The 72089-nt window shown below is 33.2% G+C and overlaps 4 protein-coding genes and 2 long non-coding RNA genes across 9 annotated transcripts; 3 read left to right on the plus strand and 3 right to left on the minus strand.

Annotated features, from left to right (window-relative positions):
• Positions 1-27316: 27316 nt before the first annotated feature.
• LOC133030821 (uncharacterized) lies at positions 27317-28642 on the plus strand. Of its 2 annotated transcripts, none has more exons than XR_009684359.1 (3): positions 27317-27363; positions 27646-27773; positions 28253-28642. It is a non-coding gene; the product is annotated as an uncharacterized LOC133030821 (long non-coding RNA). The 2 variants fall into 2 exon arrangements; XR_009684360.1 differs by having other exon boundaries at positions 27320-27363; positions 27641-27773.
• A 3311-nt stretch (positions 28643-31953) lies between these two features.
• Positions 31954-35099, minus strand: LOC115724007 (uncharacterized). The gene is made up of 2 exons (XM_061105072.1): positions 34414-35099; positions 31954-31972 (listed from the first exon to the last, which is right to left on the minus strand). Exons 1-2 carry the CDS (start codon positions 35097-35099, stop codon positions 31954-31956), a joined length of 705 nt encoding a protein of 234 aa, XP_060961055.1.
• A 2859-nt stretch (positions 35100-37958) lies between these two features.
• On the plus strand, positions 37959-39602 carry LOC133030746 (uncharacterized). The gene is made up of 3 exons (XR_009684283.1): positions 37959-38017; positions 38259-38386; positions 38976-39602. It is a non-coding gene; the product is annotated as an uncharacterized LOC133030746 (long non-coding RNA).
• A 1962-nt stretch (positions 39603-41564) lies between these two features.
• LOC133030822 (uncharacterized mitochondrial protein AtMg00310-like) lies at positions 41565-44675 on the minus strand. 3 transcript variants are annotated; one of them, XR_009684361.1, is made up of 3 exons: positions 44238-44675; positions 42417-42458; positions 41565-41945 (listed from the first exon to the last, which is right to left on the minus strand). XR_009684361.1 is itself a non-coding variant. In XM_061103731.1 (2 exons), the coding sequence occupies exons 1-2, from the start codon at positions 44557-44559 to the stop codon at positions 41938-41940; spliced, it is 330 nt and encodes a 109-aa protein (XP_060959714.1). In that variant the 5' UTR covers positions 44560-44675; the 3' UTR covers positions 41565-41937. The 3 variants fall into 3 exon arrangements, 1 of the variants encoding a protein (XP_060959714.1); XR_009684362.1 differs by lacking the exon at positions 44238-44675 and adding an exon at positions 43338-43513; XM_061103731.1 differs by lacking the exon at positions 42417-42458.
• Positions 44676-65144: 20469 nt separating this feature from the next.
• Positions 65145-65564, minus strand: LOC133031545 (uncharacterized). The gene has a single exon (XM_061105073.1). It carries the CDS (start codon positions 65562-65564, stop codon positions 65145-65147), a length of 420 nt encoding a protein of 139 aa, XP_060961056.1.
• Positions 65565-67988: 2424 nt separating this feature from the next.
• LOC115724008 (uncharacterized) lies at positions 67989-71627 on the plus strand. The gene is made up of 4 exons (XM_030653465.2): positions 67989-68486; positions 68568-68705; positions 69213-69679; positions 70980-71627. The coding sequence occupies exons 1-4, from the start codon at positions 68042-68044 to the stop codon at positions 71625-71627; spliced, it is 1698 nt and encodes a 565-aa protein (XP_030509325.2). The 5' UTR covers positions 67989-68041.
• The last annotated feature ends 462 nt before the right edge of the window (positions 71628-72089 follow it).

Below are 72089 nucleotides of genomic sequence, written 5' to 3' on the forward strand. Positions count from 1 at the left end.
TGCTCAATTTTCCACCAAATGTTACCAAACTTTCCAGAGCTCCTAAACAAAGCATACACAATAAAACCCAGCCAGTATTTCACAGAAAAACACAATAAATGTCAACTTACCATTAAAGCTTAAAGCTTGAACTCAAAGCTTAGAATTGCTCAAAACTAACCACCAATCTCTAAACCAGCTACCAAGAACTAAAATCAAGCTAAACAAACCCTAAAATTCGAGCTAAGCAAACCTTAAACCCTAACAGCCCCTATAACCCAAAATCACTTCTAAAACCAACATACAACTTCATGAACTTGAAAGAGAAAGGAGCTAGGGTTACCTTAGTTATTTTTCCTTGAATCCTTGGATAGAAATACAGAAATTATGAAGAAGAATTTGGGTTTTCCTTCTGGTTTGAGAGAGCCGAACCCCAAGAGAGAGAAAGGAGAAATGGTTTCTTGATTTTCTCTAATTTTTAATTTCTTTTTTTTTTTCAAAATAAAATCCCTTTTTACCCAATTATATTAACATGAAATAGGTGTCATCACCCAAGGCTGCCACCTAACCCTCATTTAACCAAATAAGAAAAGACTAAAAAGCCCTTAAGGTTAAAACTTGGTTAATTCTAAAGCTAGGGGTAAAATGGTCAATTCCATAACCCCGCTCAATCCCGATAAAATATTTTCTCTAAAATATTTCCCACTATGAAATAAGGTTCTAAACTTACCCATGTGATCAATCTAGCCATCCATCGCATTTTCCGTTGTCGCCGAACAAAAATTACAAAAATAACATATTACACATATAAGCTAGATAATACCCCTAGAGTTTAATAAAATCTCCGGAATTGAGAAATTATAACTCTAATATTTATTTCTAAATATTGGGGTCCACAATTAAATTAATTCACAATTAATACTAAAATAATTAAAAGTAGTGCTAATTGCCTTTACTAATCCATATACTAGAGCGGTCATTACAATTATCCCCCCGTTAATAGGATTTCGTCCCCGAAATCTAACCTGAATAGCTCTGGATGCTGAGTCCTCATATCCGACTCCAATTCCCAGGTGGCTTCTTCCACCTTACTGTTCCTCCAGAGCACCTTAACCAGTGCAATAGTCTTGTTCCGAAGAACTTTTTCTTTTCTATCCAAAATCTGAACAGGTTGCTCTTCATAGGATAAGTCTGGTTGAAGTTCAAGGGCTTCATAACTCAAGACATGAGTCGGGTCTGACACGTATTTCCTTAACATAGAAATGTGAAATACGTCATGAACAGCCGATAATGCTGGTGGTAAGGCTAGCCGATACGCTACCTGCCCGACCTTCTCAAGTATTTGAAATGGCCCAATGAACCTAGGGCTTAACTTACCCTTCTTCCCGAAGCGTCTAATGCCCTTCATTGGTGAAACTCGCAGGAAAACATGCTCTCCTGCCTGAAATGTAATATCTCTACGCTTCGGATCAGCATAACTTTTCTGCCTGCTTTGAGAAGCAAGCATCCGAGCCTTGATCTTATCAATAGCTTCATTGGTCCTCTGTACTAACTCTGGACCCAGGTACTTCCTTTCTCCTGTCTCGTCCCAATGAATAGGAGAACGACATTTTCTACCATATAACATCTCATAGGGAGCCATCCCTATTGTACTTTGGTAGCTGTTGTTGTAGGAGAATTCAATTAAAGGCAAGTACTTACTCCATGAACCCTCAAAGTCCATGACACAGGCTCGCAGTAGATCTTCTAAAATCTGAATAGTTCTTTCTGATTGGCCATCAGTCTGAGGGTGAAAGGCTGTACTAAACTTTAACTTGGTACCCATAGCCTTCTGAAGACTCACCCAAAACTTCGATGTGAACTTTGGATCCCTGTCTGATACAATAGATTTAGGGGCTCCATGGAGACGAACTATCTCCTTCACATACAATTCAGCATATTGATCCACTGAATAGGTAACTTTCACTGGTAGAAAGTGAGCTGACTTTGTGAATCTGTCCACGATAACCCAAACAGAATCATACATTCCTGTAGTTCTAGGCAAACCAGTTACAAAGTCCATTGTGATGTCCTCCCACTTCCATTCTGGAAGGACTAAAGGCTGTAATAACCCTGCCGGCCTCTGATGTTCAGCCTTAATCTGCTGGCAGGTTAAACACTTGGACACGTAGTCCACCACATCTCTTTTCATCCCATACCACCAGAAGTAGGGTTTCAAATCCTGATACATCTTGGTGGTTCCCGGATGCAACGAATAAGGCGTGGTGTGAGCTTCATCCAGTATTTCTTTCTTAAGCTCATCCACACTAGGAACACAAACTCGAGCTTTATATAGCAACATTCCACTGCTCGAGACTGAGAAGCCTCTAGGCCGACCAGACACCACTTCATCTCGAACTTTATTTAGCTCAGGATCTTCCCGGTTGTGCCTTTTACGATTCTCTCCAACAGATCAGATTGGAGTGTTAAATTATGTAATTTCCCGACCACGAACTCAATTCCTGCACTAACCATTTCTGAGGCTAGTTGAGGAGCTAGCATAACCGTAGTACACACTTGTCCGGGACTTTTTCTGCTTAGAGCATCGGCTACGACATTGGCTTTCCCGGGGTGATACAGTATTTCACAATCGTAGTCCTTAACTAACTCCAACCACCTTCTCTGCCTCATATTCAGATCTTTCTGGGTGAAAAAGTATTTAAGACTCTTATGATCAGTATAAATCTCACATTTTTCACCGTAAAGATAATGTCGCCAAATCTTTAAAGCAAAAACTACAGCAGCGAGTTCTAAATCATGAGTTGGGTAACGCTGCTCATAATCCTTCAGTTGACGAGAGGCATAGGCTATGACTCTGTCAGCTTGCATCAGAACACATCCCAGACCCTGTCTGGATGCATCTTAATACACAACAAATTTCTCTTGATCTGATGGCAAAGCTAACACCGGAGCTGTTATCAAACGCTGCTTTAACTCCTGAAAGCTTGACTCACACTTATCTGACCACACAAATCTCTGATTTTTCTTAGTCAATTCGGTTAGGGGCATAGAAAGTTTAGAAAATCCTTCGACGAAACGTCGATAATACCCTGCTAACCCGAGAAAACTTCGAATTTCTGTCACAGACTTAGGCCTCGGTCAATTCTTCACTGATTCCACCTTGTTTGGATCGACCATAATTCCATTCTTCCCCACAATATGACCCAGAAAGGATACCTCGGACAACCAGAATTCACACTTTTTGAACTTTGCATACAGCTTGTGATCCCTAAGTCGCTGTAACACCATTCGAAGATGATGCTCGTGCTCCTCTTCTGACCGAGAGTATACAAGAATGTCATCGATAAACACTATAACGCAGTTATCGAGGAAATCCTTGAATACTCTATTCATAAGATCCATAAAGGCCGCAGGAGCATTAGTCAATCCGAATGACATTACCAGAAACTCATAATGCCCATATCTGGTTCTAAAAGCAGTCTTCGGTATGTCCTCCTCCCGAATTCTGAGTTGGTGATAACCCAACCGTAAATCAATCTTTGAAAACACAGTCTTTCCCTGAAGCTGATCGAACAAATCGTCGATTCTGGGCAACGGGTACTTATTCTTAATCGTCAGCTTGTTAAGTTCCCGATAATCAATACACATTCTGAGGGAACCATCTTTCTTTTTCACAAAGAGAACCGGAGCTCCCCAGGGCGATACACTGGGTCGAATAAACCCAATGTCCAGCATCCCCTGAAGTTGCAACTTAAGCTCCTTGAGTTCCGCTGGAGCCATCCTATATGGAGCTTTAGAAACAGGTTCGACTCCAGGTGCTAAATCAATTACAAAATCAATCTCTCGCTGTGGCGGCAATCCCGGCAACTCCTCGGGAAACACATCAAGAAAATCTTTCACTACCCGGACTACCTCAGGCCCAAATGTTTCAGGTCTGCTGGAGTCAAATACCACCGCTAGAAATCCTACACAACCATTGCATAGTAAATCCCTAGCTCTCAACACAGAAATAACCGGGATCCGAGACCCCTGAACCGATCCAACATAAACAAATGGATCTTCACCTTCCGGCTGAAAAGTCACCATTTTACGCCTACAATCTATACTGGCCGAATACTTGGATAAGAAATCCATTCCCAGTATAATATCAAACTCAGTTAGTTTCAATTCTATGAGATCAATACTCAACTCCCTATCTTCGATCCTAATCGGCATAGACCTAATGCGCCTATTAGAGATAACCAATTCCCCGCTAGGCATTAGGGTTCCGAACCCTCTTTCTAAAATTTCACAAGGTCTACCCAAAAGATCAATCACTCTTGTAGCCACATATGAACGTGTAGCTCCCGAGTCAAATAATACTGTAAATAACAAATTGTTGACGGGAAGCTGACCTGTCACAACAGAAGGACTGGCTGCAGCGTCAGCTTGGGTAATGGCAAACACACGAGCAGGAACCGGTTTCACCTCAGCTTTCGGCTCCTCTTTCTTTGCCTGGGGGCAATCTTTCTTGAAATGCCCCACCATGCCACACAGGAAGCATGTCTTCCGGTTACACTCTCCCGGATGATGTTTCTTGCACCTTGGACACTCAGGATAAGAGTAACCCTGGCGTCCCCCTCTGCCTTGGTTCCCACGGAACCGCTTGCTTTGCCCCGAGCCACCAGAAGCTGGAACAATTTTTCTTTTCTGCTCGATGGTGGAGTCACCACCATCCCTACCATAAACAGGAGTAGGAATAGTGGGGGTTCCACCAACACTCGGAGTCACCCGGGGCTCCTGAAGGAATTTTACCGCACCCTCGGCTCTCAAAGCCTTTTCAACCATCTCCGCATAAGTGGTTGCCTCAGTAGTAGTAATAACCAGATCATGTCTAATTTTTGCACTCAAACCCGCCAAGTATTTTTCCTTCTTACTGAAGTCGGTTGGCACAATTCCCGCTGCCAACTTGGCCAACCGGTCAAACTTTGTCGTATATTCAGTAACCGACATTCCCTCAGTTTGAACCAACTCGGTGAACTCTTTCCGCTTTGCACTGCGGACTGCTTCATTGTAATACTTGGAGTTAAACAACTCCTTGAATTCTTCCCAGGTCATCAGCGTGACGTCTCGAGTGAGGGTTATTAACTCCCACCACACGAGAGCGTCTTCCTGAAACTGGAAAGTAGCACAGGTTACCCGGTCATTTCCAACCACTCCCATAAAATTGAGGATGCGTTCTATTACCGAAAGCCACTGCTCGGCCTTCATCACATCAGGGCCTCCCAGAAACACTGGAGGTGCCTGTTTTCGAAATCTTTCGTACAACGGTTCCATACGGTTGCCAACAACAGGTTGTTCTGCTGGCACCGCAGGAACTGCAACGGCCTGAACTTCTTGAGGAGGCACGGCAGGAGGACCCTGCTGCCTCAACCTTTGGATCTCTTCATCTTGCTGGCGGATTCTATCTTGCATCTCCGCAAACCTTTGCTCCCAATCAGGAGGAGCTTGAGGTGGATTTACAGGGCGACCACCCTGAGCTCTGCCACGGCCACGGCCGCGACCACGAGGATTTTGAGGATTCCTCTGACCGCCTCCGGTCTCAACCATGCCACCCTGACTTCTTGTATTTCGCGGGGCGTCCATTTAATAGGACTTAGCCTGCGAATCCATAAGCCAGGCAGGTTAGACAGCGATCAAAATTAACACCGCTCTTAATAACTTAAAGGCAACACACTTTCTTTTCTTTTAAGAAAATATATTTAATTTAAATCTAATATGCTTCCTAACATGCTTTCACATTCACATTTATTTAAGATACTAAACAAGTACAGGCTTACTGAACCGTGAACCGAGCTTTCTCTGATGAAGATTGTACATGTCATAGCAAGCTTCGGTAGACAAACCTGGCGGCTCTGATACCAAAATTGTAACGCCCTAATGCTAAGGCACGCTACAGTGCTTTTTCAATAATTGTGCAATCTTTGCTAATCAAAGAAATTTCTCGAAAAACGTGTCAAATTAAAACTTTTGCATTAAATACTAAACTTTGTAATTTAATAAAATATTTACAAGTGCCGGGATCCCGATTTTTAAAACTTTACAAACTTTACTGTTCAAACATACAATCCAAAATATACAGATCTACAGGTCGCACAGCGACTTTCAAAATACAACTCCCAGATGTCCCGAGACCGAACACTCCAGGTCGCGCTGCTTGACATGTACAATCTCACCCGAGCTCAGGTTCACTCCTGTTCAGCCTTCGCCTTTCCTTTACCTACACATGGAAGCAGAAACTGTGAGTCAACAGACTCAGTAAGAAATGCATATAACATATCATATAATTTCCGACCTGTAAATAGGCGCCCATACACCTACTTACAGAGCTTAACAGATGAGTATGAACGTTCTAACTAGGATACGACCATGTACCATGTACCACATGCACTCAGTATACCTTCGTATTAGTGTAGGTAAGGTATGACCGCACCTTGAGTACTATCTAGTGTTGTACCACAGACACCTTGTACCTTCCCGTACAAGTGCTGGTAACACTGTGATGTACTTTCAAACATCCTACACCTTACCAATGCACTTTGTACCTCAACCATACAAGTGTTGGTGATGTAAGAATCACAGCAAATGAGCATGTATACATATTAACACATACATACATTCAGATAATCACATCATACATTATATACAGTTCTTACCTGTTTTCCGAATTCAAGTGTGCTAGCCGACCTGAACGGAATTTCTGTGCTAGATGGATGCCCTAATCACATTTTGAAACCGGGTAAGTCACATGATTAAAACCCTAATCCCGAGAAACCCAAAACCAAAACCCTAGGTTCTGCTATACTCTAAAGGGGTTATTCTAACTCTGGAAATGGGGAAACACCCAACCGAGGCACTGAAATGGACAAAAATTGAGAAACGAAGTGCTCGGGATTCCTGCCTAAACCGGCTAGCCGGTTTTTGTGGCAGTGCAAACCGGCTAGCCGGTTTGCACCAGTAATCCCAAAACACCTCCTCCATTGCTCAATTTTCCACCAAATGTTACCAAACTTTCCAGAGCTCCTAAACAAAGCATACACAATAAAACCCAGCCAGTATTTCACAGAAAAACACAATAAATGTCAACTTACCATTAAAGCTTAAAGCTTGAACTCAAAGCTTAGAATTGCTCAAAACTAACCACCAATCTCTAAACCAGCTACCAAGAACTAAAATCAAGCTAAACAAACCCTAAAATTCGAGCTAAGCAAACCTTAAACCCTAACAGCCCCTATAACCCAAAATCACTTCTAAAACCAACATACAACTTCATGAACTTGAAAGAGAAAGGAGCTAGGGTTACCTTAGTTATTTTTCCTTGAATCCTTGGATAGAAATACAGAAATTATGAAGAAGAATTTGGGTTTTCCTTCTGGTTTGAGAGAGCTGAACCCCAAGAGAGAGAAAGGAGAAATGGTTTCTTGATTTTCTCTAATTTTTAATTTCTTTTTTTTTTCAAAATAAAATCCCTTTTTACCCAGTTATATTAACATGAAATAGGTGTCATCACCCAAGGCTGCCACCTAACCCTCATTTAACCAAATAAGAAAAGACTAAAAAGCCCTTAAGGTTAAAACTTGGTTAATTCTAAAGCTAGGGGTAAAATGGTCAATTCTATAACCCCGCTCAATCCCGATAAAATATTTTCTCTAAAATATTTTCCACTATGAAATAAGGTTCTAAACTTACCCATGTGATCAATCTAGCCATCCATCGCATTTTTCGTTGTCGCCGAACAAAAATTACAAAAATAACATATTACACATATAAGCTAGATAATACCCCTAGAGTTTAATAAAATCTCCGGAATTGAGAAATTATAACTCTAATATTTATTTCTAAATATTGGGGTCCACAATTAAATTAATTCACAATTAATAATAAAATAATTAAAATTAGTGCTAATTGCCTTTACTAATCCATATACTAGAGCGGTCATTACAATTATCCCCCCGTTAATAGGATTTCGTCCCCGAAATCTAACCTGAATAGCTCTGGATGCTGAGTCCTCATATCCGACTCCAATTCCCAGGTGGCTTCTTCCACCTTACTGTTCCTCCAGAGCACCTTAACCAGTGCAATAGTCTTGTTCCGAAGAACTTTTTCTTTTCTATCCAAAATCTGAACAGGTTGCTCTTCATAGGATAAGTCTGGTTGAAGTTCAAGGGCTTCATAACTCAAGACATGAGTCGGGTCTGACACGTATTTCCTTAACATAGAAATGTAAAATACGTCATGAACAGCCGATAATGCTGGTGGTAAGGCTAGCCGATACGCTACCTGCCCGACCTTCTCAAGTATCTGAAATGGCCCAATGAACCTAGGGCTTAACTTACCCTTCTTCCCGAAGCGTCTAATGCCCTTCATTGGTGAAACTCGCAGGAAAACATGCTCTCCTGCCTGAAATGTAATATCTCTACGCTTCGGATCAGCATAACTTTTCTGCCTGCTTTGAGAAGCAAGCATCCGAGCCTTGATCTTATCAATAGCTTCATTGGTCCTCTGTACTAACTCTGGACCCAGGTACTTTCTTTCTCCTGTCTCGTCCCAATGAATAGGAGAACGACATTTTCTACCATATAACATCTCATAGGGAGCCATCCCTATTGTACTTTGGTAGCTGTTGTTGTAGGAGAATTCAATTAAAGGCAAGTACTTACTCCATGAACCCTCAAAGTCCATGACACAGGCTCGCAGTAGATCTTCTAAAATCTGAATAGTTCTTTCTGATTGGCCATCAGTCTGAGGGTGAAAGGCTGTACTAAACTTTAACTTGGTACCCATAGCCTTCTGAAGACTCACCCAAAACTTCGATGTGAACTTTGGATCCCTGTCTGATACAATAGATTTAGGGGCTCCATGGAGACGAACTATCTCCTTCACATACAATTCAGCATATTGATCCACTGAATAGGTAACTTTCACTGGTAGAAAGTGAGCTGACTTTGTGAATCTGTCCACGATAACCCAAACAGAATCATACATTCCTGTAGTTCTAGGCAAACCAGTTACAAAGTCCATTGTGATGTCCTCCCACTTCCATTCTGGAAGGACTAAAGGCTGTAATAACCCTGCCGGCCTCTGATGTTCAGCCTTAATCTGCTGGCAGGTTAAACACTTGGACACGTAGTCCACCACATCTCTTTTCATCCCATACCACCAGAAGTAGGGTTTCAAATCCTGATACATCTTGGTGGTTCCCGGATGCAACGAATAAGGCGTGGTGTGAGCTTCATCCAGTATTTCTTTCTTAAGCTCATCCACACTAGGAACACAAACTCGAGCTTTATATAGCAACATTCCACTGCTCGAGACTGAGAAGCCTCTAGGCCGACCAGACACCACTTCATCTCGAACTTTATTTAGCTCAGGATCTTCCAGTTGTGCCTTTCTGATTCTCTCCAACAGATCAGATTGGAGTGTTAAATTATGTAATTTCCCGACCACGAACTCAATTCCTGCACTAACCATTTCTGAGGCTAGTTGAGGAGCTAGCATAACCGTAGTACACACTTGTCTGGGACTTTTTCTGCTTAGAGCATCGGCTACGACATTGGCTTTCCCGGGGTGATACAGTATTTCACAATCGTAGTCCTTAACTAACTCCAACCACCTTCTCTGCCTCATATTCAGATCTTTCTGGGTGAAAAAGTATTTAAGACTCTTATGATCAGTATAAATCTCACATTTTTCACCGTAAAGATAATGTCGCCAAATCTTTAAAGCAAAAACTACAGCAGCGAGTTCTAAATCATGAGTTGGGTAACGCTGCTCATAATCCTTCAGTTGACGGGAGGCATAGGCTATGACTCTGTCAGCTTGCATCAGAACACATCCCAGACCCTGTCTGGATGCATCACAATACACAACAAATTTCTCTTGATCTGATGGCAAAGCTAACACCGGAGCTGTTATCAAACGCTGCTTTAACTCCTGAAAGCTTGACTCACACTTATCTGACCACACAAATCTCTGATTTTTCTTAGTCAATTCGGTTAGGGGCATAGAAAGTTTAGAAAATCCTTCGACGAAACGTCGATAATACCCTGCTAACCCGAGAAAACTTCGAATTTCTGTCACAGACTTAGGCCTCTGCCAATTCTTCACTGAATATACCATAAAGTGTTTTGGTGGGGTAATCCCTAGAATTGGTCTTACAAGTGTATCTGTAAGTATCCATAAAGTTGGGTATTCCCAATGAATATACCATGAGTAATGCATGGTCAAATCCCTAGGTGCTGTAGGGTTTTTATGAGGAATGTCCTTTTTGCCTTGTGATTGATGTGACTCTTCGCAGTGTAGCCGTCGCTAGACTTAAATGATCATTACTGTGGCGCTGGTGGTTGGAGGTTGTGCCGTCAGACTTTATTGCGTGTTGCAGTCCCAACACGCTTCCTCCCATACAACATTTAATGCGACTTGATTGCTCAGGAGAAGCCTGACACCTCACGGAGAGGTTTTATGCTATGCGAGCTTCCGGGAGCACCTTGCACTCCGGGTGCCTCCTCCGGGACCTATGTCCAGGATGTTTCCTGGTGGCATACAAAGACTTAGCAAATATTTATAAATTGTCTGATCCACGTGTCCCTGTCCGGTTGGTCCACGTATATTGGGCGAAATCAGGGGCAACAATCACCATTCTAATAATTTGAGATTTCAAGATCTAGCACTGATTAAGAAGAGTTATCAAGAGGTAAGAGAGTTCTTCCACTTATTGTTGTGAACTTTTAGGTTAAACTATGAAATCTCGTTTTTTTATTTTTTCTGAAAATTATTGTCTTAGTAAAATAGTCATATCTCTCTCAATATTGATCCGTTTCCAGCGATTTTTGTATCGTTAGAAAACTTATTTGATGATCTAAAATTTTTATGAAGAAATTATTCACCATTTCGGTGATATTCTATGTCGAAAATTATCATCTTTATGATGTTGTTGTAAATCGTTTTTTTCATATTCCCAGAAAAAAATACTTTCACTTAAAATACCATAACTCTCTCAATTCTCATCCATTTTTAATGATCTACATATGGTTTCAAAGCTTATTCGATTTCCCATAAGTTTTATGAAGAAATATTTCGTTAATTCGGAATTATACTATGTCAAAAAGTTATTTTCCTTCTGTATCATTTGCTTCGTTTCTTGAATAATGTTCTTGCAAAACTGTTTTAGTAAAATTACAATATCTCTCTGAATATAATTCCAATTTTAAAGATTTTGGTATCATTGGAAAGGAAATTTAATTTCCTAAAACTTTCATGAAGATATTATCTTCTAGTTCTGAACCTTTCAATGCCAAAAGTTTGTATTTTCGGTAAGTCGTATAATTCGTTACTCCATATTCCTTCTCAGAAATAGTTTCAGTAAAACAATCATAACTCCCTCAATTTTAATCTATTTTTAATGATCTTTATATCATTGGAAAGATAATGGAATTTTCTATAATTTTTATGAAGACAACTTTTACTGAATTAGTGTAGTTGTTGGTCAAAAATAGTGATCTTTCTGCTGTACTGTAAGAGTACGAATTTTAATATTAGGGCCTTGACCCATGTCTTATTATAGGTAGTAGTGACGAGGTAACAAGTCTTAAGCAGCGGGATTTGAGGTAAGAAAATTAAGTAGTTTTATGTGTTTAACTGCATAATTTAAATTATTTGTCTATTGAAATATTATTTGTGATGTATTATTATGAATGTGTATATAGTACTGAGAATGTGTGGTATGGACACAATATGAGTTTGTGAATCGATATATATTATGGTTGGTACGATTTGAATGTTGTATGTTGTATGATGTATGTGGTGTGTTGTATGTTGTATGTTGTATGTTGTATGTTGTATGTTGTATGCTAACGTCTCAGGTACAAATGAGGGGCCATGGTGGGGTATGATACGGGGTAAGGCCGTTGAATGTAGAGATACCCTACCCTACATTTGTCTGATTCATGTATGATATTGTTATGGTGGGGTATGATACAGTGATGTTACTGTTGAATATAGAGATACCCTCTCCTATAACAATGGTAGGGCTACATAGGCCCAGGTTATTATATGGGCAGATTAGGCCCAGGATATTTTAGGGCCAGGCTACGCCCGGGTTATGTAAGTAATGGCTATGATGTGCCAATATTATAGTAAAGACATGATATGATTGAAATAATTTTTATATGTTATTGCTATGATTGTGCTATGAGTATGATGTCAGGGTTGTGGTCCCTACATATATGTAATGGTTTCGTTTAGTACAAATATATGGTATATGATATAGCTTTGCATATCTGAAGTTATTTAAATTACAATTATGAGCTAAGGTATATACTATTGTTAAGACTGTATACGTTAATATTATAAAGAAACGTATTATTGTGAATTTTAAGATATGTTTAGTGTATTGAATGCTATTGTATGTTAAGCATTTCCTTACTGGGCTTTTAGCTCACCCCCTTACTTTCCCCTTACAGGCAATAGACAGGGAACAATGAATGTAAGTTTGATGAGTTGGGTCAGTTCTGGTATGTATACTGCGAGGGGCTATGGACGAGCAAACGGTCTAGAACGCCGGTGGAGCCTTGGTTTTTGTTTCTTTTTAGTAAAGTAATCTGAGCTCAGTGGGATGTTACAAATTTATTTTTTTTAAAAGAAAAATACGCTCAACTACTTATTTTGTTTTAATATGAATGATCATTCACCTTTTTGCATATTTATTGTAAAACCCACTGTGTATTTTCAAACAGCTTTGAATCTTTTTAATTAATGCATCAAAATTAACACTTTGTAAAATAAGGTAAAATATTGGGCCGTTACAATGCATCCAACCTGAGCTTTACTTTAACCAATGCTCTGGAAAGAACATAGCACTTCTCCAAATGCAAGTAAGCTCTGTTGTAGATTACCATATCAGTAAAACCCTGTGTCTGATAAATTTAGGAAACTTTATTCATATAGTCATGTTTACTTTCCAATGTGTTGACAACACAATAAACAGGATCAAGTATGTGAAAAGGGTTTCAGATGAATTTATACATTATGTACATATAATCATGAAATAAATCATGTGAACCATGCAACATTAAATGTTATTTCTGACCTATATTAATAAGTAAATCTGATTATATTGAAATGAGTTTTATTTAGGGCATAAAACCCAACATTTTTGAATCCCATTAAATCCAAAAAAATAAGATTTGATTTTTGCTATTGTACATTTACTATATCAATACGATTGGGTTTTTGCTGTTGTAATGTATTCCTTTTCCTATTACAATTTGGACATTCCTATTCTAATTTATATTAGAGCTAGCTGAGAATAACAATATATCTCATCAACCCAAAATTCATTTATATCTCATCTCTTCTCTCTCTTTTTCCATCCCAATATATATAACAGAATCATATACCCTCTAATTTTTTTGTTGGTCGTTACACTACTTCTCTTCTTCTCTGAATTTTTCTCTTTGCTTATTCTCCCAGTAATGTTAATATTCATCACTTTAATATCACTTTAATATCATATTTTCTTTTATCATTTTTTTTAATAAAAATAAATATGAAATTTTAATGTTAATATTCATCGCTTCTTCATTTGTTTCTTTTAAGAAGAATATATCTTCATCATGCATCTCTCTAGCAGTAAGTGATATTTATCTTTATTCAAAAATAAAACTCTACTATATTTAATCATATAGATTTTTTCTTTTTTGATCTAACCGTTTCATGTAAGTATGGATTTTCTGAATTATTATTATTTAAATTTAATGTCTGCAATTACTTTATTACAACATCTTTTTTTACTTGTGTAGATTGGATTCTTACAATTGAAGCATATATTTTCTGCATTAGCATAATGACACATGGTAAGATGTCATACACAAAATACCTAAAACTTAAAAATGTATTTTGTTTAAGAGAAACTAATACATATGAAATTAATGTTCATAATTTAATTTTACAAGATTGTGACAGAGAACCTTCAAAGAAGATTCCATATAAAGATTTTTCAATCGAAAAAAAGAAAGAAATATGTAAAAAAATAAAGAGAGAGATATGCTAAACAAAAAGCATTGAAGATCAATCCGATTAGTGTAAGTAGTAATCCCAGTCATATTGATCTTCACACATATATTGTCGAGAATACGGCAACGTCAAGTCAACAACATCCAAATTTTCTTTCTAACTATGCAAGTATTGTTCAACAATCATCAAAAAGACTGCAAAATGATACTACTCACACCACCATAAATGAAGATGAATCTTCTTGTGGAGATAATGCTTGTAACGTCCCCGCTTCAAGCCTCCATTGGGCCCTTACACCCACGGAATGAATGGCTCTTATACACGAGTACGCCACTCTGGCTGCTTTCTGGATTGATGACTGACCCTACAGATCAACACAAGTGTTTTCAGCGTGCTTTGTCCTCACTCACACGCATCCTGGGAAAACTTCCCAGGAGGTCACCCATCCTTGAAATTACCCCAGGTCAAGCACGCTTAACTATGGAGTTCTTTCGTGATGGGCTACCGAAAAACAAGATGCACCTTGTTGATATAGGTAGTACCAATCAATCCATTTAAGCTCTCTTCAACTGTGCAGTCCCATACCTACACAGTCTCAGAATCATCCCACTTGACCTTCCCCAGGCGGTGTGGGATTGCACAGCTTACCCGGTGTTTCCCCTTACGAATCACGGGACTACTGACTGTCACAATCACCCCCCCTTACGGGGTCCGACGTCCTCGTCGACCACACTTCCGGCTGGGTCAAGGCTCTGATACCATATTGTAACGCCCCGATTTCCCGAGACGTCACACTAGCTAGTCCGTTTAAAACCATTTAAGATAAAGACAATAAAAGAATTCTTTAATAAAAAATAACTAAGCATGAGATCTCATTATTTTTAAAACAAAACATTTATTTATTCATAACCTTAAAATATAAAGCTTTACAAAAACTATTTGAATCATAATCTTTAATAAAATATTTTAAACCAAAACATCGTGACAATCCCCTAACATGTAATCCACGCCTCGAGCTCGCCACCCTCACTATATAGTTTTGCCTTTACCTGCACACAGAGTACCCGTGAGCTAACGCCCAGTAAGAAGAGCTATGTAGGACATAACCCCCCAACCAGATAACATAGTCATAAGTATAACAATATCACAACATCAAATCAATTCATACCATACTTGCATACATATACCAACATATCATATCACATACTATTCTCAAATACAATATAACATCATATCACAATGTAATCTTAATGCATGCTATACTCACACATATAACACATAGTATTTTATCGCACATTGTCCTCACATACGATAATCTACTCCCACTCATGTTGATCAGACATGAAGTGTAACTTGCCCTGCCTTGTGTTGTTCTCACACTCGGCATCCAATAGGGCAATCCCTTTTCACAAGTTGTACTCACCCATGAAAGGATAACCTGCAAGTAAACCCATACAAGCAGCCAAAAATATATCCTGCAGTGCTATGCTCACACCAGCAGCAGAAAACCTATCCAATAAGTGCTATCCTCACACAAACAGTCGAAAGCCTTATCACTATCACACACTAATAACATTAGCATAAAACAACAATCTACCATAGAATAAAACATGTAAATACAAACCCATAATACAGTTGTATGTTTCAACATACACCCTGTGCACAGATGTCCACTCTTCTTACCTCAGTTATTAAGAACACCTTCTTGCTACTCCAAGAACCTCAATGAATTTTCTTGTTGAGGACAAGATCCTCAAATCCCACTGCTTAAGACTTGTTATCTCGTCACTACTACCTATAACAACACATGGTTCAAGGCCCTAACATTAAAATTCGTACTCTTACAGTACAGCAGAAAGATCACTATTTTTGACCAACAAATATACTAATTCAGTGAAAGTTGTCTTCATAAAAATTATAGAAAATTTCATTATCTTTCCAATGATATAAATATCATTAAAAATGGATTAAAACTGAGAGAGTTATGATTGTTTTACTGAAACTGTTTCTGAGAAGAAATATGGAGTAACGAATTACACGACTTAGCAAAAATATAAACTTTTGACATTGAATGGTTCAGAACTAGAAGATAACATCTTCATCAAAGTTTTAGGAAATTAAATTCCCTTTCCAATGATACCAAAATCTTTGAAATTGGAATTATATTCAAAGAGATATTACAATTTTACCAAAACAGTTTTGCAAGAACAAGATTCAAGAAACGAATCACATGATATTGAATAAAACTAACTTTTTGACATAGTATGACTTCGAATTAACAAAAAGTTTCTTCATAAAACTTATGGGAAATCGAATAAGCTTTCCAACGATATAAAAATCTCTAAAAACGGATCAATATTAAGAGAGATATCGTCACTTTACTGAAACTTATTTTTCTGAAAACGAAAAAATATAATAGATCCGAACCCTAGATAACATTTAGCATTATTGAGCAAGAAAATATTTCATACCTCTTCACATATTTCTATTCGATGTCTCAAGCCCGCAAGCCTTGATTATAAATCCAAAACTTTAAGAATGAAGGTAGAAAATAAGAAGAATTGTGGAAGGTTTGAGAGGAGCAAACATGAAGAAGAATGAGGCTTTGACTAATTGGTTTGGAGAGGAAAAATAAAACTATGATAGTTTAGGGTTTGATAAAAAGATTATGAGATATCGTATTCTGATAGGTTTAGGTTAACTAAAAATAATAATATATAATAAAATGCTAAAATATTATTAAATCAACAAATATCTAAATTTTTAAATTTTAAAAGTAAGCCCTTTATTTCGTAACTTTAGGCTCAGTTTTCACCTAGAAAAATTCCGAATTATGATATAACTATTTCTACAAAAGTTATAGATATTTGAATTATCTTTCCAACGCCACTGGAATCACCTCAATCGGAGCTCTAAAACTCTAGATATGATCATTTTAGTAAAACAGTTTTTAATCCTGCGAATTTATCCAAACCTACGAATTTTTTTAACATTAATTCCATTATAATGTTATTTAATGCACTTCATACAATAGATTAAACCCACTAAATAATCTATAAAACTCTAATAGACTTTCATATTGGGCTTTAATTGAGTAATTATCCTAATTCGTAAAAACACCAAAATTTTACCTTGACACTTACTATAATTTCAACTATGTTTAGAAATCTATCAATACTATTTTAAGCAATAGTCTCTATTCACTATTAGTAGAAATAAATAAATACTTATTCTCACACAAATTGTATAACAAATAAAATTTAAAATATATGTATATTTTTACCGGGTATTACCTCCTGGGAAGTTTTCCCAGGATGCGTGTGAGTGAGGACAAAGCACGCTGAAAACACTTGTGTTGATCTGTAGGGTCAGTCATCAATCCAGAAAGCAGCCAGAGTGGCGTACTCGTGTATAAGAGCCATTCATTCCGTGGGTGTAAGGGCCCAATGGAGGCTTGAAGCGGGGACGTTACATATGGTATCAGAGCAATACGGTCCTAAAGGATGTGGTTGACCCTAACATGTAAAGTTCATTGCCACGAGACGAGCTCGACTCACTGTACTGTAAGTTTTAGTTAATCTGTTCATGTTAGTCTTACATATTTTATGTTGCGTTACATCTTTAGTGTAACTAGAAGTTTTCTTTGTGTTTAGAAGAATATGTCTTAAAATTTTATGGGTAGGATTCGATCTATGAGATATTTTTGGAAAAAAAAAATTAAGAAAATATTTCAAGGTATTGCTATATTACGTAATTTAAGTTTGATTTTTGATAAGTTGTACTTATTTTCATAAATAAGGAGCATAAGAATAGTATTTTTCAAAAGAAATTGCGTTATAAGCAGATTGGAATAGAGTATGTTAGGAAAAAAAAAGGAATTTAGTTGTTATATTAGTATTTCTAACGAGAGTGTATGTTTCAGGTTTAATAAATTAGACATATATAACTATTGGTACGTTCTTAAGTTTGTTTTTTTTAAGTGTTAATGGATAGATAATTTTAAGCTCTACTCTTTTATTAGAAATAATTAAGTTGAATTTTGGTTAAGGGTGAAATCTAATCATTAAGGTTATAATAGAAGAATAGATTGTGACAGTCAGTAGCCCCGTGATTCGTAAGGAAATTAGATAGTTTTGTTTGTGTTTATTTGCATAAATTTAAACTCTTTATGTATTGGAATATGGTTTATGCTTTGTTATTATGAATATGTATGTGGTACTGAGAATGTGTGGTATGGACACAATATGAGTTTATGAATTGATATATTGATTAGGGTTGTTTTGACTTGTATATGTTGTATGTTGCATTCATATATTGTGTGTTGTATGCTGCAAGTTGTATGCTAACGTCTCAGGTAAAGTGAGGGACCATGGTGGGGTATGATACGGGGTAAGGCCGTTGAATGTAGAGATACCCTACCCTACATTTGTCTGATTCGTGTATGACATTGTTATAGTGGGGTATGATACAGTGATGTTACTGTTGAATATAGAGATACCCTATCTTATAACAATGGTAGGGCTACATAGGCCCAGGTTATTATATGGGCAGATTAGGCCCAGGATATTGTAAGGCCAGGCTAGGCCCAGGTTATGTAAGGAATGGCTATGATATGCCAATGTTATGGTAAAGACATGATATGATTGAAATAATTTTTATATGTTATTGCTATGATTGTGCTATGAGTATGATGTTAGGGTTGTGATCCCTACATATATGTAATGGTTTCGTTTAGTACAAATAAATGGTATATGATTAAGCGAGTAAAGAAAAATATATATGAGAATTGGATTAAGCGATTTTCGTTCTCGAGTTATTCTTAGAAAGAGTGATTTTGATAGTAAATTTTATTCATATTTCATTAGTTGGATGGATTAGTAAATGTTTCTTTTATAGTGATATGCATGTAGCTCATTCCTGAGAGTATGTTAACTTGTATGCTTCTAAGCCTATATATTGGCTAGCTCGCATGTGTAAGAAGACCTTTAACGATCTTTAGCTCACATGTAGTTCATGTAATTTATAGAAGACATGTGGTCTGTTTGAATGACATCGGTTTGTTGATGATATATTGGATCGTTATGTGTAGGGCAACATTCTTAATAATTATGCTACGTAACTATAATAACGGAATTGTAGCTTTATGGAGGAAATTAAGTTAAAAAAAAATTAACATTCAATGAAAGAATGGGAACAATTAAAGAGAAGTTTGCATAAGTTCTTCTACCCTACTCCTTGTTGTTTGTTATTTTTGTATTGTATAATGTGTTCTCAAGTGGCATATAAAGATGTTCATAAGAGAAGAATTTTTTTACAAAATTACGAGCATGTTATTGCAAAACTTATGTATTTAAAGCACGTATATGTAAGTTATTGGGATGGAGTATGTTTTGTTATTTAAGTAATGTATAAAGGAATAACAATACTTAAATTAGACTGTATATGTTATATGTGTTGTAGTTTGACCAATAAGATAAAAGTTAAGTACATATTTGTTGGGTCCATAAGGTAGATAAGGAGGTCATGTAGTAAGTGGTGACAAACATGAAGTCCCTCGTGTATTTGGTAGTTAAATTTCGAGGACGAAATTTCTTTAAGGAGGGTAGAATGTAATACCCGGTAAAAATATACATATATTTTAAATTTTATTTGTTATACAATTTGTGTGAGAATAAGTATTTATTTATTTCTACTAATAGTGAATAGAGACTATTGCTTAAAATAGTATTGATAGATTTCTAAACATAGTTGAAATTATAGTAAGTGTCAAGGTAAAATTTTGGTGTTTTTACGAATTAGGATAATTACTCAATTAAAGCCCAATATGAAAGTCTATTAGAGTTTTATAGATTATTTAGTGGGTTTAATCTATTGTATGAAGTGCATTAAATAACATTATAATGGAATTAATGTTAAAAAAATTCGTAGGTTTGGATAAATTCGCAGGATTAAAAACTGTTTTACTAAAATGATCATATCTAGAGTTTTAGAGCTCCGATTGAGGTGATTCCAGTGGCGTTGGAAAGATAATTCAAATATCTATAACTTTTGTAGAAATAGTTATATCATAATTCGGAATTTTTCTAGGTGAAAACTGAGCCTAAAGTTACGAAATAAAGGGCTTACTTTTAAAATTTAAAAATTTAGATATTTGTTGATTTAATAATATTTTAGCATTTTATTATATATTATTATTTTTAGTTAACCTAAACCTATCAGAATACGATATCTCATAATCTTTTTATCAAACCCTAAACTATCATAGTTTTATTTTTCCTCTCCAAACCAATTAGTCAAAGCCTCATTCTTCTTCATGTTTGCTCCTCTCAAACCTTCCACAATTCTTCTTATTTTCTACCTTCATTCTTAAAGTTTTGGATTTATAATCAAGGCTTGCGGGCTTGAGACATCGAATAGAAATATGTGAAGAGGTATGAAATATTTTCTTGCTCAATAATGCTAAATGTTATCTAGGGTTCGGATCTATTATATTTTTTCGTTTTCAGAAAAATAAGTTTCAGTAAAGTGACGATATCTCTCTTAATATTGATCCGTTTTTAGAGATTTTTATATCGTTGGAAAGCTTATTCGATTTCCCATAAGTTTTATGAAGAAACTTTTTGTTAATTCGAAGTCATACTATGTCAAAAAGTTAGTTTTATTCAATATCATGTGATTCGTTTCTTGAATCTTGTTCTTGCAAAACTGTTTTGGTAAAATTGTAATATCTCTTTGAATATAATTCCAATTTCAAAGATTTTGGTATCATTGGAAAGGGAATTTAATTTCCTAAAACTTTGATGAAGATGTTATCTTCTAGTTCTGAACCATTCAATGTCAAAAGTTTATATTTTTGCTAAGTCGTGTAATTCGTTACTCCATATTTCTTCTCAGAAACAGTTTCAGTAAAACAATCATAACTCTCTCAGTTTTAATCCATTTTTAATGATATTTATATCATTGGAAAGATAATGAAATTTTCTATAATTTTTATGAAGACAACTTTCACTGAATTAGTATATTTGTTGGTCAAAAATAGTGATCTTTCTGCTGTACTGTAAGAGTACGAATTTTAATGTTAGGGCCTTGAACCATGTGTTGTTATAGGTAGTAGTGACGAGATAACAAGTCTTAAGCAGTGGGATTTGAGGATCTTGTCCTCAACAAGAAAATTCATTGAGGTTCTTGGAGTAGCAAGAAGGTGTTCTTAATAACTGAGGTAAGAAGAGTGGACATCTGTGCACAGGGTGTATGTTGAAACATACAACTGTATTATGGGTTTGTATTTACATGTTTTATTCTATGGTAGATTGTTGTTTTATGCTAATGTTATTAGTGTGTGATAGTGATAAGGCTTTCGACTGTTTGTGTGAGGATAGCACTTATTGGATAGGTTTTCTGCTGCTGGTGTGAGCATAGCACTGCAGGATATATTTTTGGCTGCTTGTATGGGTTTACTTGCAGGTTATCCTTTCATGGGTGAGTACAACTTGTGAAAAGGGATTGCCCTATTGGATGCCGAGTGTGAGAACAACACAAGGCAGGGCAAGTTACACTTCATGTCTGATCAACATGAGTGGGAGTAGATTATCGTATGTGAGGACAATGTGCGATAAAATACTATGTGTTATATGTGTGAGTATAGCATGCATTAAGATTACATTGTGATATGATGTTATATTGTATTTGAGAATAGTATGTGATATGATATGTTGGTATATGTATGCAAGTATGGTATGAATTGATTTGATGTTGTGATATTGTTATACTTATGACTATGTTATCTGGTTGGGGGGTTATGTCCTACATAGCTCTTCTTACTGGGCGTTAGCTCACGGGTACTCTGTGTGCAGGTAAAGGCAAAACTATATAGTGAGGGTGGCGAGCTCGAGGCGTGGATTACATGTTAGGGGATTGTCACGATGTTTTGGTTTAAAATATTTTATTAAAGATTATGATTCAAATAGTTTTTGTAAAGCTTTATATTTTAAGGTTATGAATAAATAAATGTTTTGTTTTAAAAATAATGAGATCTCATGCTTAGTTATTTTTTATTAAAGAATTCTTTTATTGTCTTTATCTTAAATGGTTTTAAACGGACTAGCTAGTGTGACGTCTCGGGAAATCGGGGCGTTATAATGCTTCTACCAATGTCGATTGTGAAACTAATTCATTTGTAAAATCATCATCTTCGGGCAAGTATGTCAATTTCAATCAGGTTTGCATTTGACCCATATTTTTTTTTCAAAACTCTGCTACTTCCTTCACGCGATGAAACTTTATATGATTATTTTGGATGTTGTTTTTGATTAATATTAATATATATAATCAGAACTCAAATGAATTTGCTGTGGGACCAACCTACAATAAAAGAATAACAAGACCTCGTAGGGGTAAGGGACACTTTCAATTTATAATTAAAATCAATATGTTATGTGAGTTGGAATTTGATACCTAATTATTTTTTTTACAATAAAAAAGGTCTCCATCTTCATTCCTCAACTCGATTTCGTCAATTGCTAAAAGAGGTGCCATCTGAAGCATTTTCTCTACCATCCGTCCCTCGATGCAAATATTGCAAAGCAAAGTGTTTCATTTATGAAACAACAGGCTTTTGTTGTGCCGATGGAAAAATTTATCTCGCAACAAACGATGTGCCGAGTGAACTTTATGAATTATTTACTTCCAGTAGCGAAGAATCTACACATTTTCGAACATACATTCGAACTTACAACAATAAATCTGCTTTTACATCAATGGGAGTTACTTACGATAAATCGATGTGTCGAAGGAACAAAGGAATATATACTTTCCGAAGCCAAGGGCAAATCTGTCACACAATCAATAATTTACTACCATTTGATGGACGTCCCTCTAATCTGCAACTATATTTTTACGACACCGAGAATGAATTGGAGAACCGACTTAATGATTCAAAATGCAGACTGGATCCATCTGTTACAACTCAACTTATGAATATCCTTCGAATCAATCCGTATTCTATATTCTTTCGTTCACTTGGAGATTTGCCAGATTTGGAAACACAAATAATTTAAGTAAGAGAAGATGCTGGGCTAGATCAGCGTGTATTCAATGCTCCTACATCCTCACAACATAATTGGAACATTAATTTTTAGTTTATTTTTGGATTAATTTAAGAACATATTTAAATCATCAAGCTTTTTTAAACACTAATATATTGCATTTGGTATTCACTTTTAATTGACAACATTATAAACTATAATATTTAGATACACATAATAATAATTTCAACCTAATAACTAATAATATTTTTTCTTTAATTTAATCGTATCACTTTCAAGTAACACTAAAAAATCTAGCATAAAATTTAGTATACGTGCCTCGCACGTAGCTTTTTGCTAGCCTATATATATATTTATATAAATAAAAGAATGTATTATAGAGATTATGTGGCATTCTATATTTCATTCTATCTATCTTTTCTATTTTGTGATAATTTCATATTTTTATTTACTTTATATTCATAAAAATACATAATTACATATACTAATAAATGATACTATTTATTCAAGAATTCATGCACACACAGTCTAAATTGGAGAGTTTTTCGGCAAACCTCAGGCAATAGTATAGACAATAAACTTGAGGATAAGATATTACCGAAGGAGAAGATTATTGTATTGATCTTCTTGATTGATGCCAAAGTTTTTCTCATTCCCACGTCAACGTCTTCTTCTGTGAGGGATTCAAGAGCAGTCGTTTGAAAGTGGTTCGGTTCGACTCAACGACGTCCTCCATTTCAAATTTTTGTTTTCATTTATTAATTTACTATGCTGAGATAATAGGCATTAAAGAAGCATTGAGTTGGATTACAACTCATTCGTGAGATAGAGTCATGTTGGAAACAGATAGCTTGGTGTGTGTCCAAGCGATTCAGAGCGGTATTTTATGCCTTCACAATTTGTGTTCAGTAAAACGATCTGCAAATAAGTTGGCTCATTGCTTGGCAAGAGACTCTTGTTTCTCTACAGGTCGTGTGCTTCAGTTGGAGGACTGTTCCTTAGAAGTGCGTTCTATTATTTTGAACGAAATTATTAATTAACAGATCATATGATTTTTATTCAATAAATAAATAAATGATACTATTTACTAATTAATTTAAATAACATTAAATTTTAAGTTATCATTATTAACTAAGGCAAAAAAAAAAAAAAATCAAAATTTGTCATTTTTATGTGTTTTCGTGTTCCTTTATCTTTGTATAATATATTTACACATACCATAAACATAATGACTCAATATATTTTTTTCATAATTTTTCCATATAACAACACAGTTAATTAAATTTTTTTTAATATATATTTACATCTATAAATAACATGAAAATACATCATTTCTCCAAGAAACAACATAATTTTAAGTGATATACTACATCTTTTACTATAAATACTTTCTTGTCATATTTTATCTAAAAAAAATACTCATATATGCATGTTGAAAAAAATACACTACACGTAACAAAATAAAAAAAAAATTAAGGTAATGTGTTACATATTTTTTTTAATCTATTTTCACTTTTTTAGTGTTTCATATTTTATTTTTTTTAAAAAAAAAATATTTATACGCATGCACATATGCATTAATCAACCATTTTACAAATTTTAAAATGTAATGAGCATAACCAAACTAATATACACACATACCTAGTTATGGTTTAATTACAAGCGATTCTAACCGTTTCACTTTTTATTTATTTAGTATAATCTTTAGGCTTCCAATTATATTGTATGTATATATTTTAAAGTTATAATAATAAACATGTAGTTATTATATATAATAATAACAATAGTAATTATAATGATTACAATGTATATCTATTATCTATATATAGGAACATATTAGAAAAGTGGCACTCTACATTTCATCTCATCAACCTTTTTATTTTTTCAAAATTCTATATTTTCATTTATTTTGTATTTATAAAAAATTATTATAATTAGTAATAATAAATATTCAATTACAACCTTTCAACTTATTTTAATATAATTAGTGATAATATTTAACTACACCCTTTCAACATATTCATAATTTTAACACCTTTCAATTTATTCATAATTTTACAACCTTTCAACTTATTAAAAACTCTTTTATTTATTGCATGTTTATCACTATATATAGAAAAACCGCATATTAACAATTCAAAACCGCAAACTGCACCGCACCACACGGTTTAGGAAAAATTATAACCGCGACCGCACCGCAAAGAATTTCAAACTGCATATTTTTTGCGGTGAGGGCGGTTTGAACGGTTTGAGTGGTTTGATAAACACCCCTATAACCACCCAAACTAAACCGAGATAACCCGACAAAAAATACAAACCGAAAAATCAGACAAAAATATAACCCGCCCAATCTTTATATTAAGCGAGTTGAAAATAATACCAACCCGCCCAATCAACCCGAACTAACCTGACCAACCCAATTAAAAGAATTTTTTTATGTATATTTATATGTTTTTATTAAATATATTTGTATATATCATATAATTTATACGACTATTTAAAAAATATAAAGTTGAAACTAATATGATTTTTTATGATAGTTGATTTAAAATTTAAATTCAATCTATATGGGTCTCTCTATTTTTTTATATGAGTCGAACTCGAGTTTCACTTTTTCACTATTTATTTTTACAATTAATTGGTTAATCAATAAATTATATATATTTTTTTAATTTTTATTATTTTTATATAATTTTTCAACAATATTTGTTGTTGCTTACCCAATTTTAACGACAATGACGTGTCAAGAGTAGCAACACGCGACACGAAAATACCGAGACTGAATTAATGAAGAATATGTAAAGTCATGACCGTTGGGGTGACCGTTAATCATGAAGGGTGGTCATGACCGTTAGAATGGAAGTCAGACGGTCACCTTTATCCCTAGCTTGAGTAAGGTGGGCTCTCCAAGAAGGAAAAATGATGGACTAATACCTTCATAAGTGGGATGAACAATCACCACACACCTACATGCCAAGTTAGTCTAGGGGTAGATGACACTACCCCCACCATAGACATAAGGACATTCTCAAAGGTAGATGAGGACATCCACACAATACTATGACTACCCACAACATACAAGGGGTTTCGGGGGGTCACCCCGAGATGACAATTGACGCCCCCCTCAGGTTGGGTCTCGGGGGTGTCGTCCCCAAGTACTAGCTTCTATCCCTAAAGGTGGTCAACGACCATGTCACACCTTTGGGAGACCCTCATCGTCAATGACTAGTTCAAATGTTCAAATCCCACAATAAGCTCAAATATTGTTATAAACCCACGAAAATAACGGGATATTATAAAAAAAAAAAGCAAACTTCAACTACCTCCGAAAATTAAGGAGACGGTTAAGATAGCTCCGCGTTGGTTGTGTCTCCTGAAGCGAAAAGCACCGACCTTTTTTCCTATATAAGGGGTCAACCCATGGCTTGGGAAAGGGATCCGCGATTTTGAGCACTTAGAGAAAAAACACTCTTTTATTTTTTTGCATTCAAGAGCCTATTCTTGACTTTTACAACTCTGATTAATAAAACACAAGGGAAATTGGCTATTACCGACATCTAGGGCTGAACCTCTTTAAATTCTGACATCTTTCTTTACATTTATTGCAAATTCCAGTGTCATTGATTACATTTATTGTTACGATTTTGATTCAAATCTCATTTATTACGACTCCGCGTTGGTTGACTAAAAATTTAGTCAATATTTTAGTGTTTTAATAGAGAGTGACCCACGTCTCTTGGTAATGGTAGTGCAACTACAACTCACGCTACTGCCTAGACTACTGCTGGTCACGGGTCAGTTGGCCAAACTAATGCTGGTGGGCAAACAATGGCTGGGTGTACCACCAATGCCACCACCGCTTGAGGCGGCGTAACTTACAGTGCCACCGAAAGGGGCAATATATACCGAAAACTTTGTCCCATAATGCATTAAAACATTAGACTTTTTTATAGCTACAAAAAAATTTAGGTATTTAAATATTGTAATTAACCAACTTTAATTATTCACATATTTATTTTTCGTACAATCTACCGAAAATAAAACTACAAATTTAGGCAGCGTAGAGTCTTTTATAATTTTAAATTTTTAAGGTTCCATTTTTTTGTTTGAAGTCTTCTGGTACATGGTTCTTCTCTCTAATATTTTGAAGTGACTTAGTCCCACATGGATTGTGAATGAATTTTGAGATTCACTAAACCAAATATAACGTGGCCATGTTTTCAACAACAGATAAATTAAAGATTCCTCTATTATCGGGTTCTGCGAGAGAAGTGCTTAAATTACTCAGGTAATTAGTATTTATTTATTTCTATTTCAATTTATATTATAATAATATCATTATTCGTGTGTATTTTTCTTAATATTTATTTATTTGTTTGTTTAATTATTATGGTTTATATCAATATTAGTTTAACATTTTATATTTATGTTTGGGCATATAAATAAGTAGAGAAAAACAAGTTAAAATCTGTATAATAAGTACTATAGTATTGAATTACCTTATATATTAAAATATTATTTATTAGTAATTATTATTTTTTAACTTAATTTTCTTTTTGATCAAGAAAAGGGACTGATGTTGACCCTTTATCTCACCAATGTTGGCCAAGCCAAGACCTACGAGGTAGACGGCGGCACCAGATTCAGTTCGAATCACTCACTCGTAGACTCAATTTTCTTACTAAACAAACAGTACTGGTAAGAAAATAGTTTGCCAATTTTCTTTCTCATCTTTCTGAATAATCTATATTGATGCATGCAAAATCTGTGCAGTGTTAATCGATCTCTTGTTTCATGTTTTGAGAAATATTTCATACGTAATGTATTTGCAAAGTTTTCTTAAACATAAATAATATTTCATATTCCTCACCTGCTTTGAGGTCAAGCAGGTACAAATCGAGACATACATTAATGCAAAAGTAGCGATAAATTTATGAGCATTGCTACTCTATATAAGTCCTTCTCAATAATTGGTTAACGATATTTGTTAAAGTACTTTATTAAGTTTTATAAAATTCAATACTAACCAATAACTTAAAGAAAACAGTTTTTAAAAACATCTCTAACCAATGGAGAGATCCTAAAAGCAATACTCTTATTTATACACTCTTCTTATAATAACGAAGAGTACTATTACAGAAACAAATACTGATCTAACACCAATTTTACTGAAACAGAATTGGTGTTATACGAGGCTCTTACTGATCATACATAATCACTGTTGTTGTGCTCTACGAACGCGGGAACGGTTATGGTTAGGCCCATCAGTGCAAGCTGGAGGACCTCCCCATGTCTGCCCTGTAATCTCATTATCTGCCTGCGAAGATGCCACACTCGTAGCCACTGTCGGAGCAGCCGAAGGAGTTGCTGGTGATGCCGAGCATCCTTTACAACAATTTCCCATATTAGATAGAATCTATATATATATATATATACGTAAAGAAATAAGAAGTCTTTGTGTACTCTTTGAGTGCACAAAGCAAATATATGTACGTGTATGATTTTAGATATGAAAGAAATTCCTTGGTGTGGACCTTTATATAGGGGTCTAGACTCTAGCGCGGGGATTGGTGGGGGCAGGTTTGGGCCCACACGCCTAAGGCCCCAATCTGTTTCGAAAATTTCTGAAAGAAATAATTTGATTTTTTTTTGTTTTGGATTTTTTCATTGAGATTATATAAATAACAAGTTGAAATTATATAAATAACAACATAATTAAATATTGAGATTTAGTACTAATCAATGAATAAATGTAGGTGCGTGCTTATACGGAGATCAAATTTATTCCTTTTTTCTTTCTCATGCACGAAATTAAGCTGATTAATATTATTATATGCATACCTGTTGGCTGAAGAGAGAGAAACCGCCCTTCCTTCCCACCCGGACAGAACCAGAAAGAGAGAGAGCATTGTGAGAAACAAAAGTTTTCTATAACAGCATTTTACACAACAATTTCTGATTAATTTTTTTAAAAATAATTATAAAATACTTTAGAATTTTCTGTGAAAAATAATAGAATATAAACATTTCTAAAAAAACTTTCATATAGAGGTTTCTAATTATGCATGCTTGAGATATATGTAGAAATGTATGGATAAAATTCTTAAACTAAAAAGATTTAAAGAAAATAATTCTAGCCTAAAATACTTGAAGGTTAGTAACTATAAATACCCATCAAAAGTTCCAAATAATAACTAATACCAAAAATTTAAAGTTATATTAATCTTTCAATAAGAGGTTATTATTTTACATAACTAATTTTATATACTAAATGAATAATTATTTATCAACATTACTACTTTATTATATTACCACAACAAATAATTAATCATATATTTACATAATTTAAATAAAACCAATAATATAAATTTATTCTAAAACTATCGGAAAGCTACAATGAATAATGCTTGTGGTTAAACAAAATATTTTTGGGATTTATTGAATTCACTTATAAGAATAAAAATATTAAAATTCCTAAACAACTCACCAACATCAATTAGACGCACTAAAAGATCAATTTTCACCTTTGACTTTAATTTGCATAGACACAAAAATGACACGCGCACGTACAACACACCACTTATCAATATTTTTTCCCTTTATTTCTTGAATTATTTTTATATTATATATTTTATGATTCCTAATATTGTATTAACGTGACATGTTGGGAGTGATTATTTATATTATTTATTAAATTAAATTGGGTAAATTTTAATATTAATTTGTATTAATAATAATATACTATTTCGTATAATGCTTGACATTTTACAATGTCCCTTAACATTTTGATAAAAAATATAGAAAAGAGATATTTTATCAACTCTTGACAGGAGAGAGGGAGGAGCAGAGGTCTAGGGTCGGCATGAGGAGAAGGGAAGTGGGGTGGGGATCATGTCTTGTGCATAAATAAGTTTGTGTTGTCCCCGACTGATTTTATATTTTGAAAAGTCTGCAATAATATAAGTTGTGTCGTACTGGCCCATAAAAAGATCTAGGCCATACGTACTTTTCTTTTGATAAATATATCCGTACTTTTTTATATAATTTTTTAACAATATTTGTAGCATTATTCTTTAAACCCTCAACTAATTACATTTGGTTTGTTAGTTGTTTATTAACTAAATCAACTATAAAATATGACAGTAAATATATATATTGAATTCATTGACCTATATAAAGAGGACTAATTATCTCATTGTTTTCTAATTTTCCGACGGTCAAGTAGCTAACAAGTTAATTATTTGGATTAACCTTGCTTTTTTGTGGATTTTAGTTGACTGCCCCTGAAAAGAAAAACAATTATAAAAAAAAATATGATTTTTTCTTGTTATTGTACTTTCACGGATTGTAATCCGTGATGTACGGCAGCTGTCAGATGAGGGAGTTATTTGATCTGACGGCTGAGATTGATCTAAGGGTCATTAGGATTAAAAAGTAAAAACGTACCCTGACACTCATTTAATGTACCCTGAGACTCATCTAATGTACTACGGAATACATTGCGTGAAAGTACATCACGGGACAAAATCATATCCAAAAAATGTATACGTATTGTTTTTCCTAAAAAAATAGAAAAAAATGTATATATATATTATAGTTATAATATATATTTGTAATAAAAAATAATATTTATGAATATAAAATATTAATTTTAAAGTAATAATTAGGCTAGATTTATTTTTTTTAAAATTAATTTTACTCTTGTCTTAAAAATAATTACGCCCCTATCAGAGTCTACTATTAAGTCTACTATTGATGTAGCTAATGAAGATGTGAAGTTGTGAACCCCAGTTTTTTCATGCCTTTTAATATTATTATGTTGAACTTTTCAATATTATATATTATTGACCTTTTCAAGGACAACTAACTGTAATTTGACTGAAACGGAAGCTCAAATTTAATATAAACTATTTAATCGGATCTTCGGCTACCAATTTAGTGTCTCAAATTAACAAATAAACAAATGAGATAATGTTTCCAAAAAAAAAAGAAATAATAAACAAATGAGATACGTTACTTTCTTATGTCTTTTACCTTTTTTTATTGTGTTGTATTTTGTTCACTAACAGTTCACATTTTTCAAAATTTTGATGTAATATAAAAAAAATACAGACTTTTATATGGGTTGAGAATATTTTTTTTTTTGTTTTTGAGATGGGTGTTGAGAATTTATTCAACAGTGATATAAATGTTATTTTTATGTTTAAGGTAAATAGAAATATAGTACCATGGATTTTTTATAGGGATGAACAATTAACAAATTAACTCTATAGATGACTATTAGCTAAGAGGATTCTTTTTTTTAAAAAAAAAAATTAATAATGACAAACCCATGTAACGAATGCTGGATTTTTGATCTACCCATTTCAAAAGAAAAAAGAAATGACTGAGCTAACTAAAGTGCTTTCAATACAAATCAAATCTTTTTTTTTTTCTTTAAAGAAAGGCATTTGTATTAATGAGAAAGTTAGACGAAATAGGTCCGAAAATAATAGTTTTGTGTGAAAGAAAAATAATAGTTTTAAGATAATATATGGATTTTAACAACTATAAATATTATCCTTTATTAAAAATACTTTTATAATACTTAAATTAATTAATAATTTTCTACACTATCTATTAATCAAATTCGTACCATGCCTAAAGGCGGTTTGTACGGTTGTAACCATGAACCCACTGACAGTGGCATATTTGTTATTTTAATTGTTAGAAAAAGAATAACATCTCACGTTTTTGATGTAAAACCATGAACCCACTGACAGTGGCATATTTGTGTGTAAATTCAACTCTTTCTCCGAGTTTCATTAATTCAAGTGAAATTAATTAAGTTTTGTGGCCTATCTTATTTCAAAGGCTGAACACGTGTAAATTTTAACACTCAATTAGCTGCCACCCACCTGTAACAAAAATAGAGTCTACACTCATCCATTCCAATTCCATATATATTTTTTTTAGGGGTGTTCGCGGTGCGGGTGGTGCGGTTTTTGACTATTTTTTCAAACTAACCCGCACATGCGGTTTTTCAAATTTCCCAAACTGTACCCGCACCGCGAAATTAAAAACCCGCAAAAACCGCACCGTAAAAAATAGTGCGGTGCAGTGTGGTTTTTGTGGTTTATGCGGTTTGGACTATCACTAAATAATTAAATTATCACAAATACAACAAACTTTGAGCAAAACTTGTCAAAATACCATAAGACTTGAAAATAAATATGAAAAAAAATTAAGTGTCAACAATACAATAATTAGTAGATTTTAAGTTTTTTTTTTTTTTTTTTGAAAGAATAGTAGACTTTAAGTTGAATATTCACGTATTCGACCTAAATAAATATAAAAATTGGTATTTTTATAATATGCGGTGCGGTGCGGTTTGAACCCCATATTAACAATTTAAAACCGCAAACCGCACCGCACCGCGCGGTTTAGGAAAAATTCAAACCTCGACCGCACCGCAAAGAATTTCAAACCGCATTTTTTTTTGCGGTGCGAGCGGTTTGAGCGGTTTGGGCGGTTTGATGAACACCCGTAATTTTTTTTTTTGTTATATTTGTTTAATATTTTAATTTAACGTTACAAAATGCACTGACATTATTTCTAATTGGATTGATGCTAAAATATTATTTTAATGATAACATCGTTATTTTAATACTCGAGAAATGATAAATCGGAGATGTTATCGAAAGAGAATTGCTAAAATTAAAATTGGTGTTTAGTATAATTTTTTAATTTAATTAAATACTGAGTTTTATATAATTTTTTTTTAAAAAATAAATCATCAATTTATTAATTGCAATCATGTAAGATTACATTTAGGAAATCAGAAGTAACATGATAATGTTGACCAAAAGTCATTCACTCATTTATTTTGATGATAAACAAATATTTGATTATTATTTGTTACTAATCTTTTCTTGATCATTTTGCAAGCAAGTTCACAGAGTATCTATATTTGCTCGGTAAAGTCAAACATAATCAAAGAAGTAGATTCAACAAGTATATAAACTACTTCATACTTCATAAGAGCAAAAGATTCATCAAGGGATCAACAACTCAAGACCCTATTCAAAAGAGGTCTTTAAAAGTCTAAAAGTCAAAAGTCAACCCGAAAGTCAAAGTCAAAGTCAACTCTCGGGAAAAAGTCAACTTTGGATCAAAACATGCAAATCAAGTTAGGAAGCTCATCTACATCAAGACTACAAACAATCAAATGGTATAAATTTATTTTAGTCTTGTTAAAGTGATTTGCATAGTATACTAGGGTTTATAAGTACAAGTTTTGGCCCACTCACTAACTTGTGCAACAAGTTTTCTCACACGATAATCTAAAATTTTTTTTTGAATTTTTAAATCACATTTTGTTTAACTAAGAGAACAAAATTGGAATTTTTGAAATCGGATAATCGAGTAAAGAGTTATGCGCGTTTTAGTGCCGAAAAATGCAAGTTTTGAACCTGCCTGATTTTCGGCCTACCTATTGAAAATAGGTAGTCCGTTTTTTGTAGATAGGTAGTCCGTTTTAAAATAGGTAGTCCGTTTTTCCCAGGATTCTTTTTGAAAAATGTGCTAATGGCTATAAACGGCTAGTTTTTGTTCCTACACTATATAAACTTGTTTTCCACTCAAAAATTAAGGTTGGTTGAGCTTCTATTCATCATATAACATCATTCTAAGTGTTCTAAACTAAAGAGTTATCATCTTTTCATAAACACACCAACCACACACACTTGAGCCAAACTTGTTCTTATCTTCTCTAGTGTGCTTGCAATTCTCTCTAGGATTTTACTTTGTTTTCCATCTTATTAGAGAGAGTTTGCTTTGTATTTCAAAATTACATATTCATTGTATTAAGAGGTGAGGTTGGCACCGGTAGAAAAACAACTCGGTTGTAGGTGAGGTTGACACCGATTTAGTAAACAACCCGAGAAAAGTGAGATTGGCACTTCAACAATCCGGCGAGGTTGATAGTCCTTGGAAGAAAACTATTGTGAGAGGTTTGGGAAAAACCTTGGTGAAAAATTCCCCGGTTGTAAGGGTTAGTCAAGCCCGTTAACTTGGCTCGATATTGGAACTCAAAGCTAGGTCCATAGCTTTGAAGACCAAGGACGTAGGTGGCATAGTTCTACCGAACCTTGTAAAAATCGAGAGTTTGCATTTTCTAATCCTTAAACTCTTTACTTTACAAGTTTGATTATTTGTCATAATATATTGCTTGCCATATTACTTGCTTTTATTTGATTAAGTGGCTAATTGCTTAATTTTGTGTTAAAAGTTTTGATTTACGGAAATTAGTATAAATTTCCAATTCACCCCCCCTCTTGGAAACATATCTTGGGCTAACAGATAACTTGTGATAATACGATCAGCAACAGAATAGGATGCTCTAGCCAAAAAATGAACAACCCTATTCGCAGACCATTTAACAAAAAGAACCGAAACTCCAATTAACTCCTCTAAAAGAGTTTTACAATCAGAAATAACACTTCCAAAATAAGGCACCATTTCAAGAGGACTCTGAATTGCTTGCACAACAGTGAGGCTATCAGTTTCAACAATTATATTCTGCCAAGATTTCTTCTTTATCCAACTTAACGCCTCTCTAACCCCCATCACCTCAGCCATTTCTGGTGCAACTAACCCAGGCCGACAACAAGAAACAGTCTCCACCGAAGCCCCCGACGAATCACGAGCCACACAGACAAAGCTGTGCACACCTGGAGCTGCAAAGAGGGCTGCATCGACATTTATTTTCAAAGTACCTGTTGCTGGTTTGTGCCATATTTCAGCCGCATCAACATCAGTCAAAAATGCAGCCCAAGGAACATGTTGTTTATCTTGTGCCTTCTCCCATTGCTCTAAACAATATTGAGCTAAGATTAAAACCCCTGCCACCGTAGGAGCTTTTTTATTCCAAACTACATCATTTCTTATTCTCCACAATGCCCAACATGTCAGAACCAACACTTTCTTTTGGTCCCCATCCAATTTTTGTAGCATACTGTCGAGCCAACCAGGAAAAGTAACCATCTACCTATTATCGACATCAATGCCGGTTTGCAACCAACACGATTTGGAAAACAAACAATCAATTAACAAATGAAATGTAGTCTCCTTGTCTAATTTGCACAACGGACAACAGTCATTCACATTTACATGTTTCGTCCTTAATTGAACTGTAGTAGGCAAACAATTGGCTGCTGTACGCCAAATAAAATCTTTCACTTTCGGAGGTACTCGAATTTTCCACATTTTGTCCCATAACCCAGTAGAAAGAACCTGCATTTCACCCTCTCGATCTTGTTGCAGAAGCCTATAAGAGCTCTTAACAGAATGAAATCCTAAGCTTTCCAATCTCCAATACCACGCATCATTTTGTCTCCTTGAGTTTAATGGAATACTAAGAATAAGTGCAGCATCTCGAGCATTCATCACATCATTTATTAACTCAACATCCCATTCACTTTGTTCTGGCACCATTAAAGCTTGAACCCTTTGATCAACAAGAGCATGATGTGTGGAAATTATTCTCGGATTGTCCTCATCAGGCAGCCACGTATCAGCTAAGATCCTAGTCATTGAACCATTTCCGATTCGAACTCGTGCCCCTTCCTTTACTAGATCTTTAGCCTCGAAGATACTACGCCATACGAAGCTCGGGTTATTACCCAATTCTGCAGATAAGAAATCACCTCTAGAATAGTATCGTGCCTTAAACAAACGGGCCACAAGGGAATCAGGCCGAGAGAGAAGTCTCCATCCTTGTTTACTAAGTAAACTAACATTGAAATCTCGAAGGTTTCTAAACCCCATGCCTCCTTTTGATTTATGTAAAGTCAGACGGTCCCATCTCTTCCAGTGAATACCTTTGCTATCTTTCGACGAAGACTTCCATCAGAAATTACACATCATCTGCTCCATTTCGTTACAAATTTCCTTAGTTAGCAAGAACACATTCATTACATAACTTGGAAGTGATTGAGCAACCGTTTTGATAAGTAGCTCCTTGCCCGCTTTGGACAAGTAACGACCTTCCCATCCTTGAATCTTCTTTCTCAATCTTTCCTTAAGAAAGCCCAACAAAGCTGTCTTATTTCTCCCCACAATATTAGGCAGACCCAAGTAAGTGCTATTATCTTCTGCCTCAGAAATTCCCATCCTTAAGCATACTCTTGTTCGTTCATCAGCTCTTGTATTAGAACTAAAGAATATGGTAGATTTATTCACATTAATCTACTGCCCTGAAGCCTGCTGAAACCAACACAATAATTCCATAACATTACAAGCAGTCTCCTCATTTGCCTTACAAAAGACGTAAGTGTCATTCGTAAAAAACATGTGTGATATTATAGGGGCTCCCCTCGCTACCTTACAACCTCGAATCTTCCCCAATCTCTCATAATTTTTAATCAAAAGTGAGAGCCCTTCCGCACACAAAATAAAAAGATAAGGGGATAAAGGGTCACCTTGTCTCAAACCTCTCGAAGGGATAATGGGACCAATATCTTGACCACTTGCAATAATTTTATACGAGACCGAAGAGACACACCTCATAACCAACATAATCCAGTGATCACTAAACCTCAACTTCCTCAACATGGATTGAAGGAAACCACATTCAACGCGGTCATATGCCTTACGCATATCCATTTTCACTGCCATAAAGCCATCCTTTCCCGACCCCTTTCTATTCAAATAATGCATAAGCTCAAAGGAAATGAAGATATTATCCGTTATTAAGAGCCCAGGCAGAAAAGCACTTTGAGTCTCTGATATAACATTCGGGAGTACCCCCTTTAACCTATTGGCCATAACTTTGGAAACAATTTTATAAATGACATTACATAAAGCTATAGGCCTTAAGTCACTCATAGTTTCTGGAGAAGACTTCTTAGGGATCAAAACAATATTCGTATCTTTTAAAAAATCAAGGGAATTCACCAAACATAAAAAAATGTTGGACTAACCAAACCACATCCGTTTCGACCACCTCCCAAAATTTTTGATAGAATCCCGGATTAAGACCATCTGGCACTGGCGACTTGTTAAGATGCATTTGGAACACCGCTTTTCACACCTCATCCGCCTCCACTGGAGCTGTCAACCCCACATTCTGATCCTCCGATCCGAGACAACACCATCAACACAAGCAATGACCCTTTCCCAATTCGAATTAGAAGCAGTGAACAACTCGCAAAAGTAATCTGCCATTAATTTAAGAAAATAATTTTACAAAATATCACTTATTAAAAATATTATATAACATTAGTACCTAATATATATATATTAGTTAGTTATCATATATATATATAATAAAAAATAATATCTATATACATAATATTAGATTTATTCAAGTAGATTGTATAATGGATTACAAGTTAAGGTTTAAATTTCACATTAGAGTTTTATTCTTTTTCTAGGTTTATTTTTACCTTCTACTTTAAAAGAAATTACGTCCACTCACTGGTTGACCACTGTACAGTGGTTCTTAGCCTGAAATATTACTTTAATTTTTAAATTAGTTTAAGTGATTTTTATTATATTTTTTTTTATAATTTTTATGTATATTTATCAATTTCTTAAAAATGATTTGATAGTAAATACGCAATGCATTAAAACATTAGTCTTCTTTATAGCTACAACAAATATTTAGGTATTTAAATATTTTAATTAACCAACTCTAATTATAATTACATATCTTTTCTTAAAAAATATATATATATATATTTTTACATATTTATTTTTCCAACAAGCATAGAGTCTTACATGGTTTTCTCTAACGCGTTTAGTAGGAAAATATTTTGAAGTGACTTAGTCCCACATGGACTGTGCATGAATTTTGAGCTTGGCTAAACCAAATATAACGTGGCCATGTCCTTCATAAATTTTTAACGACAGATAAAAGATTCCTCTTATTGGGTTCTGCGAGAGGTGCTTAAATTACTCAGGTAATTAGTTTTTATTTATTTATTTATTGCTATTTCAATTTATATTATAATAATAGCATTTATATTTATTTATTTTTTTTGTTTAATTTTTATGGGATAATTTTATTATACATTAATTTGTATAAATATTAGTTTAATATTTTATATTTATAAGTAGAGATGAACAAGTTAAATCAGTAATTACCTTATACATTAAAATTTAAATATTTATTAGTAATATTTTCTTTTTGATCAAGAAAAGGGACTGATGCTGACCCTTTATCTCATCAATGTTGGCCAAGCCAAGACCTACGAGGTAGATGGCCGCACCAGATTCAGTTCGAATCACTCACTCGTAGACTCAATTTTCTTACTAAACAAACAGTACTGGTAAGAAAATAGTTTGCTAATTTTCTTTCTCATCTTTTTGAATAATCTATATCGATGCAAAATCTGTGCAGTGTTAATCGATCTCTTGTTTCATGTTTTGAGAAATATTTCATACGTAATGTATTTGCAAAAGTTTTCTTAAACATAAATAGTATTTCATTTTCCTCACTGTCTTTGAGGAGGTCAAGCAGGTACAAATCGAGACATACATTAATGCAAAAGTAGCGATATATTAATGAGCATTCCTACATTATATAGGTCACTCACTCTCTATGATTGGTTAACGATATTTTGTAAAGTACTTCCTTAAATTTTATAAAACTCCTATACTTAATCATACCAATAAAGGTATAATACTGAGAAAGGAGCTGGGCAGTGATGCTTTTTAACAACTCACTTTTCTCGGTGTTATACAGTTATTATTGAAATTAAGTATTGAGTTAAGAAAATATTTTTAAAAAATATCTCTAACCAATCGAGAGAAGATGCTGACTTACAGCAATACTCTATTTATATATTCCTCTTACTAATAATGAAGAGTACTATTACACAAACAAATACTGATCTAACCCGAATTTTACTAAAATAGAATTGGTGTTATACGACGCTCTTGATGATGATTATCACTGTTGTTGTGCCCTACGAACGCGGGTACGGTTATGGTTAGGTCCATCAGTGCAAGCTGGAGGACCTCCCCATGTCTGCCCAGTAAACTCATTATCTGGCTGCGAAGATGCCACACTCGTAGCCACTGTCGGAGCAGCCGGAGGAGTTGCTGGTGATGCCGAGGATCCTTTACAACAATTCCCCATATTCGAATCTATATATATACGTAAGAAGGAATCTATATATACTAAGAAGTCTTTGTGTACTCTTTGAGTGCACAAAGCAAATATATGTGCGTGTGTATTTTAGATATGAAAGAAATTCATTGGGTGTGGACCTCTTATATAGGGGATAGGTTGGGGTAAGTTGAAAAATACTATTTTTATTTACCCTGAGATAATAAAGTCACATGGAGAGTATTTTTTTGAAGTGACTTAGGCAAAATTAGTATTGAAGAGGTAAATATGATAAATTTTAAAAAAGAGAGTTAAAATAAAAGGTAAATATCATTTTGTACTCTGTGTTTACAAAAGTTATTAATTTGGACCTTGTTATTAATTGCACCCGGTTAGTAAAAACGGTTATATCAAGTACATACTATATTTTTAGTCTATACAAAATTTGCAGGTGATTAAATTTTGTCAGTTAACATGATAATATATGTGTGAAAATAGTTTCTCTTTTAATCAATTAATAGATTATATATTATTGTTTTACTGCGTGACTGGACACGCAAATCAGTCTATGCGTGATTGAATCGTCAGCCTCGTCGGCCTTATATGTATATATATTAAAATATTTACACAACTGGGGACAACAGCAATTAGACTCACTAAAATCTTGACCTTTGACTTTAATTTGCATAGACACAAAACTGCCACGCGCACATACAACACACCGCTTTTCAATTATTTCTTGAATTATTTTCTTATTAGATAATGAACAAAATTAGGGCAAAGAGTTCTTGCGGAAATGATCAAACACAATTCACAAGAAAAAGAGTCAGAATAACAAGCAGAAACAAGTGGAGAAGAGGGAGAAAATTATATATATGATTTTAGTAAAAAAAAAAAAAGAAAGTAGCATTAATATTAGGAAACGTTTCCAATACCATATATACCATATTAATATGTGGACCCCAATATTAATTTATACCAATAGTAATGTGTCACTTTTTATAATATTTGGCATTATAAAAAAAGATATGAGCATTGTTATTAGTCACCAGTAGTGTTTAGCACATTCTCGATATGTCACGTTCTAATTGACTAGCGATACTCCTTAAAAATTGTTATATTAAATTATATAGGACTCAATATTTAGTTGGATTAATAGCGATATTCACACATAGGAGGGTGCTAGACACCACTGATGTCCTTTAGCATTTCTCAAAAGAAATATCTTATCTACTTTCGGTGAGAGAGAGAGAGAGGAGAGGTCTAGAGTCGGCATGAAGAGAGGGGAAGTCGGGGGTGGGGATCATGTCTCCTGCATAAATAAGTTTGTGTCATGGCGGCCGGTCTCATATTTTGAAAGATCCACAATAATATAGGTCGTGTCATATTAGTCCATAAAAAATATAGGCCATACCCATTTTTGATAAATGTGTATCTATTTTTTTTGTAGGGGTCAAACTCGAATTTCATTTTTTACTATTTATTTTTACAATTAATTTTTTTTTTGAGGAAGAACTTGTGCTTCATTAGAATAAACCAGAAAATACAAAGCCAACAAGTTAAAGGGATGGCAAAGAACCATTCCAAACTAACTCATTAATATCTAATCCTAATCCTAATTTTGCAACCCAATAAGCCAATTGATTAGAATCCATATACACATGCTCAACTTTAAATTTAAGACTGAAAGATAACAAGTTCTTAATACCCACTAAAATATCATCCAGAGGACTAGCATTCCAATTACAAGAATTAAATTTATCCACTATAGTTTTACAATCTGTCTTTAAAACATCCATTGGAAGATGAAGCAGCTGAACCCATTGAATAGCATGATAAATTGCCTTTGCTTCAGCTATGATTGCAGGGATACCTCCAATACAAGGCTTAGCTACACCAGCTTTCACAAAACCAGAATCATCAGCCACCACAATACCATAGCTATGTTTTTGACCACGAACATCAATGGCATCATCAATATAAACCTGCAAAGAAGATCCAGAAGCACCATCCGAGACCCTGCTTGGAGCCTGAGCTGCAACACTATAAGGCTGAATATTTTGCTGGGCATCAAGATACTGAAAAAAATAAATGACACTCCAATCAAAGATATCAGCAGCATGTATAACAGTATTACGGTGTATGTAATTGTTTCTTTGATTCCACAAGGCCCACAGAAAGCAAAACAAAATGCTAAGATAATTTTTATCCAAAGCCTCAAAAGAACACAGCAAAAAATCAGTGATATCAAGATGTTTATACTTATGATAATGATCCACAAACCTTGATGATTTCCAAGCCTTTCTCAATCTGGAACACCCTAGCAGAGCATGATGAACCGTCTCAGGACTATTCTTACAAAAAGAACAAAGTGGGGAATCAATAATATGCTTAGCAAAAAGAGTGGAAGCAACAGGAATAGTATGAGACACAACTCTCCACATAAAGTGCTTGATTTTTGGAGGGGCTTTATGTAACGCCCTTACTTACGTAAAATAAGATGCCATAAATAAACTGGCGTTAAGATACTAATGTTGCCTTTATAAAAAAAATAACAATTTTCAAAACATGGGTACCCAGTTGAAAATAAAGTATTACCACTTAGGGAAAAGTAATAGAAGATTTAAACGACAACATCCTCGATAAGTTTAATAAATTAAAAAAAAAAAACTTTCAGCGGAAGATGGCCAAGACCACACGCAGTTACATGATCACACGAGATACACCCCATGCTGCCCAGACTCAACTTGTCACCGAAAGCTTACAGGCTTACTTATCTGCACATAGGGGGTAAATAAGGGGTGAGCTGCAAAGCCCAATAAGGAAAAACAAAATACTATGTACCAACATTCACACATCATAGCACAAACATATACATCAAACATACAACAAACTAATCATAAGTATAAATAGAGGCAGCCACACAAATACTGAAATACCACACACTCACACTCCAGCTTCCATACAAATCTGGAGTGTCTTACGTTCTTAACCAGAACGCAGTATCAATAACCAGTGCACCCTTACGTACACTGCCTCACTTACCACATCACCATACATGTGTGGTTTCCAACCACTTCCAAGTACCTGGAACATGATTAAACAACCATATACAATCCATCGACAAAACACTAATATTTCACCGAAATTATCACATTCCACAGTTTCAATACAATTTATTCAAGCAGTCATACTAGGTACTTAAACCATATAAAAAGCAAGTATAAAGTATAATTATTTTTCCTTACCTCAACTCCGCTGTTATTAACTCCTACGATACCTTCTAGGCCCTATAACATTTAACGAAACCCTTAGTCCACCGATAAACTCAATATATTTATTACTCTTACTGTACAGTAACTTTAGCCTAGAATTTTACTTATAAAACGTTTGAATTAGAAGTGATACTGTTCACAAAGTTTTTAGCTAATTGAAAGACCTTTCTAACGGTATAAAGATCATCAAAATCGGAGCTATAACCTAGGAGTTATGCATGTTTTCTCAAAACAGTTTCTTTAAAATCCTGGATCACGCCGATTTCTGAATACAGCCTAAAAATAAAAGTTTTAAAAATAGTTACACCCCGATCTAGACAATACTTTCTTCATAAAAATGTAGCTATTTTTCTAAGCTTTAAAACGAGATAAAGATCTTTTAAAATGGATCAAAAGTGAGAGAGATATTGAATTTTTACTGAAGACACTTTTTCTGAAATAAAACTTAAAACGAAATATCATAACCGAGTAAAGATACTAACTTTTGACTGGTAAGAACTCCGAATTAGGGAAAGGTTTATTCAAAGAAAATATGGATTATTGAATTATCTTTCTAACAGTACAAGAATCGCTTGAAAATAATAGATATCGAGAGAGATATTACACTTTTACTAAGACAATATCGAAAAGAAATTTAAAAAAGCTGTAATTCGACAGTCAGTGTAAAACATGAATTTTTTGACATCGAAATAATCAGAATTAGGAAAGAGTTTCTTCATGAAAAATGTAGAACATTAAATTATCTTTAAAACGGTACCTAGATCACTGAAAACGGACATACGAGGAGAGAGATATGGTAGTTTTATGAAAACCTATTTCTCTGAAAACGAAAATAAAACATACTTACGAAAAACCTACATCCAACCCCAACATTAAGAGAGTAAAAGTTTTTACCTTAGAAATCGAATACTGTGATAGAGGCTTCAATTTATGCTATGCTGTAATTTGGTGTGATAGAGGCTATGAGAGATTTAGGAATTATCTAAGTAGAGAGAAAGAAGTAGAGAATGAAATTTGTGTTCATCGTTTCATTGAATGGTAAAACCATATCGTATATATTCAACTGATTAGATAAAATCTAGGAATTTAAAATTTAAACTCAGCTATACCTTTTTTTTTTTTTTAAGGAATAAAATATTGATTAATTACTAATATAAAATTCCTCATAATATATATATATTTTATTATCAAGCTTATACAAAATATATATATTCCTATTATAAATACCACTAGTCTTATTTATTTAATAAACCTATACGTGTAAAATAGTATACTAATTTTTATCTATATTCCTATTACATGTATAACAAATCTTATCACTTAATCATACAACTATTTACTAATAACTTATTCTCTAATATAATTAATATTAATTAATACTTAATCTAATTAACTATATAATTGTACTTAGCAAATACCAATAATATTCATATTTTATTTAATGCAACAATAACATATCAAAACACACAATAATATACCAAAAATAATATACTTGTACTGGATATTACACTTTAGAATGCCAATTTTTATTCCAAAACTTCCTAGAAGTCACAGTAGATGAGGAAGATGGGATATCCTGAGTAGAGAGAGCCAAATGATAGGCTGACTTAATAGTAAAAAGACCAGAGCTTTCTCTAGACCAAATGATATCATCTTTATCAGAGAAACCAGTGATTGGAACTTCAAGGATATCCTGAATATCCGACTCATAAAAATGACTTCTAAACTTACTAGAATCCCAATACCCAGAATTTGAAATAAAAAAAGAAAGCTTAGATGAAGGAGGCAGATTACCATCTCTATAGCAAAGATATTTGTTATTGGGGAGCCAATGATCACCAATGGTTAAAATATTCTCTCCATCCCCAATCTTCCAAATTAGACCCGAAGCCATCAAATCTCTTTCCCAAAGGATGCTCCTCCAAGCATAAAAAGGGTTATGACCAGGGACAACTTCCAAGATAGAAGAATTTGGAAAGTATCTGGATCTTGCCTTATATAGGTAAAACCAGTACCCTCTAGGGATGACTCTTGAAAGATCCATGATCATAACCCTAGCAATAGCCGAAGTAGCCCCCATGATGAAAAAATCGTGATGATCTTCATCCGCCTCCATCTTACAGTTTCCAATGGCCAAATAGAAGATGAAAAGATGGTTTTTAATGCTAAGATGCAAAAACCATCATGAGAAATGACTAACAGAGAAGATGAAAGGGAAAAAATGGCACCAGGAGCAATAAATGTTCCAAGTAAAACAAACAGGATTGGAAAGAGAAACAACAAAAGACTCAGAGAAATTAATACCCACATTTATTGCTGTAAGACACCGAGTAGACAGGAAATGAGAAGAAAAACCACCACATGAACAATATGGGTGGACCAAAGTCCCCATAGTAGGGACCAGAGTTCGACCAAAAGAGAAGAGAGTTCGCATTCTTACCATTTTTACAATTAATTGGTTAATCAATAAATCATGTTTATATTTTAGTTTTAATTGTTTTTATATTATTTTTCATCAATATTTATTGTATTATTTCTTAACCACTATTTGATTAGTTAGTTCTTCATTAACTAACTCAATGTAAAATATGACAACGATTATATTGAGCCTATTGGTCTATATAAAAGAGGACTATTCATCTCTTTAAACGTGTTTTCTGACAATCAAGTAGCTTAGCAAGATAATTATTCCTGATTAAATGAGTATTGCTAAGTGTTTTTATGCTATTATGAAATTGAAAGCTGATTTTTCCAAATGTAATTTTCATTTTGTTAATCATAGTAACATTGCTTGTGTGGATTTTAGTTGACTGTCCCTGAAAAACGAAAAAAATTGGAATAAAATGTATAAGTATTTTAATTAATTGTTTTCTTAAAAAAATTTGAGAAAAAATATATATTTACAACATATATTTATAGGAACGTGATTTTGTCCCGTGATGTACAGTAGCCGTTAGATGGGGGAGTTATTTGATCTGAGGGCTGGGGTTGATCTAGGGGTAATTAGGGTTAAAAAATGGTAACGTACCCTGAGACCCATCTAATGTACCCTGAGACCCATCTAATGTAATACGAAATATATTCCGTAAACGTACATCACGAGACAAAATCGTGTCCCTATATTTATAATAAAAAATTATATTTATGGACATAGTATTAATTTTGATGTAATGAGTAGATTAAATTCATATATGATTGAGGTCTTAAAATTTCAATAAAAGTAACTTTTTTTTAAGTTTAATTTTATTTTTATCTTTAAGAAAAATTACGCCCTTATCACTTTAAATCCCAATATACTAGCTAATGAAGCTAGATGAAACGATATGATAGTTTCACTGTAATGGGAAGGGGTCAACTATTGATCTAGCTAGTAATGAATCATGTGAAGTGAACCCTAGATTTAATATTATGTTGAACTTTTCAATATTATATTATTGACGTTTTCAAGGGCAACTAACTGTAATTTACACTTCTTCTCTATAAATTATATTTATTAATTTATATGTTTTATTAGTTGATGTTGTCACTTATTATCAACTAATGGAATACATTAGTCTTCTTAGACCAAACAAATTTAATAGGCAAGTGGAACAAAAACTATTAGAATACATTATATATATTAATTAAAGCAGTAGAAATATCCCTTATTATGATTAATTATTTATTTATTTTATAATTAAAAATATACAAATTTAAATTAAATAAAAATTAATTTTAGAGATAAATATATAAAAAATTATTTAATATGTAGCTTAATATTATATTCTTACGTATTTTTGAATTAATACATAACGACTTTATAAGTTGTCATTTAAAAGTATTACCATATGCATATAATATTAATTTTTTAAGAATTATTAAAAGATATTATTAGTACTTGATACTTTCATCAATGTTATACTATTATTGTTGTAATTAAATATTTTTTTTTTCAAAATTGTTGTAATTATATATTAAGTTTTATATAACTTAAAAAAAATAATTTTTTAAAAAATATAATTAACTAATTATAAAGTGTCACTTTAATATTAAGCATCACTAGTAATATTTAATGATAATAATTTTTCATTAGACCATGGGTAATTACAACCTATGAGTTCGTGCAAATATCTCTTTTATTTATTTATTTATTTTGTAAAAATATTTCTGTAATTCTAATAATTAATTATTTAGAGGTAAGGTTAATTAAAAAAAAATAATAATAATTAGAGATAAGGAGTGAGTTAGAAGAATGAGAGAGTGAGCCTCTTACCTGTCAAACAAGAACTTTAGTGAGTTTAATATACCAAGATATGTTGACTCTGAAAAGTACGGAAGCTCAAATTTATTAATAAACTATTTAATCTGATCTTCTGATACCAATTTAATGTCTCAATTAACAAATAAACAAAAAAAAAAACATGAGATAATGTTTCCAAAAAAAGAAAAATAATAAACAAATGAGATACGTTACGTTGTTTTCAAAATGATGTAATATAAAAAAACATAGAGACTTTTATATGAGTTGAGAATTTTTTTTGAAATGGGGGTTGAGAATTTATTATTCAACAGTGATATAAATGTCATTTTTGTTTAAGTTAAATAGAAATATAGTACCATGGATTTTTTTAATAAATAAATTAATTAAAAAGCTATAATTTATTAGATATAAAATAATTTGTACAATATTTTTTTTTGAGATTTGTATTATTAAGATTGAAAAAAAATGAAAGTTATTAAAATTGTTGCTTATATTATTAAAATATATAAATGTATACAAAAAAAATCAAAATTTAAAATTTTATATATTTTTATAATTTAATTATCATAAACAACATGCAATTACACATTTACACCCAAATTTATTTTCAAGTTTTTATTAATATAAATAAAGCATTGTAAAATGATGGTAAAAAAAATGAGTTTTGACTTTAGAAATCAATTAATGCTTACTAGTTTCGATAATACAGTTTATATTCTTTCATTTATGATAGCTTAGTATTTTCTCTCTCTCAAAAAAAAAAAAAAAAAAAATACAGTGTTTATTCTTGACCCGATTTATTCGTGTAGTTATTAAATATTATTATTCTTTAAAATAATAATGATATATTTATTAAATCTTTGACTTTAAGTACATTCTTATTTCATTTAGTTACTATATTTTTTTTTACAATGATAAAAATTACATATGATTAATAAAGTAGTAATTTACAGACAGCAGTACTTCCTTAAATTAAGATGCTTTATTTAACTAAAAGATATATTTTGTCAAATTATAAACTGTATAATTCTTATTATAAGTCACATGAGGTAAAACTATCCTTAAAAATTTAGACAATAAAACTATAACTTCCCCAAACAGCACATCCAACTCATTATTAAAGAACATTCTTCCTTTGTTGATAGCTTCAAGAGCGCATCTAAAATAAACAATCAATTGGGCGAAAAATTATCTACAAAATAAATAAATTTATAAAGTAGATTAGCACACTATACAATGATATTGTGAATTTTAAATTAAGAATAAAATTTAATTATTATTTTAACAAGAAAAAATTTATCTTTGAAGTATTTTTCTCTTACTATGTCACCATTGTATCGTAACTAAATTGTTATGTCCAATTAATAGAGCTAAGTCTTTCAAGAAGGAAATATACTAATTAATTAAACTTGCACCATACATAAAATTTGAGAGATTAATCAAACTTAACTAATCAAATCCCAATTAAAATTAACTATTTTACCAAAAAAAAAAAAAATAACAAAACTCAATTAACTAACAAATAAATGATAAAAACAATGATGTAAAATAATAGAAAGAAAATTCTTCTAAAATTATTTGAATATAACTAAAAAGAAGATTTAAAACTTATTTGTGAAAATTGATGATAGCACTCTTTGAAGTTGTGTATATGAGCAAACCAGTCAAAAATATACTACAAACTAGCTAAAATATAGTACACCAAGCCAAATAAAATGGCTCAAACTAACCAAAAAAGTGAAATACTATATCCAAAACTAGTAGAGATCTAATTTTAAATTAAAAATAAAATAGTAAAACTTTTAAGAACCTTAATTAAAATACTAAATATGATCTTATTAAAAAATATATACCAAAAGTATTTCTAACTAGTTATAGACACCTTAAATAATATTTGAATTTAAAAGAAAAACAAGTAAGTATATTATTTTCTATATTTTGTAGATGAGAAATGTTAAAAAGTATCAGTGGTGCTTAGTACTTTTTTATGTGTCAATATTGCTATTGGTCAAACTAAGTAACGAGTTTCTTATAATCAGGGCCGGCCCAAGCATTTTGGGGGCCTTATGCAAAATTTAAAATTAGGCTCTTTTAAAAAAAAAAAATCGTGTACATTAAAATTACAATTCTATTACTAGCATTTTTTTTCATAAATTTTCAATTATAATTTTTTTATTTATGTATATATAATAAGAAAAAAAAAAAAGAAAAAATAGGCCTTTTCTTTAAAAAAAAAATAGGCCTTAAAAAAAATGGGGGCCTTGTGCAATGGCCCAAGTTGCCCAATGCTTGGGCCGACCCTGCTTATAATTTAATATAATAACTTTTAAGGAGTATCATTAGTTAATCGAAAGCCAACAAGTTTAGAAGTATTAAGCATTAATGGTGCCCAATAGTAATGTTCTTTGTAGCATTGCTAATGGTCATTAGTAGTGGCTAATATGTGAGACTGATATTTAATTATATTAATAGTAATATAATATCTAAAAAAGTGCTAAGTAGGGCTGTACATCGGTCGGTTTGGGCGGTTTATCCTATATATTTTCTAACCCAATCTAAAGTTCGGGTTGCTAAAATTTAAGTGCAACCCGCCCAATGTAAAAAAAAAAATTATAAACCGACCAACGGTTTGGGCGGTTTGGTCGGGTTAACCCGCCCAAACCGGCCAAACTTTTTTTTTTGTTTTTTAGTTTTAAAGTCAAAATGAATAAAAATTAAAAAGATAAATTAAAAAAATTATATTCCACTAAAGTACAACACCATATATATGACTTTAAAACTAATAATTAAGTATATAACTTTATATTATTATATATTTAATCATTTATGTTATATATAATAAAAACTAAAAAGTTAAAAAAAAAAAATAATAAAGGTGCAAAATCGGGTTGTTCGGGTTGGTCGGTTTAATTGGGCGGGTTGGACCTATTTTTAACCCGCCCGGTTTGTAATTTTTTTGGGTTATTTCGGTTTGTAATTTTTATCGGTTTTTTCGGTTCGGTTTGGGCGGGTTATTCGGTTTGGGCGGTTTACAAATTTTTTTGTACAACCCTAGTGCTAAGTGCTAATAATCTCTTTTACCAGTTTTCTTTGTTGAGAATATAGTTGTTAAGTGCATGTTTGACATCATAACTAAAAAACTGTTTTTTGTTTTTAAAAATAGAAAATTGTTTTTAAAAATAATTTGACTTGTTTGGCCTTGTTTTTTAAAAACAGTTTTCAGAAAACAAAGTTACAAAAAACAAGAATTTTGAAAACAACAAAATGTTGTTTTTTGTTTTAAAAACCAATTTACTTTTGGTCAATATTGTTTTTAAAAATCACTAACCAAACGTGACTTGTGTTTTAAAAACTTCAAAAACTATTTTTTGGTCTCATTTCTAAAAACAATTTTTTAAAACAAAAAACAGAAAACAATACCAAACATCCTCTAAGATTCCCTATGCATCAGTTGTAGGGAGTCTAATGTATCTTCACGTATGTACGCGTCTAGATATTGCGTACATTGTTGGATGTTAGGCAGATATTTAAGCAATCCTGGTATGGACCATTGGATAGAACCCAAAAGGGTTATGAGGTATCTTCAGAGAACAAAAGATTACATGCTCACATACAGGAAATCAGATCATTTGGAGGTCGTAAGGTATTCTGATTCTGATTTCGCTGGATGCCAAGATAGCAGAAGGTCTACATCAGGCTACATTTTCCTGTTAGCTGGAGGAGCTATATCCTGGAAAAGTGTCAAATAGACACTTATAGCTTCTTCCACTATGGCAGCTGAATTCGTAGCGTGTTATGAGGCATCAAATCCAGGAATATGGCTGAGAAACTTTGTCACTAGGCTGCGTATTTTGGAGAATGTTGAAAGACCACTTAAGATATTTTGTGATAATAAATCAGCAGTGTTGTATTCCAATAACAATAGGAGCTCATCCAAGTCAAAGCATATTAACATAAAGTTCCTAGTTGTGAAAGAAAGAGTGCAGAGTGGACAAATATCCATAGAGCACATTGGGACAAAATCCATGATAGCGGATCCGCTCACAAAAGGATTACTACCCAAATTTCATAAACAAAATCATCAAATCTTCAATCAATTTAACAAAGGTGGCTCTGGTACCACTTGTTAGGATTTATAAAACACTTAAGAAATATATAAATCACAGATCTAAACATATTCCTAAAAGTGCTTTAATATAGCAAACCCTAAATCATAAATGCCTTTGCTAAGTTAAAGAAGAAGAAGATGATAAAAAGATAAGCGGAAGCACTAACCTGAAGTCATTGTTAAAGATTGCAGAGAAGGTTTTGATCTTCTAAGAATACACTATTTTGTTAGGTATTTTCTCTGATGGGGAAGGAGAGAATACAGAAACCCCTAGTGTTTCTTGGGGACCACTACCAATTTATAGACTCATTTTAGAATGAGTTTTGGGTATTTATAATTTGACCCCTCAACAAATTATAAATTGACTTATAGTATCTACACATTATTTCCATGACAATTTAATACCCTTTTGATACCCATAACATAATTGGTCACTTAATTTTGTATCACACTTTATAATAGCATATACATTATACATAATTTTTATTCCAACATGGAAAAATCTTAATTTTTGAGGAAAAGTAAATTAGATGTATGGTGGCCAACTATTAAAACATAAGTGTTTATTAAAATGATGAGAGAATGTGCTCTTGTATGTATAGAACCAACACATCAGCAAGATTCAACAGATTCTAATCAACTTGGATAAGTTGGTTATGATAGTTAGGATAGTTTGCAAAACCGTTTTAATTGTATTTTCTTGCTTTGATGTAACATCTTGATTTCTGTTATTAGCTTCTTGTTGTAAGGTCTCTGAACATTACTCAGTATAAATAAAAGGTCCAAAACTCAACATTATTCAGTTGAGCAACTCCATCTTTTCATCGATCATTTTTCTCTCCATTACTCCATTTCTGCTCTCTCTCTTTCTCTTCTCTGTTTCTGGTCAATTCCACTTGTTTACAAGTCTTTACATGGTATCAGAGCTATGGCAGCCGATCGACCAGAAGCTCCAGAAAATCCGCTACCAAATACAGCTGCACCAGCTGCTCCAGAAAATCTGCTACCAAATACAGCTGCTTTACCCAACAACAACCTGCTCCCATTGAATTTGAGACTTGATCGATCAAACTACCCTCTGTGGAGATCCTTAGTCCTAGCTGCAGTTCGTGCTTACAATCTTGATGGCCACCTGCTTGGAACAAACCCTCAACCACAACGCAATCTTGCAGGTAATGCCCCAAACCCAACTTTTCAACAATGGATTCGTCTAAATCAATTTATTATGCATTGGTTAATGAATTCCATATCTGAGGCAATGCTTGCTCATGTGATTCACTGTCAAACTTCGGCCGAGATCTGGATGGTTCTGAATCAATTGTTTGCCACAAGATCCAGAGCAAGACTATTGCAGTCCACCAAGAAAGGATCACTTACCATTGATGATTACTTCTTGAAGATGAATCAATATGCAGATTCTTTAGCAGCAGCAGAACAACCAATATCTGATGATGATCTGATTCTATACATACTCGGTGGTCTTGGATCAGAGTACGAATCTGTAGTTGTTAATCTCACCTCTCGAATTGACAACCCCACCCTACAAGAAGTTCAGTTTATGCTTCATTGTCACGAAATGCGACTCAATCAACTCACCACGGATTCCCTCACCAACATACAGGTAAATCTTGCCAATACAAACATGCATCCACACAATCGTGGTGGATATCAAGGAAATTCATCAAGAGGCTACAGGGGCAATAGAGGGGGCCGGGGAAACTATGGCAATAGAGGGGGAAGGGGAAACAGACCAATCTGCCAGTTGTGTGGCAGAACTGGCCATACTGGTCTCAAATGTTATCATAGGTTCGACATTACATTCAATGGCCCTCCCCCAAATCAAGGATCATCATTGAATACACCCAATGATTCTCCACAAGCTCTATTATCAGAAACTGCAGCAACAAATGACACCTCAGGAGCATGGTACCTGAACAGTGGGGTAACTCACCACATCTCTAATACATCTGAAACTCTCACCAACTCAACAGACTACAAAGGCAAGGAAAAAGTTGTAGTTGGTAATGGTTCTAATCTCTCCATAACTAAAATTGGTTGTTCTTCTATTCCCACCAAATTTCCTCACAAATCTTTACTTCTCAAAGATATTTTACATGTCTCAAGTCTCACCAAGAACCTATTAAGTATATCTTAATTTACTAAGCACAATAATGTAACCATTGAATTTGATGATGTTTGTTGTCTTGTTAAGGACAAGAACACGAAGCAAGCACTTCTTCGGGGTACCCTAACTGAAGGTCTTTACAGACTTCAAGTGCCACATTCCCCACCCACAAGTCAATCCGTTGAACAGTCTCCCAAGACCACAGTCAAACCAGCCATATACAATTTCACTACAAGTAGCAATCCTGTCCATGACAAGTCCAAGACAACCTCAGTATGGCACTGTCGTTTAGGACATCCTTCAAGCAAAATTCTAGCAAAAGTTCTATCCCAAGTTTCCCCAAATACTAAATGTAACAATGTTCCTTTTTGTGATGCTTGCCAAGTAGGAAAGTTACATCATTTTTCTTTTACAGAAACTGCAAATAAAATCTCTATGCCTTTTGAATTAATTCTTTCTGATGTATGGGGGCCCTCATTTTATCCTTCCAAGGATGGATACAAATATTATCTCAGCTTTGTTGATGACTATACTCGGTTTGTATGGCTCTTTCCTATGAAAAACAAATCTGAAGCCACATCTTTATTTGTCAATTTCAATGCTTATGTTGAAAGAATGTTTCAGCAAAAAATAAAGAGTGTCCAAATCGATCTAGGAAAAGAATATGAACCCTTGTATAAAATGTTCACCACCCTAGGCATTGTAAGACGCAACTCATGCCCACACACACATCAACAACAAGGTCGAGTTGAACGCAAACATCGACATGTTGTGGATATTTCCTTCTTGCCCAAGCTGAAATGCCATTAACCTTTTGGTGGGAGGCATTCACATCAGCTGCCTATTTAATTAATAGGCTTCCTGTCCCCAACCTCAACTACCAAATCCCATATGAAATGCTATTCCACCATGCCCCAGATTATAGTCTTTTAAGGGTTTTTGGCTGCACATACTTTCCCTTACTAAGGCCTTATGAAAATCACAAAGTATCCTTCCGCTCTTCCAAATGTCTTTTTCTTGGGTATTGTCACTCCTCAAAGGGATATAGATGTCTCCACTCTAGTGGTCGCATCTATGTTGCACGAAGTGTAACATTCAATGAGATCGAGTTTCCATACAAAAGTTTATTTTCCCCATCCAAACCTCCAACTCACACTCATACCACTCTCATAGACCCCAATGATTTTCGTGTCCCCCACACTCATCACAACACCATTATTACACCTACACAACCCCAGTCAACCAACCATTTGAATACTACCTCCTCCCCAACCACATCTGAGTCCACTGCCCCCCATGACCATATATCGAACCAGTCATTACACCAGCAGACAGGTTCTGCAACTTCATCCGAAGCTCCCCCAGTAACACATAACCCATGTCCACCAGGTCCAAGATGGGCATCTTCAAACCCAAGATTTACCTTACCACTTCAACTACAAGATCCGAACCAACTACCATAAAGGAAGCCTTAGCCAACCCCATATGGAACTCTGCTATGAACCAAGAAATGACAGCCTTGGTCAAAAACAGAACTTGGATCTTGGTCCCTAAACCAGAAGACACACCAATAGTGAGTTGTAAATGGATTCATCGAATAAAGTACAGGTCAGATGGCTCGGTTGAAAGACACAAGTCTCGATTAGTCGCCAAAGGTTTTCAACAAACTCCAGGAATTGATTATTTTGAGACATACAGTCAGGTTGTTAAACCCTGCACCATACAGATCATGTTCACCTTGGCAGCTACCAACAAGTGGGATATTCAACAAATCGACATTAATAATGCATTTTTGCATGGTGATCTTCAAGAAACAGTCTACATGGCACAACCTCAAGGGTTCATAGATGCTCAACATCCCACACATGTGTGTAAACTCAACAAGGCTATATACGGGCTTAAACAAGCTCCTCGAGCTTGGTTTGACATACTCAAAACCACCTTACTACAATGGGGCTTTCAAAATTCAAAATCCGATACAAGCTTGTTTTTTATACAACAACACACATCTCTGCTGCTCTTATTAGTCTATGTAGACGATATTTTAATCACAGGTGATAACCCTACACACATTGCTATCATCACTGCCTTACAAAATCAGTTTGCCCTCAAGCAACTTGGCTCTGCAAACTATTTTCTGGGATTCGAAGTCATCAGGGACAATGACACCATTTTTCTCACTCAACAAAATACACACGGGACTTATTAATCAGAACCAAGATGCTTGATGCCAAGCCACAATCCACCCCCATGTGCACAAGCTCCAAATTGTCCATTCACTCAGGCACTCCTCTGCCAAATCCCACTGAATACAGGAGCATCATCGAGGCTCTACAATATCTATGCAACACACGGCCTGACATCTCATTTGCTGTAAACCGTTTAAGTCAATACATGCAAACACCTACTACAGAACACTGGGGGCTTGCAAACGTGTTCTTAGGTACCTCGCAGACACCATTCACCTCGGTCTGGTCTTCACTCCTGTCCCTGCTCTCAGCATCACAGGTTACACTGATTCAGATTGGGTAGGGTGCCCAGATGACCGCAAATCAACCTCAGGCTATGGCATCTTCCTTGGCAACAATCTTATAAGTTGGTGTTCGAAAAAGCAACAAGTAGTGGCAAGAAGCAGCACTGAATCCGAATATAGAGCTCTAGCTTTAGCTACCTCTGAAATAATGTGGATACAATCCCTTATGACTAAAATATCAGTCCCCATTTCAAGTTGTCCTATACTTTGGTGCGACAACTTAGGAGCTGGGTCTCTAGCCTCCAATCCTGTATTTCACTCTCGCACAAAACATATCGAGATCGACCTTCACTTTGTCAGAGATCGTGTTCTTGCTCAACAACTCGAAATCCGATATGTGGACTCCCTCAACCAAACTGCAGACATATTTACAAAGCCCCTGTCTGTCTCATCATTCATATTTCTAAGAAACAAGTTGACACTTGGTGTCCACCCGTGTCACTTGAGGGGGGATATTGAACCAACACATCAGTAAGATTCAACAGATTCTAACCAACTTGGATAAGCTGGTTATGACAGTTAGGATAGTTTGCAAAACCGTTTTAACTGTATTTTCTTGCTTTGATGTAACATCTTGATTTCTGTTATTAGCTTCTTGTTGTAAGGTCTCTGACCATTACTCAGTATAAATAAAAGGTCCAAAGCTCAACATTATTCAGTTGAGCAATTCCATCTTTTCATCGATCATTTTTCTCTCCATTACTCCATTTCTACTCTCTCTCTTTCTGGTCAATTCCTCTGGTTTATAAGTCTTTACAGTATGTGATAAAAATTATAAAATTATACTAAGTTTTTAGCAACTAATTATTTATTATTATTAATATTATTTTTTTGTTGAATTATTAACAATACTTGTTTTATAATTGTTCAAGTGAAAAAGAGAAGACTTGAAAAGAATACCCTAATTTATACAATTACATTCTAAGAGAGTTATCAATAATAATATTCAATGAAAATATAGTTTACAAATTTATTTAAAAATATTATGATTGGTACAGTAAGATCATACTTGTATTTATACATATGTTTTACTTTGAAAAGTCAACATCATCATTTATGAGGGTTTCTCGATTGAGAATATTTTTGGTGTAGAAATAGAAAATTTTAAATTCAGGATCTACTTAATTAACGACGTCATAAAGAGAGGGAAAGTTGTGGTGTGGTTTGAATTGGGCCGAAGATACAACATGGACTAGTATCAATGGGCTTTCGAGCACTTAAAGGCCCACCAAGGTGTATGTGCTTTAAGTTGAAACTTCAGTGGGCTTCAGAATCCACGGGCCAGTGTTAATGGGCTTTCGAAAACTAGCAAAAGGTGGGAAGGTAAGTTGAGGAATACCACTTTTTTTATCAATTAATCAAAAATACCCTCATATTATATTTTTATGAGTGAGTTATCTAATATACCCTTTCCCTCCACTTAAGTGTAGCACGTGATTTATATTAATCTAAGAGGTATAGTGGGAATATCATTTATAAAAGTGAGTATGTTTTAAAGAATATGAAAATGAAGGTAAAAATAAGAACAATTAAAGTAAAGTGGGTATACAATGCAATTTCTACAAAGAAGGTGGGCTTGGAAAAGAGGCCCACCATTCTGCCTTTACAATCCATAGGCTTTTCAACATATAAAAATTGCATTGTATACCCACTAGACTTGTTTTAACTTCTACTTCTATTTTCATATTTTATAACATATACTTATTTTTATATATGATTTTCCCATTAGACCCCTTAGGTTAAATGTAAATTATTTGCTAGATTTAAATAGGGAAATTTACATTGTATACTAACTTTTACCATTTTTTACAAAAATACTGCTAGACAATATTTTTACTTTCTTACTCAGTTTTTTTATAAGTTTCATACTGTAGTATATTGTGTTAAGTTTTCACTGGTGTTCTACTTTTATTTTTTAGTTGTTCTACTGTTGTTTTAAGTTGTTCTGTTTTGTGTTCTTCTGGTATTTTATAAAAACATAGCATTTTTGAAAACTTTTTCGTGTGACCGTATTTTTGTAAAAGTTAACCTAAATTCCAGTATTTTTTTAAGTTTCCCTTTAAATAAAGAGTGCCATTATATTAGGCAACTCATACAAAAAAGTAGGTATATTTTTATAAAATATAACGTAAAGGTGTTTATGATTAATGAATACAAAAAAACAAATATTTTTTTAACGAATTAATCTTTGAAATTTTGTTTTATACGGCATATGTAGCATAAAATACAAAAATACAGCATTTGTTGACCATATATATTGAGAAACATTAATTTTTAGAATTTTTTCGTAAATATTTACTTACTTATCTTTTATTTGGAGTTTTATGATTTAAATTTTTATTAACAGTTTTATAAAATTTTAAAATTTAAGATTATAAAAATCTAATTTTCTCATTAGAAAAATTAGTTCGAGAAAATAATGGAAAAACAAGATGATATCAAATAAAATATGCAAATCAACTAGATATGTAAACTACAAATAAAATTCAAAACAACCAAGAAAATAATATTGAAAAGCAAAGATAGAATCACAAGATATCAAACCCCATTGTAATGTACGAATAAATCAATGAAAGAAAGACTCAAACTAAATTACAAGAATATCAGCAAATAACATCACTACGAGAATATTGACCAGAATATTATCCTATACTCGGTACTCTAGTTGTACCGATGTGATAGTGTCAATCAGTACTATGCCAAACATATATCTATTGGTATTCAGTGGAACTCTATATATTACTTGTTAATTTTGGTGTGCCTACCCAATTTACCCTTTCCTTGTTCCTTGGACACCAACTGACATAACTGTTTTGACAGTTATGTTAGTTATGTGCCTTTGCTGTTACTTGTGTGTATACATAGCCTATTGGCTATCTAGTTTAACCAAACAATTGTAATAAAGCCAAGTATCAATAAAGCTTTAATTCTCTCTCAATTCTGTCTAAATTGCATTCGAGTTCCTTGGAGAGGTTCAGTTGTTGAACCTGGGTCTGTTCTGGTGCATGAAAGGGACACCTGCTGGTGTGATCGAATTGGTGTTTGCTCAACAACTTGTATCAGAGCTTAGGGAGGGATTGTTCTGTGTTGAATCGTGAATCAAGTTTGTCATATTCAAAGAAGTTTGAAGGCAGTTCTTGGAGTTCAAGATTAAGGTGATTGATTAGCAAAGATGGAAAATACCAGGTTCGATCTGGAAAAGTTTGATGGTAAGAATGATTTCGGTTTATGGAGAGTAAAGATGCGTGCACTCCTGGTGCAACAAGGATTGCAGGATGCACTACTTGTAGAAGGGAAGATGCCTGCTGGGTTAACAGAAAAAGAAAGATCAGACATTATGATCAAGGCTCACAGCACAATTATTCTCAGTCTGGGGGACAAGGTGCTAAGAGAAGTTTCAAAAGAAATGACTGCAGCAGGACTATGGCTCAAGTTCGAACATCTTTACATGGTAAAATGCTTAGCCAATAGACTATTCTTGAAACAAAAACTTTATTCTTTTAAACTAACAGTAGGGAAAAGTGTTGAAGATCATTTGGATGATTTCAACAAGATCATTCTTGATCTAGAAAACATAGGGATCAAAATTGAGGATGAGGACCAAGCAATCATTGTCCTAAAATCTTTGCCCACAGAAAGATATGAACATTTCGTGGACACCATGATGTATGGCAGGGATTCCTTAACATTGGAAGAAGTGCAGAATGCACTGATGTCTAATGAGATCAAGAAGAGAGCTGAGCTTCAAGATGAAGGCTCAGGAGATGGATTGATGGTTCGAGGAAAATCTTTCAAGAAGGAGAACAGTGGAAAGAAGGAATCGAGTAAGGGAAAGACTAATTCAAAGAACAAAAGGAGATGTTACATCTGCAATCAAACAACTCACCTGAAAAAGGAGTGTCCAATTCTCAAGAACTATAACCAAAACAAAAATGGGAATGCAGACATTGTGTCTGAATGTTCAGATAGTGATGGTTATGAGAGTGCTGGGGTACTTGTTGTCTCGAAAGGTCAATCTGATCTAGGATGGATTCTAGATTCAGGCTGTTCTTTTCATGTATGCCCAGACATGAGCAAATTTCATGATTATCAAGAAATAAGGGCAGGTTCTGTAAAGCTTGGTGACAACAGAGCCTGTGCCATTACTGGTTTTGGGATAGTAAAATTTGCTCTAGGTGGAGGCTTGAGTGTCAATTTAAATCAGGTGAGGCATGTTCCTGAGATCAAGAGAAATTTGATCTCTGTTGCTATGTTGGATCAAGAAGGGTATTCTGTCAAAATAGAAAATGGTGAAATGAAAGTGATGAAAGGTTCTAAGGTTGTAATGAGAGGCTCATCAATAAATGGTATCTATGTCCTACAAGGAAGCACTATGAAGAATCACATCAATGCCATTGTAAGATGCAATACCACCATGACATGGCACAAAAAGCTTGGGCATGTAAGTCATAAGGGTCTGAAAATTCTGCACCAGAAAGGAGTTTTTGGAAAGGACAATATTCAAGACTTGGAATTCTGTGAACATTGTGTGCTTGGAAAATCTACTAGGGTCAAGTTTGGAGTTGGGGAACACAACACCAAAGGGATTGTGGATTACATGCACTCAGATCTTTGGGGGCCATCCAGAACCATGTCAAGAGGAGGAGGAAGGTATTTCATCTCATTTATTGATGATTTCTCTAGAAGAGTATGGGTATATATCTTGAACACCAAAGATGAAGCTTTTCCCAAGTTCAAGGAATTCAAGATATTACTAGAGAATCAAACTGGAAAGAGGATCAAGAAGTTAAGAACTGACAATGGTCTTGAGTCCTGTGCAAACCTATTCAATAATTTCTGCAAACAAGAAGGGATTGGTAGACATTTGTCTATGGTGAGGACACCACAACAGAATGGTCTAGCAGAAAGAATGAATAGGACCCTATTGGAAAGAGTAAGATGCATGATTATTAGCTCTGGATTACCCAAGAATTTTTGGGGAGAAGCTGTGGTTACAGCCTGCTACTTGATCAACAGATGTCCCTCATTTGCTATCAAGTTTCAAACTCCCATGGAAGATTGGACAAGTCACAATGCACCCTATGATCATCTAAGGGTGTTTGGTTGTGTGGCCTATGCTCATGTGAAGCAAGACAAGCTTGAAGCTAGGGTCAGAAAAAGTATTTTCATTGGATATCCAGATGGAGTAAAGGGGTACAAGCTTTGGAGCATAGAACCTGGAAATCACCAAAAATATTTCATAAGTAGAGATGTAGTGTTTGAAGAAAACAGGATGTACAAAGACACTCTACAAGCATCTACAGACACAACTAAGGAGAGAAATGAGGATGTTCAGTTTGAGGTGGAGTCACCTGCAAGAACTACTCAATTCACACCAGCAACTGCTGAAGAACAAGAAACTGCAGAGAGTGAATCTAATCCTGATGATGACAACATTTTGGACTATGAATTGGTAAGAGATCGAAAGAGGAGAGCCATAAAACCACCAGTAAGGTTTGGTTTTGCAGATGTAGTGCACTATGCACTGAACATTGCAGAAGTTGGTGAGTTTGAACCTAGAACCTATGAAGAAGCAATGAAATGCAGTGATGGGCCAAGATGGAAATCTGCTATGGATGATGAGATTGATTCCCTTAAAAGAAATAAAACCTGGATCCTGGTTAAAGTTCCTGTTTGTAGAAAAATTGTAAGCTGCAAATGGATTCTAAAGCAAAAGGAAGGAATACCAGGGGTGGAAGTGGCAAGGTTCAAAGCTAGGCTAGTTGCTAGAGGTTTCACACAAAGAGAGGGCATTGACTATAATGAAATATTCTCTCCTGTGGTGAAACACACTTCAATAAGAATTCTACTAACTCTTGTTGCAGTGGAGGATCTAGAACTAGAGCAACTTGATGTAAAGACAACATTCCTCCATGGTGATCTAGAGGAACAAATTTTGATGAAGCAACCACCAGGTTATGAAGAAAAGGGAAAAGAGGACCATGTCTCTCTACTAAAAAGGTCACTCTATGGTTTGAAACAGTCTCCTAGACAATGGTACAAAAGATTTGATGACTATGTAATCAAATCGAGTTTCAAAAGAAGTGCTTTTGACAGCTGTGTGTATGTCAAGAATGAGAAGCATCTTGTGTTCCTATGCTCATAGCTAGCAAAAGCATGAGTGAAATAGACAAAGTTAAGAGGGTGTTGCACAAGGAGTTTAAGATGAAAGACCTTGGTCCAGCAAGGAGAATTTTGGGCATTGAAATTGAAAGAAACAGGGAAAGAAGAACCCTGAAATTGTCCCAATGCAGCTACATTGCTAAAATTCTAGAGAAATTTGGGTTTACTGATGTGAAACCAGTTGGCACACCCTTGTCTCAACAGTTCAGACTCTCTTGCTCACAAGCACCAACCACAGATGATGAAAACACTTACATGGAAACTATTCCATACACCAGTGTCATGGGCAGCATCATGTACATCATGGTCTGCACCAGACAAGATATTTGTCATGGGGTTAGTGTTGTAAGCAGATTTATGAGCAAACCTGGGAAGGAGCATTGGAATGCTATAAAGTGGATCATGAGATACTTGAAAGGAACCATAAACACTGGGTTGATTTATGGCCTGAGTTCAAACAGAGAAGGTGTAATGGGGTATGTTGATTCAGATTATGCTGGGGATATCGACTCAAGGAGATCACAATCTGGCTATGTATTCATGCTTAATGGCTGCACCATCAGTTGGAAGGCAAATCTACGAACAATTGTTGCTCTCTCCACTACTGAAGCAGAGTACATTGCCTGTACTGAGGCTGTCAAAGAAGGTATCTGGCTAAAAGGGATCACTAGGGAACTTGGCATAGATCAGAAAAGTATAAACATTCTATGTGACAGCCAGAGTGCATTGCACCTCAGCAGAAATCAAGTATTCCATGAACGAACCAAACATATTGATGTTAGGCTTCATTTCATTCGAGATGTTATCAATGAAGGAAAAATTAAGCTATGCAAGGTATCAACTGAGGATAATGCTGCCGATATGCTTACTAAGAACCTTGCATCAGTCAAGTTTCAACACTGTCTACAATTGCTCATGATCAATGATGTTTAGTAATGCTTCTTATGTTTGTTCATTGTATTCATACTTGTAAATACCTTGTGTAATGTGTATTAGTAGTCAAGGTGGAGAATTGTTAATTTTGGTGTGCCTACTAATACCCAATTTACTGTTTCCTTGTTTCTTGGACACCAACTGACATAACTATTTTGACAGTTATGTTAGTTATGTGCCTTTGCTGTTACTTGTGTGTATAAATAGCCTATTGGCTATCTAGTTTAACCAACCAATTGTAATAAAGCCAAGTATCAATAAAGCTTTAATTCTCTCTCAATTCTGTCTAAATTGCATTCGAGTTCCTTGGAGAGGTTCAGTTGTTGAACCTGGGTCTGTTCTGGTGCATGAAAGGGACACCTGCTGGAGTGATCGAATTGGTGTTTGCTCAACATTACTGATATGTTATCTATCAGACATGATATTCATAACATGTACGGTAAACATGTAATCACATATGATATTAAAAGGAGATCCGTAATTGATAAGATTCTAATCGTCTTTCTCGGGGAAGAGAGAAAATATGATTCAACAGTAGCACTTTCAGATTATCAGGATGTGATCAAATATTTCTGCAGTAGGAGCTTGAGACATAAAGTGAATCACCTTCTCAGCAATAGAAGAATCAAGGGGAGAAGAAGACTTGGACTTAGGCTCAGGTTTCTTTATTTTGAAGCTTTAGGTTGCTCACTTCCTTCCCCTTTTTCGGGTCGATATTTGCAAAGGCAAACAACACAATTAAATAAATTAAAGAAGAAAGGCATGCAGGAACCAAAATTATGAAATTAAATCAAAAAAATTAGATGAAGGGGAGTACTTAGAAGAAGGAAACCATATCTTTCATTAATCAAATATCATCACAATTATTAGGATAAAAAAAGAAATGATAATTAATCAAATGGGCAGAAGAAATAGCATCTCTTCTATTTTTTGAGTGCTCTTTGTCTCAAAATTGTCTACACTAGATGGATAAACATGTCCAAGAAGAGTAATTTTAAAGAGAAAATATTTTCAATGTTTATCAACCCTGGAAGGCAAGGAACAACAAGATTTGATAAGCAAGCATTGTGAGTCTGAATGTGATTATTTAGGAAACAAAATGGCAAAGTCAAAAATGTTTTGCCTAAGCAAGCAAGTTACTCAAAGACATAAATATTGTTTTGAATTATTATAATTAGATTTTAATGATTATACTTGTATAGAATACATACACACCTTCTAATGATAGGTGTTTTATGATATATGTACTAATTGTTTGTTTGAAGTAATAAATTTTCTTGTTCATAAAAAAAAGTTAATGACTAGACACTTGTTAATTATATAATATCGTTAATCATTTATGAGGTATCTTTAGGTAGTGCAATAACACTGTTATACTCTAATGCTCCAAAATAAAATATCATTAAATAACTATATAAATAGTAATTTTTCTCCTCAATTTTGACATGTAGTAAATCGTGCTCTTTGAACTTTTTTGACCGTTAAAAATTTTCCCTGAACTATTGAGATTGTTAAAGTTAAAGACTTTTGTCTAATTTCATTCAATTTACTTTTCAGTGATTGTTTATGTACTAAATCATGCTTCTCAGACTTTGATATCTACCAAATCATGCATCTCAAATTTTGATATGTACTAAATCATGCCCCTTGAACTTTCATCCATGTTAGAATTTTTTTACTAAAATTAGACAAAAGTCTTTAAATTTAACAATAACAATAGTTCGGGGGAAATTTTTAATGGCCAAAAAAATTCAGAAGACACGATTTAGTATATGTCAAAGTTCAGGGAAAAATTTACTAATTAGCCTATTTATAATAAGTAAATAGTTGCAAACCTGCTCTCTCAAAACTCAGATTTTTTTTTTTGATTGAATCTCAAAACTCAGATCAAATCCAAACAAAAATGGTTGCAAACCTCTCCCACGCCATCATTATAAAATTTGTGTTACTTCACAACAACACATGCACTTTAAAAAATAATAATAAATAAATAAAAAGAGAGAAAAAACACATGCATGCACCATGAATTAAACCGGTCTTTATTATTATATATATTATGTTTAAGATTAATGGTGGGTTTAACAGAGCACATTTGTCCTTTTTTACTATAAACAAATCCTCAAATTTGAGAGAGAAAGAAAAGTGGTTCTGAATATATATCTTAAATAAATATCTTACACAGTTTTTTCTTATTTTAATACATAATAGATTAATTAAACTAATCCAAAACCTATGACCAAAAGCAAAAGCTCATGAGTACGAAAATTCCAAGTATACTTAGTAATATTTATTAGTACTTGCTTTTTCACAAATATATAATAATATTTAGTCCTTAATTACTTTTTCTGTTTGTAGAAGGGGGACCAATTAAGCTAAGGCCAGCCTGAATTTTCAATTAGTAAGATAATTAGTAACGAGAATGACATTATGATATTTGGTATATTCTTAAATATATATATACAGGTCGTCTTAAACATTTTGGAGGCCCTGTTCCAATCTTAAATTTTAGGCCCCTAATAAAAAAAAATATTTTATTATAATAATTGTTATTTATTTTCATTACAACTTTAAGTAAGTATCAACCTTCTATTTAAAAAAGGTCATTCTTCGCACACTTTTTGAAGCGAATTGATCAACCATCTCTTCATATTTTTAAGTGAATTATTCAAATGATCATCATCACTATTTGTAGTATTATGATTTTGATTTTCCATATTATCATTTTTAAATGACTCATCACTATTATTTTCCACATTAACATTTTCAATAGACACATCACCTCTACTTTCCATATCAACACTTTCATTTTGATTCTCAATACTAACATTTTCATTAGGAACCACATTTTCAAGAATTTCAACATCAACAATGTCATAATTATGATTTTTTAAAGAAACTAATGGTTCTTTTATAATAAATTTATCAAGAGCTCCTTTTTGAGATTGAGTTAACTCCTCAATTTTTTTCTTTTTGTTACGTTTTTCATACCCAAACTCATGTTTTCTAATATTGGGAGGCATAGTAAAAAAAAAAACTAATATAATATTTCAAAGAACAATCAAGAGAGTAATAATTAAATTAGAAGTGAATAAAGGAACAAAAGAACCTGGTATTTGTTGCTATTATAAATTCAATATCGCCAATTGTCCAATATCACAATCACCAAGTGAAAAAAAAAAAAGCAAACCAACCACCAAGTGAAAGCTCCAAACTAAATATATATATATATATTTATATATATATATATATTATAGAGATTAGAGAAAGAGAATATATATAAACAATATATAAACCTTATGTAACATTTATATTATATAATATATATAATATATATATATACCTGGCTTTTTTTTATGAGAATTGATGGCAGCCAAAAATTAAAATTGATTTAAAAATATGAGAAAGGAAGAGAATGATACTGGTTTTCTTAAAAAAAAAGAATGAGAGAAAGAGGAAGAATGAGATAAAAATGGGAATGTTAATTATGTATTTATATAATAATTGTACATAACATTAATATTAACGTTATGCTATGGAAAACTACCAATAACAACCTTTCCTATTCTCAATATTAATTCTTTTTATATTTTCAAAATAATAATAATAATAATAATAATAATAATAATAATAATAATAATAATAATAATAATAATAATCCCCTATTATTTTGGGGCCCTGTGCAACTGCCCAGGTTGCACAGGTTATTAGCCGCCCATGTATATATATATATATGGAAATAGAAATAATTAGGGTGTATATATATTCTTACTGATCTGATCAGTTTTATCATAACATCTTTACATCAGATTATTATTAAGTTTTATTTTAATAAAAAATTAGTTCATACTATTTTAAAAACTATCATTTAACAAAACAGAAATCTAGTTAATAATTTTTACACAATATAATGTCTAAGTTAGTAATTATGCATTTATGTTAGATATAACAGTGAAGTAGTCAGTCCTTTACCTATTAATTAAAAGTTTAACCTAACTATAGTTATGTTATTATATAGAACATTAATATTTGGTAAAATGTATTAGTGGTGCATACTACAAAAAATCTTATTTTAGTCACAATAAAATTTGTGATTAAAGATAAAAAAGTTGTAACTAATTATAAATTATTATTATGATGTTGTGACTAAAAGGTCCGTAGCTAAAAGTATTAGTTATAGAAATTACAATTTATTATGACTAAATATGTTTTTAGTCACAATATTTGTTGTGACTAAAACTAAATTAGTGACAACTTTTAACTAAATATTATGTTTTAGTCAAAAGTAATTTTTGTTGTGACTAAAAGTCACATTTAGTCACAAAAAAATTATGTTGTGATTAAAAAATTGTCACTAAAAGTAACAATTTTTTGTAGTGGCATAGTATCCTCTTTGTTGTCATACTGATATATTATAGCTTTTTAAGAAATATTATTAACTAATCGTAGAGTGTCACTTATAGAAGGTGCTGAAAATACTAGTGATTAATTTATTTAAATCAATTTATATTGGTCTGATATTAAAATGTAGCAATAATAATAACATGTGTTTATTTGTGGTCCTTCACATCTTAATCTTAATGTATATCCCCCATTATCATTTTTCTATTATATAAGTTTTAAACTATTTAATCTATACATTACTTTAAAGTGGTTGCATGCCAATGTAAATTTCTTCGAAAATATATAAAGTCACTATATAATATTTATATATATGTATAATAATGCACTTTAATTACTTTGTCTCTCTCTAGCTAGATCATCTCTCTCTCTCTATATAAGGAGATTCAAATGCCTACCACTTTTATTAATTCTCTCTAAGATATCATATAGCTTTTCTGCAATTGTTTGAGTATATATATAGATATATATTTATATTTATATGTAGTTTCGACCAGCCTCATCAAATCGACCAATAATCCGAAATATCATTATCTCTTAATATATATAACTATATAAATATAATTATTAGTATATATACATATAATTTAGTAGGTTGATTTGTCATACATAATATATATAAGTGTTTGTATTGGTTGTACATGCAGGAATATATATATATATATATAGGTGGATTGAAATGTCAGGTACTTATTATAGTTGTACAACATCAGCATCAGCATCTTCAGGTGATCAAGATTATGTTACTGTGTCTTCCACATCAACACAACGCATACCTAAGCTTCCTCATCTAAATCTACTTAGCACAGGCACGTATATAATTATATATTTATTATTATTAGTACATATGAGTTAATTTTCTTTAAATTCATATTTGCAAATCTTATTAATTTTCTTACATTTAATTTGTTCAATTAAATCATTACATCTATCATGAGACCTATATATATTGTATATTTAAAAAAAAGAAAGATGAAATCTTTGGTGATCTTTGTGTGGCTTCTTCTTCATTCTTCTTCTTCTTTTTCTTAATTAATTAACAGAAAATTGGTCAACGTGCAATTCTCTTTACCATGCGGCATTGAAAGGAGATTGTAAAATGGGTAAAAAAATCTTAGAGGAGCAACAACCTCAAAATCGACATGAAATAGTAAACTCAGCCATTACAAATTCAACTTGGGAAACTGCTCTTCATGTGGCCGCAGGAGCCAACCAAACTGAGTTTGTACAAATGTTGATTAATCATCCAGATATTGATTTGACTTTTCAAGATATAAATGGCAACACTGCTTTTTCTTCAGCCATTGCTGGTGGAGCTATAAAAATCGTTAAGAAATTTCTCACTCTCCACCTAAATAATATTAATAATTATTTCGTAACAACTCGAGATGAGAAAGGCATGTCACCATTATACATTGCTTCATGGTTTGGACAACCTCAAATAGCTTCACTATTGTATCAACATACCATAATTAACAATGTTGATTTGGAAAATGGAGAACAGTTTGGAATATTTTTCAATTGTATACATAACGATATCTACGGTACGTATAATATATATACATTTAACTTATTATTTATATATTTAATTGTGATATTGTTTAATTTATTTCATTTTTTTGCAGACTTAGCCTTGAAAATGATTGAAAGTAGAGGTCATATTGTTCACCAACTCGATACAAACGGTGAAACTGCTTTGCATATTTTGTCTCGAAAGCGACCTATGGAATTTAAATTTAATCCACAAGCTATTGGAACATGGAGTAAGTTAATATATCTATAATATATACTTATAATATAAATACGAAATATTTGATCTCATGTATATTTATTTAATAAATAATATAAGAAAATGTTATTTATATAGGTTGAAAAGAGAACTAAGTTGGTGCTTAGGATTTACCCAATCTCAGGCCACAAATTTTTTATACAATATATTATTTAGTTAAAAAATAATGTTAGATTTGTGAAATAATAAGACTAGTAAAATAATCTAATCCAACTCTAGATACAAAAAGAAAAAGGAATCTTGAGCCCAATTTAAGGCTGGTCTTGCAATTATAAAGTGTATGTTGATATAATATTAAATGCTTTAAAATAAGAAAGAAAATAGAATTGAAAGAAATCAATTTTCGTTTCATTTTTTTGTATGTCTATTAAAACAAAGAGCAATATAATTATGTACCACTATAGTCGATTGTCTTGTAAATAGTTGAAGATATCATCATAGCTATTTAATTTTGTTACGATATTTTTCTCTTTATATATAGATCGAGTTTGGTCAAAAATTTCATTCCAATCAGCACGAAGACGACGTGATGAAATGCCAGCTCTAAGATTGGCAAAAGAAATATGGAAGAGAATTTTGGAAGGACATGAGTACGAGTACTTTGAAATTCGAAGCATAATTAGAAATCCATTCAACTTAGTGATTGAAGCTGCAAAGAATGGAAATTTTGATCTTTTGGTAGTACTTTTCAGCATGTGTCCGGAATTAATTTGGGAAAAAGATGATGAAAACAACACCATATTTCACATTGCAATTTTGAATCGTCATGTGAAAATATTCAAATTAATACATGAAATAAATGTATTGAAAAGTGTTGTACGAATTCAAGAAGATGAAACAACAAACAACAACATATTACACCTTGTTGCCAAAAAACCACAACAAAGTAGATTGGATTCCATGCTTGGAGTAGCATTACAAATGCGACACGAACTCTTGTGGTATCAGGTAATTAATTAATTTACTTTAATTATTATATTATTGAAATTTTTTATAATGCACTCCTTCAAAAAAGATGTACAGAACGATATACTTTTATTTATTTTAGTATCTGAGATAATTGTTTTTTAGTTATTTTATTATTGTTTTTAATTATTCTGTTTTGTTATTTTACAGTTGTTTTATAAAAAGATAATATTTTTGTAAAAAATTACGTGTCACAATAAAATTGTAAAGCTTTGCTCAAAATCCAATATTTTAAAAAAATCCCATTTTTTAATGAGGAAATTAGATAGTATACCTTTTTTAAGTTGTTATGTTTCATTTTTACCCCCCTTTCTATTTTTTTCATTTCTACTCTTTTTTTCAACAACTCTACCAATTATGCTCCTATCATCTAATGGTACTCTGACTCTTCACTCAACTCTAACTTGTGTAGCTTTGAGAGTATGATCGGTGATGGAGTTATAAAAAATGAGCACATTTCAATTGAATTTTAAATAAAGCTATTTTTGGTTAACTCATGAAAAAATCAGTATATTTCAATTTATTCCTTTTTTTAATTATATATTTTCTTCGGGCCTTGGGTAAATGGGCTTTTATATGGTGGGCCTAATATACAAAATTTTACAAATATTTTTGGGAAATTTTCATGGGCCACCTTATTTTGGCAATTATTTTCAAAAATGACGTTATTTTTGTTATGTTAAGTTTCCGTATATGTAGTTGACGTTTTTATGGTAATTTTCTATTTTTTAACGATTTGTATATTGGGCTTGTAATCCCGGTTTTTTCGGCCCAATTTTTTAAAACAGACTCTTTGTATGTGTCACGTCATTTGGTTTTTATTTTAAAAAAAACGTCATTTTTGTAAAAAGTTACTTAATTTAGTATATTCTTACAAAAATCCCAATATTTTTTGGGTTAATTTCACAAATGCACAAAAACAACAAAAAAACAATAAAAATACGGTTTCACGGAATTTTAAACATTTTTACGATTTTTTTTGATTTTATTTACATAAAATACGGTCTTTTATGTTAAAATTTTGTTCATTTGTTGTATGTATGTTATTTTGATGTTATTTTCATATTACTTTTATGTTGTTTTCTTGTTGATTTTATGTTGTTTTCGTGTTATTTTTTGGAAAACCGTAAAAATGTAAAAAAATATTCTTTAAACGTAAAAATATAAATATTTTACAAAAAATGTTTGTGTTTTGTTTATAACGTTTCTATACATAATGATTTATTACTTGTAGTTATATAATATATGATCATGTTACACACTCAAATATCTTTTGATATAGGAGGTGGAAAAGATCTTAGCGCCTTCGCTAAGAAACAAAAGAAACATATTTCATCAAACACCGAAAGATATTTTCATCGAAGAACATACCGAAATGATGAACGATACGGAAAAATGGATGAAGAAAAATTCAAATACTTGTCTAATTGTCGCAACAATTATTCTAACGGTTACATTTCCAACGGCTTTTGATATCCTAGATCAAGGTAGTTATAATAGTATTAAACATACCAAGGGTATTATTACTAATAGTAGTGACCACCATACAATGATCTCTATGACACTTCTAACTATAACAAATGCCATAGCCATGTCATTTTCATCAACAGCCATATTGCTATTCTTGTCCATAATGATATCACGTTTCACTGAGAAAGAGTTGGTTAGGAGATTGCCATGGACATTTGTAGTTGGACTCTCTTTGCTTTTCATCTCTGTCACTTCCATGATGCTCTCATTTTGTTTTTCCTCTTTTTTACACAATGCTTCATTAAGGCTACCAATTATATACTCTTCTCTTCAACTTCTTCCAATAGCTTTGTTTTTCTATCTTATCTTTCCTGTCCTTCGTGATACACTACATTCCACATTCTTTTTCCAAAATGACTTCAAGTCAACAAATCATGTATTACAACATTATCAAAGGTAATAAAGCTTTATTTATTATTAATATTTTGTCATTTTTATTACCTACCTAGCTATAGCAATGATCATCATGATCATCTAGAACATGTAATGGTTTACTATATGTACTTGATTTAAATTTAATCCACAAGCTATTGGAACATGGAGTAAGTTAATATATCTATAATGTATATTTATAGAGTAATGCTAGAGGGCACCAGTGGTACCTAGTACCTTCTTATGTGTCAATATCGCTATTGGTCCAACTAAGTATCGGGTCTGATATAATTTAATATAATAGCTTTTAGGGAGTATTGCTAGTCAATTGCAATGCGACATATCGAGAAGGTGCTAGGCACCACTGGTGCTTAATAGCAATAGTCATACTTATAATATAAATACGAAATATTTGATCTCATGTATATTTATTTAATAAATAATATAAGAAAATGTTATTTATATAGGTTGAAAAGAGAACTAAGTTGGT

The sequence above is a fragment of the Cannabis sativa genome, chromosome 9, assembly GCF_029168945.1.
Source record: "Cannabis sativa cultivar Pink pepper isolate KNU-18-1 chromosome 9, ASM2916894v1, whole genome shotgun sequence".
Classification (NCBI taxonomy): domain Eukaryota; kingdom Viridiplantae; phylum Streptophyta; class Magnoliopsida; order Rosales; family Cannabaceae; genus Cannabis; species Cannabis sativa.

Coding starts and splice junctions, on each gene's coding strand:
- LOC133030822 (XM_061103731.1), bottom strand. CDS start 44,559: ATGGAGGCGGATGAAGATCATCACGATTTTTTCATCATGGGGGCTACT.
- LOC133031545 (XM_061105073.1), bottom strand. CDS start 65,564: ATGCCTCCCAATATTAGAAAACATGAGTTTGGGTATGAAAAACGTAAC.
- LOC115724007 (XM_061105072.1), bottom strand. CDS start 35,099: ATGGTTACTTTTCCTGGTTGGCTCGACAGTATGCTACAAAAATTGGAT.
- LOC115724008 (XM_030653465.2), top strand. CDS start 68,042: ATGGGTAAAAAAATCTTAGAGGAGCAACAACCTCAAAATCGACATGAA. Junction 68,487..68,567: donor TATACATAACGATATCTACG/GTACGTATAATA, acceptor ATTTTTTTGCAG/ACTTAGCCTTGAAAATGATT. Junction 69,680..70,979: donor ACGAACTCTTGTGGTATCAG/GTAATTAATTAA, acceptor CTTTTGATATAG/GAGGTGGAAAAGATCTTAGC.